The 72,089-nt window shown below is 36.4% G+C and overlaps 4 protein-coding genes across 11 annotated transcripts; 3 read left to right on the top strand and 1 right to left on the bottom strand.

Annotated features, from left to right (window-relative positions):
* Window positions 1-1,684: 1,684 nt before the first annotated feature.
* Window positions 1,685-13,205, bottom strand: zc3h12ab (zinc finger CCCH-type containing 12Ab). The gene is made up of 6 exons (XM_030146466.1): window positions 12,994-13,205; window positions 9,339-9,897; window positions 6,111-6,250; window positions 5,083-5,317; window positions 4,885-4,985; window positions 1,685-3,108 (listed from the first exon to the last, which is right to left on the bottom strand). The coding sequence occupies exons 2-6, from the start codon at window positions 9,884-9,886 to the stop codon at window positions 2,177-2,179; spliced, it is 1,956 nt and encodes a 651-aa protein (XP_030002326.1). The 5' UTR covers window positions 9,887-9,897; window positions 12,994-13,205; the 3' UTR covers window positions 1,685-2,176.
* Window positions 13,206-26,493: 13,288 nt separating this feature from the next.
* oscp1a (organic solute carrier partner 1a) lies at window positions 26,494-41,258 on the top strand. Of its 2 annotated transcripts, none has more exons than XM_030147842.1 (11): window positions 26,494-26,829; window positions 26,998-27,027; window positions 28,351-28,505; window positions 32,823-32,990; window positions 33,180-33,260; window positions 33,352-33,455; window positions 36,236-36,364; window positions 36,539-36,593; window positions 39,428-39,573; window positions 39,671-39,731; window positions 40,746-41,258. In XM_030147842.1, the coding sequence occupies exons 1-11, from the start codon at window positions 26,718-26,720 to the stop codon at window positions 40,869-40,871; spliced, it is 1,167 nt and encodes a 388-aa protein (XP_030003702.1). In that variant the 5' UTR covers window positions 26,494-26,717; the 3' UTR covers window positions 40,872-41,258. The 2 variants fall into 2 exon arrangements, with proteins under 2 accessions (XP_030003702.1, XP_030003701.1); XM_030147841.1 differs by having other exon boundaries at window positions 26,495-26,829; window positions 39,425-39,573.
* A 604-nt stretch (window positions 41,259-41,862) lies between these two features.
* lsm10 (LSM10, U7 small nuclear RNA associated) lies at window positions 41,863-45,068 on the top strand. Of its 7 annotated transcripts, none has more exons than XM_030146472.1 (2): window positions 41,863-42,072; window positions 44,175-45,068. In XM_030146472.1, exons 1-2 carry the CDS (start codon window positions 42,014-42,016, stop codon window positions 44,614-44,616), a joined length of 501 nt encoding a protein of 166 aa, XP_030002332.1. In that variant the 5' UTR covers window positions 41,863-42,013; the 3' UTR covers window positions 44,617-45,068. The 7 variants fall into 7 exon arrangements, with proteins under 7 accessions (XP_030002332.1, XP_030002331.1, XP_030002333.1 ...); XM_030146471.1 differs by having other exon boundaries at window positions 41,864-42,075; XM_030146473.1 differs by having other exon boundaries at window positions 41,865-42,048.
* A 5,382-nt stretch (window positions 45,069-50,450) lies between these two features.
* On the top strand, window positions 50,451-66,303 carry eva1bb (eva-1 homolog Bb (C. elegans)). The gene is made up of 3 exons (XM_030146464.1): window positions 50,451-50,901; window positions 62,195-62,329; window positions 65,598-66,303. The coding sequence occupies exons 2-3, from the start codon at window positions 62,263-62,265 to the stop codon at window positions 66,035-66,037; spliced, it is 507 nt and encodes a 168-aa protein (XP_030002324.1). The 5' UTR covers window positions 50,451-50,901; window positions 62,195-62,262; the 3' UTR covers window positions 66,038-66,303.
* Window positions 66,304-72,089: the final 5,786 nt, after the last annotated feature.

The raw sequence follows: 72,089 nt of genomic DNA, 5'->3' as shown, positions 1-72,089 counted from the left end.
TATGATTTTTAACTGTAAAGCATCGCTGTGGTGTAGTCTTGCAGAACATGTTTTGACAATGCAAAAATGCTGTGAAAGTTGGATCTGGAGCACTGATGTTTTACGATTGTATATATCAGATGGAACCTTAAATGACTGTTTATACTGAACGTGCATATACATGAATTTTGCAGTAAATTTTTGGTAAGTTGAGTATGTAAAATGGCTTGTACTCAGATTTTTTTCTTTTTCTTTCTTTTTTGAGACACAACAAGCCTCCAGCATGCGGTCTAATGAATTTCCAAGTAACAATGAAGGTGTGATTTACACAAGGTCAGGTTGTGCAGAAGATCTAAATGGGTGTGATTCCTTTAATGCACCTGTCCTGACAAGTCTCAGGTGGGGCCACAAACTCGAAACCCTACAAAAATCACACGTTTGTACTTTCAAAGGTAAGCTAGACTCCCTGTCTGTCATAAATCATGTGCAAATAAAAGCTTTCATTTAACACCAATGGAACTGACAGCTGTTACTTTGCACCGATCACGGTCAATTAACACAAAAAATCTGTGTTTTTATTCACTTCAGTCTGTATTAAACATTGGCTGAACACGTCATCCTAATTGTAAAAATATGTACTATCCTATTTTCTTCTTAGTTCACAGGTTAAAAAGTAAAAAAAAAAAAAATGCACACTTTGTATCACCAATATGTTCAATATCACTATAACATGAAAATAAAAATGGAAATATTAATAAAACCACTATATTTCAGTTTGTTTCATTATAATCTAGGAATTTTTATTCTTTTTTTTTTTTCATCTTGGAGCACAATAACTCAATAACATTCATCATGAGTTTAGCAGGCTGTAGGTGCTAAACAGTGCACAGTGCCATTATGACACAAAATATTTTTATAAGCTAGTACTACAATAATACAAATACAATTTGTTTGGAGCAGCATGTTGTACACAAAATATAACATACCAACAAACAAAGCTACATTTACTGGATGAAATTTGTAAAAATGTATAAATAAACAATGTTGCGAAGCGATTTAATTTGATAACTATCAGATTAAAGAATTTACCAACTTTGAAAACGGTAGAAAAAAACAATCACATAGAGCTTTTAGAAGTCAATTCGCAGAGAGAATGAACAATGTTGAAGCAAAGTAAAATCGAACAATGTTCTGATGGTAACAGGGAAAACTCACTTGCAAGAACATGTCCAGAAAAAGCCAAATATGTCCTGCTTTCTGGAGGATTTGTTGGTTACAAAGAATGATCTTAGTCATGCTGTTTCATGATCCTGTTAATCCAGCAGGTAAAAGAAAACCTCAAAACAGTATCCAAAGACAATACATTCAGTGTGATTTTAACAACGATGAGAACATAGTATATGTTCTTCTGCTAATGAATGCACATTGCACAAACAACACTGGAAATATGATACAATAAACACAGATTACATGTCTGTTAGATTCATTATTATTTAGGTAATAACTTTAATTTATCCTGCAGAAAAACATGTCAGTGTTCACCATGGTTCAGTTGGCTGTGAGTGCAGAAATGTGCACCATCCCAGTATCGGCGTCAAAAAAGAATTTTTATATCCAATAATTTTCAGTTTTATCAATTTGCCTCAAGAGTTTTATAGTCAAAATGCCAATAAATCTAAATTGGCTTCTGAATAGACTTTTGCTCCTCCTCATTTTTGACGAGATGTTCTCAGCAAGTGCAGACCTTTGTCAAGGCCAATATTCCACTCTTCTTCTGATTATAGTACATTATTAAACCAAATCAGAACTTAATTTACAGTGGGTACAACTGGTTAGTACAACTGACTAGTAAAACACCCTCCACAGACAACAAATATGAATCTGCTCTAAAATATAATGGGTTCATTACCAACTCTTTGACCAAATCTCACTAGAATTGGTGCAGTAGATTTTGCTCAATCCTACTAACGGACAGACATAAATTCCTTGACGGAGGTAATAAAGATACAATTTGCATCAACAGCACTCTGCCTCTTCTTTTATCTGGTTGTGTGAGGCAGCTTATAGTTCAAACCTTTAAAATATAGTTTATTAAAGGTGGATACCACATTACAAAACTACACAAACTTATGTTTATCTTGGTTTCTGCTGCCATTTCAGTCTCCATTGAAAGACATGGCTTCAGACTACGTTGGACTTATCTCATAGCTCTGTTCTGACTCTGGAGCATGAGGATCTCAGCAGCCAGCATCTGAGGATCCATCACCTGAGGAAACATGTCCATGGCCGTGTCGACCAGTTGTGCACTGAAAATAGCGAGGAGTTTCTTACGGACTACCTCCCTCTCTTCTCTACAGGGGTTTGGCTGAGGAGGAGACTCCCAGTGTGAGTGCTTCTCTGGTACACCGCAGACCGCTGGAGGGTGAACCCCAAACGGGTCAGACCAGAACATCGGCTGCTGATGTCGGTGGACTCTGCTGTGCTGGAAGTCTGTCGGCTGGCTGTAAGCGGGCACGCTGACGGGGTAGGCGTTATATCCAGTGTAAGCTGGGAGACCGTAGGCCATCATATCAGAGCTGTGGCTGCTGGTTGGTCTGATACTGTGGTGCTGGAAAGTCCCATGAGACGGACATGCATGTGAGCAGCAGCTACAGGGCGCACTTGTAGGGCGACTGAATTGCTGCCGTCCACTGTGAGGAGCCTGACACCCCCCATACGTCACCCCATAGTGGTGATCGCTCCACTGAGGATCCATCGGCTGGGTGTCTATGGAGCCCAAACCAGAGTCCAGCTGCTCCTGAGAACCACTGTGCTTCACCAAGCCATGATCAGACGCAAGATGGTGGATGCTCTTCTCCTTCTTGGGTGTGGTTCTCTTTATAGAGCGATGATTCCCCTTCACCTGCGCTACACTCTCATTTTTGTGATCTTTCTTCAGGGAGCCATTGTCCAGCGTCAGCTTCTTCGCCATGTCCTCGACCAAAGACAGGCTCTGACCGGGCAAAGGACTGGAGCGGGATGAGGATCGTTTCTGGGCAGACCGAAGCTCATCAGCAAGAGACTGATTAGACTGTTTGGTTCGCTCCGGATGGTAGTATTTACATTTAATTCCAAAGGTACATTTCTTTCCTGCATAGAGAAACAAAACATAGCAATGTCAACAACCATGAAGTTATTAAAGGTGGATCAGTCAATTCTAATCCACGACACTTTTGTTAAATTGAGTGAAGCTACCCGTCTGTTGTATGGGTGTACAAACATAATTAATTGCAAGCTGTATCAATGGTACATTTCCTGTTTCCCAAGGGACGCGAATGGAAAAAGTGCATTAATAAATGATAAAATAAGATATTCATATATGGGATGATGGCATAGTGGTTTCATCTGGTTTTCCTATCCATCAAAAACACATGTACATGTTCATTCTCCTGTCATTGCCCTTGACCAAGGTCCTGAAGAAGATCTGGAGTTCATCTCCAAACACCTTCAATGGCTGCTCCTGAGTGGCTACGTGCTAATGCTAATCACAAGTGCAAATACTAACCAGTGCACATACACTACAAACAAAAAGTTATGGATATTTTTAATTTTTGGGCTATTTTTTTCAGTTGGGTTTCTGTAAATTGGCTTAGAGTCTGGTTTCAACCAACTCTATATGTAAAGCATCATGAGATAACTTTTGTTATGATTTGGTGCTATATAAATAAAATTTGATTTGATTTGAACAGCACTTTTTACTTTTTTTGTTTGTGAATTGAAAAACATTTTTTTAATGACCGGACATGTTTTTATTTACAAATGGCAAAAATGACAAAAAAAGACAAAAAAAAAGAAACATCCTTAACTTTTTGTTTGTAGTGTATTAGGATGGGTAAAATGCATAAATGAGTAAAGTGAGTGAACCTTTAGCCTGACCTTTATATCACATTCTTTTTTTTAATTTTTTTATTTGTCATGTCAGATCTTGTGAGAGTATGTCGCAGATATAGAATTCGACCATTGGTTTTCTCCTGATCTGTGTCTGAAAAATGCCATTTTTCAAACTGTCTGAAGATACACAGCTTTTGAAAACCAGGCCGAAAATGTACTTAAGTATGTGCTTCTAAGACAGTGGTGAAACCATGTAAGACAGATACAGGAAATGAGTTCTGAACATACCACTTTATTTCTAAACTCTGTCTCAGACTCATTCTCACAGTACAGTTCCAGATTACTCAGTAGTTGGGTGATGCTACAGGGGCGTGTTAGCTTGGCTTGAGTTCAACTATCAACAAGCTTTCTCAGAAATGGTTCCACTCCACCTTCATGTATTCATAATGCTGCCACGCAATTAAGGGATTAAGTCAAAAGACTCTTAAAAATCAGTGAAGCAGCAGTAATGGGTGATACATTTATCATGACACAACAGTATCTTGCCAGATGTCCCATGTTTGGTTATTATCTAAACCCTTATTCTCTATTTCTCTGCTTCATTTTTCAAACTTTCTGTTGCAAATTGAAAAGAAGTACAAAACCACAGAAGAAAACAATCAATCTTGGTAATTCTCCATCAGTTAAGTAGTCCTCATAGTCATTTATACATATTTGTCACAGTGTTAGCTTAATAAAAAAAAAAATCATATCTTGGTGATTAAAATGTTTTCTGTTTATTATGGGGAGTGTGGTTAATTTTGTTGAATAATGATAAAGTGTTGGCAGGTTGCAATGAGACAGAAGACATGCAAGCACTGACAAGCTTAATATGCGAGGCAGGTTATATAAGGTAACTGTCGATACAAACAAAGTGTCATGCTATATCCTGTTACAACATATAACAATATAACTTAAAATCTAAATATACAAGCCAACTCTAGTCAGAACTTGAATTAAAAACAAAGCGTGGTTATAAAAAAACCTGTTTCTTACCATAAGGACATGGCTGTTTTTTCTGCGTCTTTGGAAACCTCCGTAGGAAGTTTTCTAGTGTCGGTCCATGGCGTCCCAGGGGATCATCAGGAGGCATGAACCTGGATTTGTTAGAAAAACCACACATCAGTTTATAAAGTACAACTGACTTTTCAATTATGGAAACAATGTGCATTATATTTTAGAGGAAGAACTCACTTATTGTTAACAAACGAGTACATGAGTAGCCGCTCCTCAATGAAACGTTTCCACTCTGGTTTCTCTCCCTGCAGGTCTCGGTACATGTCGTTGGATACAATGATGCCGTCGGACTCGTACGCTAATTTGACGATGTAGCGGTCGTCATGACAGACCACCCTTTTGCCTGCAACGCGTTTTGACGGTGTGAATACAAGAATCTTTTTCCTCTCCAGGTCTCGCAGAATGTGCTGATCTACAACACAGAAAATTAGATAAAGGTACATTTATTTATGCAACACTTTTTATTTACAATGGGAAATCAAAAATGCTCTGATTTAACCAGAGGAAGCTAAAAATTTAAGATCTAAAAAACCAAACTGCATAAATGGAGTAAAGTACTCCAGAAGTACATAGCAATAAAAGAGCACAACGAAAACTAAGTAAGAATTATATGGTAATAAGAATACTGCAGTGCACAGTTATCAACAGATCAGATGAAATGAAACAAAGCTGCTTTTCAGGAAGCTGCAGTTTCAGTTTAATTTGGGTTTTTCCCTAGAGACAGCTAACCTGGTTAAATATTAACTAAGGGCTCTTAAACCACACATCCTGCATCAATACAATTTATCAGATTAAGCAATCATTTCATCTACAAGAAGAAGGTTTCCTGGTGAAGCAAGAAGAGGCAGCAGTTTTGAAATGTAGGGCAAACGTATGGAAAAACCCTAAATTCTTATTCTGTATCCTCAGCCACAGATCATAGATAAAGAACTGATCTGAATTTCTCAGCATTTGAAAAGAACAAAAACAAACAAAAAAAAAAAACAAAACAAGTGGCTTTTCCAACTACGTTGATCAACAGAAAGGCTTTTAAATAAAAATGTCAACTCTATAAATACAATAAACTATGAGTTAAATACTTTCAAATACACCATGTTTCATTAATGATTTCTACACCGGCTCACGGAAGTAAACAGTGATGACAATGTTGCAACAACCAAAAGAAGGAAATACATAACTCCAGACAAACATGACCGTTCTTTTACCTGTGATGGGGACATCTGGCCTGGGCTTCTCTTTCCTCCATGAAGGAACAAACACCGTGATAGTCGTGTGGCCTCTGTCCAGGAAGAAGTTCACAGCCAACTGGATTCCCAGACAAGAGAACACTTCCTTGTTCCCATGGCTGGATGAATAACAAATGGAAACAAGGAAAATGAGAAACTAGAAATACACTCACACATCAGGAATCAAACAGTGTCTGTGGGTGGACATTTCCCTGAGCAGGTCCAAACAATGCCTCAGATGTTCTTTACAGGGTCATAATTCACCATAACACAACATATCACTGTATTTACATTGTGCATTTGCTGATTAAGGAATCATTTATGTCAGTTTTGATCGAGTTCTGATTCATGTGCTGATTATTTCTTTACTTTTTAGCAGCAAATGTGGAAATATTTTCACTCCTAAAATATTCATCCTGGATCTAATAGGTTTGTATTTGGTGATTTGGATGGTTAGTTTGGCAGTAGTTTTACACAATCCTCTACATTTATCCGGGTTTGGGACCAGCACAAAAAAACAGAAATAGAACTGATATTCAAGCGGATTTTATCTTCCGTACTGCCGAACTTCTGTCAATAAGTATTCTCTAAAATATCGTGGACCACATCTTTGGGATAATCTACGACCTGAACTTTAATCAACATTTTCTTTATAATTTTTTAAAAAGCATCTGAAAAGCACTCTAATTTATGAAAAAATGTAAGGCTGTTTGGCTGCTGATTTGTATTTGATGATTTGTAATATGATTTGTATTTCTATTGTTTTTACTTCAGATTATTATTTCACTTATATCGTATTTTTAATTCTTTTTTTCTTTTCTTCTTCCTGTGTATTGTTTATTTCCAGGGAGGTATTCACATGAGGCTTTTTTGGTTTCTATCCTCTCCTGCACAGTGATGTTACTGGTTTGAATGTTGTTGTTTTTTTATTTTTCTCTTCCTGTTTATGAAGTGCAAATAAATAAAATGAAAAAAAAAAATTTAAAACTAGGATTAGACTTACAAGTAAAACTGGAACCAGAGGCTGGATTTACAGGTTCATATTTAATATTTTGTGGGGGAAAAAAATAACAAATTAAATGATCTGTACAAAATTGGGTTATAATGTACACTTGGGAATGAGAATACCACATAATAAAATGTGAACAAGTTAGGCGTTATAAAAGATGGTGAACAAAAAGTCAGTTTGGATTACACTTGAAATAAAGTGAATATGTTTCCCTTGGCATATTGAACAACCCATAATAATTAGATTTCGATTGGAGTCTTTCCAGTTCAGATAAGTTGTTATTGAAGTGATACCAGTGTGTCTAATTTCACAAGTTGCCATAAATCCTGACCCTCGTGTCGTGTTTGCTTAGTGCATCTTAATTCAGAAGTTATAAATCCTAAAACCAGAACACTGTCTCTTCATGATTACTTTAGGAGAGCTGTCCTGTTAAAATATGATGCTGTTAAGAGCCCCTGGGTACTTTATGCGTCAAGACCAAAAGATAAGGCAGGCAAGAGAACAAGGAAAGGAGAGTTTATAAGACAGCTGCAAAAATGCTGTCAGGCCTGCTCCTGTTTAAAGTCGGTCAATGTCAGTCTTCAGCAAAGCAAGGAAGTATGCTCTGATTTGCATACTAGAGCAGCCACACTTCAACGTGTCTGCACTGGTGCGCCTGATGGGGAAACTATAAGGACAAAGGAGTTGTGTATACTCTGCACAGGTACAGAGTTTACTGTATTTCTCTCTTCCGTCATCTGTTTCTCATACTGTGTGCCATGAGTATATATGAAAAGGTTTGTGATGCTTAAAAGCCAATAAATGATTTCTTTGTTTCTAAAAAATACTAATCAATCAAATCAAATTAATTTATATAGCACCAAATCATAACAAAAGTTATCTCATGACGCTTTACACATCAAGTTGGTCGAAACCAGACTCTAAGCCAATTTACAGAAACCCAACAGAATCATGGCGAATATATTTGTAACTTTGTCTTATGACCACCTGAATTCAGTAAAATCTTACTTGGGTGTCTTTTTTTTTTCTTTTTAACGCATACAGTAGCTCTAAATAACCACCAAAAAGTTAATAATGTTGGGTTTGGGAAACTGATGTGACTGTGTAAAATTATAGTCGTTGAACAATACCTCAGGTGATGAGCAATGCTAGTACTGTCATTAATCACATGCTCAGGTCAATTTGTCAGTGACTTGTCAATTCAGTAAATAAAATTATATGTTACTGTCATTCAATTGTTACAGTAAGTACAAGTTAAGGTGTTTAAAGCAATAAATGACTCAGATAAAATGTCACATTCTTTGTCTGGAGGAGAAAGTATTCACATTCTAGTAATAATGCCAAGTTTTCATGAGTACTCTACAAAGTTTTTGGATTCATATTACTGCTATGTATGTATGTTGTATTTTGATAGTTAAATCAATATTCAGTGTATAATGTTCATATATATTATATATCTCGTATATTTGGACTGCACAGTTCTCAAAGGCTGAATTTTCATGAGCTCAGAAAAACAGGCCTGATTTGGGCTTGATGACAATGGATCTTCCAGCAAATCCAAGAATGTTTGAGGAGTTTGTTTAGCTTTAAAATTAGAAGAATTGTAAATTTAACCCCTGAAGAGAGATTTAATCCTTCAGTTTGGAAATATTGCATTTTCAATGGAAATGAAAGGAATAAAAACTGTAAAATGTAAAAGTAGCTAAAGGGGTTAGACAAATGTTGTGGGGTAAAAGGTGTAAAATTTGCTTCTGAGATGAAATGGAAGTTTAAAGTTGGATATAATGGAAAGGAGATATAGCTTTAATTTGAGTAAAAGTACTGTTATATATGTGCTTGGTTTCTGTTTTTATCCCACTGTATGTAAAGTGTCTTTAAGTAACACGAAAAGTGCTATATAATAAAATGTATTATTAATTATTATTATTATTATTATTATTATTATTATGTTAAAATACTAAAGCAGTACTCTTAAATAACAATAAGAAAATAAGCGGACGATGTATAGTAAAGGAATATGTGTCAGATGAGCTACTAATGCAAGTGAAACCCTTCACACATAAAAGTACATGAATAGATGCAAATAATCATCTTTGTTCATAAAAGGGCAAATCACCTCTTCACACACTGTTTATGACTGTTTTTAACACTGGTGGGAACACATTCAAAGCAGCTTAAAGGTTTTTATTGGGCCTCACCTCATAGCCACATTGCTTCCATCTATGACAATAGGTCTGAGGGCGTCTTCATCGTCATTAACCTCGTCTCCGCTCTGGCTGACAGGCAGCAGCAGGGCCGGGTTCACGCTCTGAAGGTCCCCTCTAGGAACCAGCACGGTCATGGTGGTCACCGAGTCCCGCTTGGCCTCCAGGCTGGCCCCGATCTTCACCAGCTCCCCTAGCATCTTATCTGTGTCAGTGTGGGGGCCAAACTTCTGTTGAACGGCCTGAACCTGGGCTGTGGAGTACCCCAGCTTGTGGAAAAAGTCCAGCTGGGCCTCCAGGTTCTGCGGGTCCGTGGACGGGTCAGGATCCTCCAGGGCCATGCAGCAGCGCTCATCAGGCTCCATTGTCTCACAGGCGGAACAGACGGAGGTTTGGGCTGGAAGTCGTGAGGAGAAGAGCCATGCAGCAGCTGTGGTGTCTGTGATGTTCACACAGGTTGTGCTGGGGATTTGACTCCAGGGGTTTGCAGTTGGGAAAGCAGTGACATCAGCGTTCATCTCTTCTTTGTCTGTGCAGCACATGCATGTTCTACCTGTATGGAAATGGCATTTTAATTGTTTGTTGTGCAGAACATTAAACCCTTATTGACATTTTCTTCTGGCACGGTTCTCAGAGTAAACAACATTTCAATATTTTTTATTTAGCATCATAAATTTTAACTGTTTTTCTGTTATTCACCTGATCAACACATATCCTCCAAACAAAAACTCTTTTTATTACCTGCACCAAGGAATGGTGGAGGTTATGTTTTCATCAGGGTTTGTTTGTTTGTTTGTTTGTTTGTTTGTTTGTTTGTTTGTTTGTTTGTTTGTTTGTTAGCAAGATAACTCAAAAAGTTATGGATGGATTTTGATGACATTTTCAGGAAATGTTGATACTGGCATAAGGAACAAATGATTCCATTTTGGTGGTGATTGGGGGGGGGGGGGGTGATCTGCCTTGGTGCTCTCTGAGTGCTTTTCTAGTTTGTTTATGTCTTTATGTTATATACCTGTTGTGAAGCATACTGAGTCTGCCTAGTGCATGAAATGTGCTTTATAAATAAAGTTGAATTGAACTGAATTGAATTATCAACATGACTATTAAAGGCCTATACTGTTTCTGAAACTGTGTTTAGGACAATGAAGTTAAGCTTTTATTGTAGCCCAGTGTAGACAAAACAAAACCCATGTTAAAAGATAATAGTGTCAGTCTGTAAACCTACATATGACAATAAAACCCAGGTTTTATATCATGGCTTACTAATAAAACCTTGCCTTTGATCCCATGTTAAAGTTCATTTATATATGATTCTAAACATGAACTGAAACAGGTTATACAGACAGGGACTATATATTTTTTTGGTAATACATTCAATATGAACAACATTTCTATACTTATACTGTATTTTCCTTTCATAAAGCTCTTACTCTTTATCCATTTCTCTTCATTTGCTTCATATTTCAAGTTCAATAACATATACTCCATATAAAAACTGTTATCTGATACATGTTCAACTGATGTTCTGGAAAGTTTTGCATTTAATCCACGTAGTGTTAGTCTGAAAACCTTGTTAAAGACAATAAAACTGAAGTTTTAGTTCAGACAAAACAAGACTTGTCTTAAATCCCATTTGATAGGTAATTTATGTGACTTTAAGAAAGAATTGAGACAGATTATACAGTTTATATGTAAAAGTAAATGTCCTTAAAGACAAAATAGTTTCCTATAATTTCGTATTCAGTGTAAAGAACATTTCTATAATTGCAACTTCATTTTCTTTTATAAAGCATGTTGTTCCTCACAGTTTTCTTTATTTACTTTATATTTCATGTTCCACACTTATATCCTCCATGTAAAAAAACTGTCACTCATGACTGAACCAATAAAGACCCAAACATCCATCACTGACCAAAACCATCTACTGATCTAACCTGTTTAATACTTGTTGATCCACTAATCCTGTTAATTCATGTAAATAATTGGTGTAAAATACAGTTTTTCATCTTTTCATGGTCATCAGATATGACCCATTTGGATGTTCAGAGGCTCCGTAGTGAACGTGGAAACACCGTTATCTTCTACAACATTGATTCACCAGTAAAACCCATGGAGTTGGATCAGTGACAGCAGATGGAAATGCTTAGTTTATGTTCCATTAATGATATACTTAACTGAAAAAGTCACTTTTTCTTGAGTTGATGTAATAACCCTCAACTTTAATCTGAGCTTTTATGAACATCTTTCTGATCAGTAAATCAAATACAGGAAAATACCCGATTTATACTAATAAAATGCAAAATGCAGAGAATAATATTATAATAAATGGTGATAAGTCACTTGAGAATGGTTAGATATAGAGAAAATGTCATTTGGGAACTGATACACAAGTAGCACTGGGTCTTTAAGGGTTAAACTGATCTTCTGAAAAAATTTTGCATTTCACCCATGTTAGAAAGCAGCAGTGACTGTCTCAAAACCACCTTTAGGACAATAAAAATCAAGGTTTTATTGTAGCCTGGTTCATTTTACAGGTAATTTATACAATTTTCAAACAAGAACTCAGAAGGATTATACAGTTTGTATGCAAACCTTATGAAAAATAGTTTCTCATGGTACTATATTCAGTGTAATGAACTTTTCTATACTTTATTTTCCTTTCCTTTATCCCACAATTTGTTTTAATGAGCAATGTGTATGATCGATACTTGTATCCTCCATACAAAAACTCTTTATGACATTTATTAAAATAACTTTCAGGAAATTTCTGCATCTAACCCATGTTAAAAAAAAAAAAAGAAGCAGCAGTTTCCGACTGAAAACGTTTAGGATAATAAAATCAAGGTTTTAATGTAGATTACTTTAGTCAAATTAAATACTTGCCTTAGATCCCATATTAATAGTACTTTTAAACAGTTAGTACACAATTGGTTTGGTACTTTATAATGGAATGCTGAATGATGTCCAGAGTAAATGATGATGTTTTATGTGTCTTTTATACTTTTAGTAACACTCTTTTTTTAGACTGCTTTTTAGATATTTATGCCATCCGGGTTTTCCTTTTATATTTTAGTTTTTATACTCTTTTATACACATTATTTATACTTTTTTATGGCACCTAGGATGATTGCACTTCTTAATTTTGTTGTACCTGTACAATGACAATAAAGACATTCTATTCTATTCTATTCTATTCTATTCTTCTTTATTCAATGTGATGAATATGTTTATACTGTTTAACTGGACATTTTAATGTGCAAGTGTTGTCTTTAATTCACTGATATTTCATTTTCAACACATCTCCTAATCTTTATCACCATAATTTGTAATATTTTACACATGTTAAGGCAGTGGATGCAATCTATTACATCATTTCTTATAATAAACTCCTACTTTGCTTATTACATAACTCCACTCCTTTAGGTGTAGGTTAGTGGGTAAAGGTTTTACACATGGACTGAAGGGTCCCACGTCACACTGTCACTATCTACATGAAAAAAAAAAAAACACAACAGTGAAACTACACTTTATCATTTTGTGGTAAACTTCACAGAAGAGCAGCCTGTTCTACCCTGCGACTAAAACCAACAAGTGTCTGCAGTTTGTGTCTCCACCTGAGATCAAAACAAGACGGAAAATAAAAACTTACCTGCGCTCTTCAAGGGTTCAAAATCCTCCAACGTCCGTCTAAATGTGAACTGTGTGCGATCTGTTCAGGTTGTGAATGTGTCACAGACAGACTTTTCTTTTAGAGCTCTGAGCCGGTAACAAGGAAGTTGGGGTTTTTCCTTTTCTTGACATCTGAGAACGACCAGTAGGCAAACAACGTGGAAGTTACGCAGTCACATGCTGGGATTCAGGTTAAAAAGAAAAAAAAAGCCTGTCACCATCTGCGTACATCCGTCTTATAGGTCCACTTATGAATTACGCACGCATGGAAAACGTGAAAGAATAAATGTGAAAATGACATAAATAACAGGCCATGGACTAATAATATCCAGAATTTCACAATAATTTTAGAGGAAACAATAAAAAAAGCCTTTTTTTTATCATAAAAACCTAGTCAGCAACGTTTAATGTGTACTCACCCAATTTTGGCCACCCAAATAAATAAATAAAACCAAAAAGAATAAACAAACTAATTAATGTAAAATTAATAAACAACAGAATTAAAAATGCGTAAAAAAAAAAAGGAAACAAACAATATTGAATATTTTTTTTAAATGAACAAATGAATAAAAAATGAAGCAAATAAAAATAAAATGTAAAAATTTCCTTTTCTTTTTTGTCAGACAGATAAAAAAAAAAAAAAAAAAAAAGGTTAACGTTTACCATCACATGTTCCGGCTACACCTGTAGCCTTACAGAGAAGGGTCACGTGACGTTACTCTGACGTATTTAGTTAGCTGTTTTATCGGTTTTCTCGTGACTAAAAAATTAAATGAATCAACAAAAACTAAACAGACAAAAAAAATTATAAAAATAAATTAATAAAAATTTAAATTAATTTTTTTTTAAAAAAATGTCCTAAAGCTGCCAAAAACATTTTACCACTCGGCCCACTGATATCCCATAATGCATTATGTATGACAACAGTTTAGCAGATGAAATGTTAAAATGTTTATAATACAGTGTATGGGATAGTTGAATAATTTATTTTAGGTTATTAGCTATTATTGTTGTTGTCTATTTTTAGGTTACTGATTTTAGGATTTAAAGAGGTTTTGGAGACTATAACAATGATCACTCAGAGATAATGGGGAGGGTCTAAAGAGCATGTTGCAGACCCCTGACCCACTCAGACTCACAGTATGTGAATATTTTTGAGGAAGTTTGAGGCAACGGCTGCAAGAACTGCTACTGGTATAACCTTATTTGTTAATTATGTAGAGAAAGTTCCTAGTTGATTTTGTAAAGTCAGATGAGAAGGTTGATAACATTAATACTACTACTACTAATAATAATAATAATAATAACAATAAGAAGAAGAAGAAGAAGAAGAACTGATAGTTATCTTATCTTACTTTAACCCTTTCATGCATTAATAATGAGAACCTTAGCTAACATTTTTTTTCTTGAGTGTTTTTATTCCTCCATAGGCATGGAAAAAAAAAAAAACAATGTGATCAAGTTGTTGTTGTTTTTTTTCATGGAGTTACAAAAACGTCCATGCATTTAATTTTTGAAGTAAAGAAACATGTTTAAAAACCCAATATCAGAAATTGATATTAAAACAATGAAATAAAATCTGATGTTTTCTCACATTTTAACATATTCTAATGCTAATTATTACTCGTTTCATGACGATAATGTGCAAAAAAAAACAAAAAAAAAACTTTTTTTCTAACAAATAACAATTGATGTACACTAAAACATGTTAGTGCAGATCAGGTTTATCAAGAACAGCAAAGTTATAGTAGTGGTATGAATTACAGTGTATGGGATGATGCACAAGCGTTCACTGTGTTGGTTGATATGGAACTAAAACAACAAAATCCATGAATATACAAGAAAACAGCTGGAGAAGAACTGTCCACTGTAGTGACCACTATGCATGAAAGGGTTAAGGACCCAGATAACTCACCTTGGTCTCAGGTGAGTCCTGTTATAACAAGTTGAAACATTTGAAAATTCCAGGTGTGAATGCAATGATGGGGCTTAAAAGGGATTTGCTGACTTATTTTTATCTATGTTTACTCCCTGTCACACCCTGTTTTTGTAACACAGTAGAATTTTTTTGATTCTGTAATTCTGATTTTAACTCATGTAAAGAAGGTTGTTGGTCTACAGGTGCTGTATGCAAACCAGGGGCGTGGCCAGGGGGGGATAAGAACTGCCCCCCAAGGACAAGCTCTGCCCCCCTGTAAAATGCCCTGTTCAGTTCATCAGAGCGGACGGACACCCCCCTGGTCTGACAATCACAGTTGCCCACCCCCACCCCCTGGTCCAACACTATCTTTCTACACCCCCAAACAAGCAAAATGCCCACCCACACATGACACTCTGGTCACACCTCTGATGTAAACAGTACTTTATCACTGTATATCACTTGAGGAAATAAAGAAAAAACAAATGACAATGAATGTTACTTCCATTTATTTTAGATGTTGGATGCTCCCAATGACCAACAAACTTCATCACTGCATTTAACCTCTATTACATTTGCGCCGTCTCCACTGTGTTTCTGGTCTGCGTTCTACTTTAATAGGAATGTTTGGGGGAACAGGATATGGCTGATGTCGTGTCACCGAAATGAAAGGTGGTCCAACCCCTCCTGACGTAACTGTCCCTGAAGTGTGGTCAGATATTAATGGTCTAGGGGCTGGTGGTGATGTGGGTCTAGACTTAGTTGATGTGGGTTCTGACTCAGTTGATGTGGGTCCTGATTCAGTTGATGTGGGTTCTGACTCAGTTGATGTGGGTCCCCACTCAGTTGATGTGGGTCCTGATTCAGTCAAAGTAGGTCCCCACTCAGTTGATGTGGGTCCTGATTCAGTTGATGTGGGTCCCCACTCAGTTGATGTGGGTCCTGATTCAGTTGATGTGGGTTCCCACTCAGTTGATGTGGGTCCTGATTCAGTTGATGTGGGTCCTGACTCAGTTGATGTGGGTCCTGATTCAGTCAAAGTAGGTCCCCACTCAGTTGATGTGGGTCCTGATTCAGTTGATGTGGGTTCCCACTCAGTTGATGTGGGTTTTGACTCAGTTGATGTGGGTCCCCACTCAGTTGATGTGGGTCCTGACTCAGTTGATGTGGGTCCTGACTCAGTTGATGTGGGTACCCACTCAGTTGATGTGGGTCCTAATTCAGTTGATGTGGGTCCCGATTCAGTTGATGTGGGTCCCCACTCAGTTGATGTGGGTCCTGACTCAGTTGATGTGGGTCCTGATTCAGTTGATGTGGGTCCTGACTCAGTAGATGTGGGTCCCCCCTCAGTTGATGTGGGTCCCGACTCAGTTGATGTGGGACCCGATTGAGTTGATGTGGGTCCTGATTCAGTTGATGTGGGTCCTGACTCAGTTGATGTGGGTCCAGATTCAGTTGATGTGGGTCCTGACTCAGTTGACGTGGGTCCTGATTCAGTTGATGTGGGTCCCCACTCAGTTGATGTGGGTCCTGATTCAGTTGATGTGGGTTCTGACTCAGTTGATGTGGGTCCCCACTCAGTTGATGTGGGTCCTGATTCAGTCAAAGTAGGTCCCCACTCAGTTGATGTGGGTCCTGATTCAGTTGATGTGGGTTCCCACTCAGTTGATGTGGGTCCTGATTCAGTTGATGTGGGTCCTGACTCAGTTGATGTGGGCCCTGATTCAGTCAAAGTAGGTCCCCACTCAGTTGATGTGGGTCCTGATTCAGTTGATGTGGGTTCCCACTCAGTTGATGTGGGTTCTGACTCAGTTGATGTGGGTCCCCACTCAGTTGATGTGGGTCCTGATTCAGTCAAAGTAGGTCCCCACTCAGTTGATGTGGGTCCTGACTCAGTTGATGTGGGTCCTGATTCAGTCAAAGTAGGTCCCCACTCAGTTGATGTGGGTCCTGATTCAGTTGATGTGGGTCCTGACTCAGTAGATGTGGGTCCCCCCTCAGTTGATGTGGGTCCCGACTCAGTTGATGTGGGTCCCGATTGAGTTGATGTGGGTCCTGATTCAGTTGATGTGGGTCCTGACTCCGTTGATGTGGGTCCAGATTCAGTTGATGTAGGTCCTGACTCAGTTGATGTGGGTCCCCACTCAGTTGATGTGGGTCCTGATTCAGTTGATGTGGGCCCTGACTCAGTTGATGTGGGTCCCCACGCAGTTGATGTGGGTCCCGACTCAGTTGATGTGGGTCCCCACTCAGTTGATGTGGGTCCTGACTCAGTTGATGTGGGTCCCCACTCAGTTGATGTGGGTCCCGATTCAGTTGATGTGGGTCCTGACTCAGTTGATGTGGGTCCTGATTCAGTTGATGTGGGTCCCGACTCAATTGATGTGGGTCCCAATTCAGTTGATGTGGGTCCTGACTCAGTTGATGTGGGTCCCGATTCAGTTGATGTGGGTCCTGACTCAGTTGATGTGGGTCCTGACTCAGTTGATGTGGGTCCGGACTCAATTGATGTGGGTCCCAATTCAGTTGATGTGGGTCCTGACTCAGTTGATGTGGGTCCTGATTCAGTTGATGTGGGTCCCGATTCAGTTGATGTGGGTCCCGGCTCAGTTGATGTGGGTCCTGACTCAGTTGATATGGGTCCTGATTCAGTTGATGTGGGTCCCGACTCAGTTGATGTGGTTCCTGACCCAGTTGATGTGGGTCCTGATTCGGTTGATGTGGGTCCGGACTCAGTTGATGTGGGTCCCGATTCAGTTGATGTGGGTCCTGATTCATTTAATGTGGGTCCCGATTCAGTTGATGTGGGTCCGGATTCAGTTGATGTGGGTCCTGATTCAGTTGATGTGGGTCCCGACGCAGTTGATGTGGGTCCCGATTCACTTGATGTGGGTCCTGACTCAGTTGATGTAGGTCCTGATTCAGTTGATGTGTGTCCTGATTCAGTTGATGCGGGTCCCGATTCAGTTGATATGTGTCCAGACTCAATTGATGTGGGTCCCAATTCAGTTGATGTGGGTCCTGACTCAGTTGATGTGGGTCCTGATTCAGTTGATGTGGGTCCCGACTCAGTTGATGTGTGTCCAGACTCAGTTGATGTGGGTCCCGATTCAGTTGATGTGGGTCCTGGCTCAGTTGATGTGGGTCCTGACTCAGTTGATATGGGTCCTGATTCAGTTGATGTGGGTCCCGACGCAGTTGATGCGGTTCCCGACTCAGTTGATGTGGGTCCTGATTCGGTTGATGTGGGTCCGGACTCAGTTGATGTGGGTCCCGATTCAGTTGATGTGGGTCCTGATTCATTTGATGTGGGTCCGGATTCAGTTGATGTGGGTCCTGATTCAGTTGATGTGGGTCCCGACGCAGTTGATGTGGGTCCTGATTCACTTGATGTGGGTCCTGACTCAGTTGATGTAGGTCCTGATTCAGTTGATGCGGGTCCCGATTCAGTTGATATGTGTCCAGACTCTGTTGATGGGAGTCCCGATTCAGTTGATGCGGATCTCGACTCACTTGATGTAGATCTCAATTCGGTTGATGCGAGTTCCAGTTTATTTGATGTGGGTCCCGATTCACTTGATGTGTGTCCAGACTCAGTTGATGTGGATCCCGATTCAGTTGATTTGGGTCCAGATTCAGTTGATGTGGGTCCTGACTCAGCTGATGTAGATCCCGATTCAGTTGATGTGGGTCCGGATTCAGCTGATGTGTGTCCAGACTCAGTTGATGTGGATCCTGACTCAGTTGACGTGGGTCCCGGTTCAGTTGATGCGGGTCTCGATTCAGTTGATGCGGGTCCCGATTCAGTTGATGAGGGTCCCAATTTAGTTGATGTGGGTTCCGATTCAGTTGATGTGGGTCCAGACTCAGTTGATGTGGGTCCGGACTCAGTTGACGCAGGTCGCAACTCAGTTGATGGGTGTCCGGACTCAGTTGATGTGGGTCCCGATTCAGTTGATGTGGGTCCGGACTCAGTTGATGCGGGTCTCGACTCACTTGATGTGGGTCCTGATTCAGTTGACGCAGGTCGCGACTCAGTTGATGGGTGTCCGGACTCAGTTGATGCGTGTCTGGACTCAGTTGATGCGGGTCCTGACTCAGTTGATGTGTGTCCTGACTCAGTTGATACATGTCCTGATTCAGTTGATGTGGGTCCCAATTCAGTTGATGTGGGTCCTGATTCAGTTGATGTGGGTCCTGATTCAGTTGATGTGGGTCCTGATGCAGTTGATGTGGGTCCCGATTCACTTGATGTGGGTCCCAATTCAGTTGATGAGGGTCCCGATTCAGTTGATGTGGGTCCAGACTCAGTTGATGTGGGTCCGGACTCAGTTGATGCGGGTCTCGACTCACTTGATGTGGGTCCTGATTCATTTGACGCAGGTCGCGACTCAGTTGATGGGTGTCCGGACTCAGTTGATGCGTGTCTGGACTCAGTTGATGCGGGTCCTGACTCAGTTGATGTGTATCCTGACTCAGTTGATACATGTCCTGATTCAGTTGATGTGGGTCCCAATTCAGTTGACACGGGTCTTGACTCAGTTGATGCGGGTCCCGATTCAGTTGATGAGGGTCCCAATTCAGTTGATGTGGGTCCAGACTCAGTTGATGTGGGTCCTGATTCAGTTGACGCAGGTCGCGACTCAGTTGATAGGTGTCCGTACTCAGTTGATGTGGGTCCCGATTCAGTTGATGTGTGTCTGGACTCAGCTGATGTGGGTCCTGACTCAGTTGATGCAGGTCCTGATTCAGTTGATGCAGGTCCCGACTTTATTGATGTGGGTCCTGATTGAGTTGATGCAGGTCTCAACTCAGTTGATGCGTGTTCAGACTCAGTTGATGTGGGTCCAGACTCAGTTGATGGGGGTCCGGACTCAGTTGATGCGGGTCTCGACTCAGTTGATGTGGGTCCTGATTCAGTTGATGCGGGTCCCGATTCAGTTGATATGTGTCTAGACTCAGTTGATGGGGGTCCTGACTCAGTTGATGTGGGTCCTGATTCAGTTGATGCGGATCTCAACTCACTTGATGTAGATCCCAATTCAGTTGATGCGAGTCCCGATTCAGTTGATGTGGGTCCAGACTCAGTTGAGGCAGGTCCTGACTCAGTTGATGTGGATCCCGATTCAGTTGATGCGGGTCCCGACTTTGTTGATGTGTGTCCTGACTCAGTTGATACATGTCCTGACTCAGTTGATTTGGGTCCTGACTCAGTTGATGCGGGTCCCGATTCAGTTGATGAGGGTCCCAATTCAGTTGACACGGGTCTTGACTCAGTTGATGTGGGTCCCGATTCAGTTGGTGTGAGTCTGGACTCAGTTGATGCGGGTCTTGACTCACTTGATGTGGGTCCTGATTCAGTTGACGCAGGTCGCGACTCAGTTGATGTGGGTCCTGACTCAGTTGATGTGGGTCCTGATTCAGTTGATGCGGGTCCCGACTTTGTTGATGTGGGTCTGGACTCAGTTGATGCGTGTTCAAACTCAGTTGATGTGGGTCCAGACTCAGTTGATGTGGGTCCTGAATCCTGCTTGGGAGTGGCTGGTTCATTTTTTGGTTCTAGTGTCATTTGAGGTTGATTTCCTTCATCTTTTCCTGTTTCTGTCCCACACTGACATGGTTTTAAATCAATGATCTTCTTGATGAGTTCCACACTGGGGAAGTCTATGCTAATGACGCCCAGACATCCTCGGTTTAAGGAATCTTCACTATTTTTCTGCACCAGGTCATTAATCTTCGTATTTAACTCTCGAGCCAGTTTTTTTGCATGATCAAAATATGATGTAATAACATCGGTCACTGCAATACGACGATCACAAAGGCGCGACTTCATCTTCTTTACTTCCTCTTCAACATTGTCGACTAACTTATTTTTTACAATGAATAACGACTTCTCATTTTTCGCTCCACGAGTGAAGGTGTCGCTCTGGAGAAACACAATCTTACCCCTCACCTGCTTCAAACTGGGTACCGTCAACTCAGTCCAAATTTCACTTTTATATTTTTCAAGTAATTTCTCCATCATCTTTAAAACTGTATCCTTATAATGCTTATAAAGAGACACTTTGAGAAGCACAGTCTCAGTTTTGTAGGCTTTTAAATAGTCAAATATTATCTTCAAAACCTCATCAAGTGTGTAATCTTGCCCACGCATCCAGTGACTGTCCCGTACATAAATGTGCTCTTTGTGTTTGAACCAAATCCCGACATACACGTCAAAATATCGCACTCCCACTCTGAGCTGATCGTCCAATTTCCAAACCTGACTTTTGGTGAATATTCCTCCTTTTAGTGATAAACTTTCGTGTGTTCCAGGAATAGATATTGCAGAGATTAGAGTCTCATCAGGTATAGACTTCATCCACGCAAGATTATACGAACTTCTGTACAATATTCGGTTATCGTTGAATCCTCCTGAACCTGAGCAGGAGGTCACACTGGAAGGAGGACGAGAAGCACAGGTTTGATTAGATATTTCTTGGAGGACTATAGGTTGTCAAACAAACTATAGAAACAATGAAAACTTATAAATACGAAATAAATGACAGCTAAATATGATGTCTACGTCTACTGCTCTGCATAACTGCTAAAATTTGCTTAGAGGTCTTATTCATGTCTTTGTACATAACAAATCAATATAAGTGAATCTTCAAAGGAACTTTGTGTTGGTAAATACAAGTTATGCAAATTTACAGGATTTCACTCATGATGCAACATGTTGATGGTCATATGAACTATGTTTTCAGCTCAAAAATGTCCAATTTCATCATAATTGATGCTATATTTTCATGTCACAAATGGCCAAGTTATATTTGAACTGAATTTACCTGAAAAACAAATATTCTATTCTTTTAGATTCCCCAATTTTTCTTACAAGATTCTATCCTACATATCACATGTTTTATTTTTACAGGTTCAATATGGGGTATGGTGCTGATCCATCCTGCTTATGTTACGCCAATACATACATTAAGAATGTCACACGTCACTTTTTAAATCAACAGTTTTCTAATGAACATTTTTATAAAGAAATAACATTTCTACATTGTTATTTCCTCTTTAGTATGATGATAAACTATACAATAAATAATTCTGATCCTAGTTTTTGCACAGGGATCATTAGTGTAAACGATGACATGGCTGCCGAGCATCAGTATGATGGGATCTGTAACAACCATGTCACATCCGTCCACTGTCACATTTTGTGTTTTTGTGTCAGCTGTTATTGTTTTAGATCCACAATACTAACATTTATGAATAAGAGGAGAATTAGCAATTGTAAGTCTATAAGTTTATTCCTAATAAAGTACTGGTACTGACCAGATCATCATGGGTAATGTCACGTCCGTCCACCAGCAAAAGTTTTCACATACACGTGCTATTCAAAATCCAATATTTCTGAAAATATAGCTTCCACTGTCAAATAATATCAGTAGTCTGTGCACAAATGTATTAGCATTATTTCAACACAGTTCTATGCATTTCTTACAACTTTTTTTTGTTGACAAAAATAGCCACTCATTTGACCCCCTAAGTAAATTTTAGCCGATAAGTACTACAATAGAGTACTAGAGTAATAGAGTACGATAAATAATACGACAGTTTCAGTTAAACTTACATAGACAGAAGCCACAAGTAATGATGAATCTCCATCGCTGGTTTATGGTGGAATTTTTCGCCTGATGAACAGAGTCGGGGTTCGTGCAGCTCTTTTTCCCAAATGTGTTTACATTTTTGTCTCAGCTCTCAGTAACTGAAATACTTTAGCGGTGAAGCTGACAGGGGTAAATGGACAACTGTCTGCCTCGTGCATGAAGGCAGGTTTCATTTGCATGTTTCAGCTGCATAATCTTTATTTGATGTGGCACAGAGACAGAAAGACAAAGAAACGTGAGCGTCGTAAAAGTAGTGAACAGTTATGGTAATGGTTTGGTTAGTAAAATACAGCCTCAGGTACAGACATGAAAAAGTACCAGTCAAGGATGTCCACATTACAGAGTGGAAAAAAGCTTTTGTTCACCCCATACATTTATGATATATCACATTAACCCTTTCATATGCATAGTGGTCACCACAGTGGACAGCTGTGCCATTTATTTATTTATTTTATTATTTATTGGTTTATTTAATAGGGATCATGCATATTTATCCAATCCAACTTTATTTGTAAAGCACTTTAAAACAACCGCAGAGGACCAAAGTGCTGTACAGAAGAATAACACTGGTCTACAATTGTTTTGAAATGATTTGCTTCAGACATTAAATGTGCTAAATGTTACGTATTTTAATAAGATTAATTGGAAAATAAATGACAAAAGAGCCGGTTTGCTGATGTTTTCAAGGTATATGATTAAGTGTTATTACACATATATATTGGTTTCTCTACATTTATATAATAGTTTTATAAACCTTCCGCAAAATAGAACCTGTAAAGTGAATGTATTCTAATGTGCAGACAGTGTTTTGAAGTAGATCTTGTAGCTCTGAGACAAATATTCCTTTTGAGTCAAACCCATTCTCTCGTTAATTCTTGAATTTCACATTTTGACCCAAGGCTGTATCTTGGAAAGTTCAGCCAACCAGCATTTTTGACTTGATTTTTCTTCATCAGTGACTGTCATGTGGTAAAATTTCATTACTTTTATTCTGGAAGCATTTTCCTTGTAGACCAGTGTAATTAAAACCAAAATAGAAGAATAAAGAATTTGTTGTTTTAGTTCCACACCAGCTGACAGAGTGGACACTTATGCACCATCCCATACACTGACACTCATACCATTACTGTAACTTTGCTGTTTATGCAAAGTTACATGCTAATCCTAATTGTTATTACACCATAATTATTTTTTTTTGTTTGTTTTGTTTTTTGTTTTTTTAATAAAATTTGCTGGTTTTTTGCATATCATCTCCATGCAGGTATGTTAAAATGTGAGAAAATATCAGATTAGCAGCATTAAAAATGTTTTTATTGCATAGTTTTCTCACAGTCAATCAGCAAATACATGTTTCTTTGCATCTAAAATTAAACACATCGTTTTCAGCTGAGAGGATATTTTTGTAACTCTATGAAAAATAAGTTCGTGAAAAATCAATCGCATTGTTTTTTTTTTTTATGCCTAAAGAGGAATAAAAACACTGAGGAAAAAAATCTTGATTAATGTTCTTATAATTCATGCATGAAAGGGTTAGGAATCATTCTTAAACCATACTTTTGGTTAAAAATGGTGCTAATGTCATTTTAAGTGACACAAAACCAAGGTTATTATCGTTAACGAAAACTAACGAAATGACGAAAACTAGAATTGAAAAAACATTTCCGTTAAGTGAAATAAATAAAAACTATAATTAAAAGAAAAAATGATAACTAACTGAAAATGTATTGTGTGCTTACAAAACTAACTAAATATATATTGTGGACCAAATCTGTGGAATAATCTATAACAGGAACATCAATCAGCATCTACTTTATCATTGTTTAAAAAGCATCTGAAAAGGACTTTAATTCATGAAAAAATGTAAGGCTGTATATATTTTGATTTGATGATTTGTAATGTGATTTGCATTTTTATTGTTTTTTCTTTAGTATTGTATTTTTATTTATTTATTTATTTTTCTGTGTATTGTTCATTTCCGGGGAGGTATTCATATAAGCCTTTTTTAGCTTCTAACCTCTCCTGCACAATGATGTTACTTGTTTGAATGTTGTTTTTTTAAATTTTCTTTTGCTGTTTTATGATGTGCAAATAAAATAATTAAAAAACAATAATAACAATAAAAAGTATGCAAATTATGGATAAAATTTCCTTCATTTTCATCTTTGTCGATGTCGAATTGATATGAAATCGATTTATTTCACTCGAGCAATTTTAGCTGGCGGCACCATACGACACTCCACGGTCCGTCACTTCTTGTCACTTGTGGTTTAGAGTCATCTTCTGGTCTCCACTCTACCTGGAAACATGGAGACTAAAGTTGGGAGAAAGCAGCAGAGTCCTGTCTGGGATTTATGTGAATAAAAGATATGAAAAAACTAAAACTAATCATTTAGAAAAACAATGAAAACTAATAAAAACTAGCAAACCTGCTCTAAAAACTAATTAAAACTAACTAAATTATAGAAAAAAAAGTCAAAACTAAATAAAACTAAACTATAATGAAAAATCCAAAACTATTATAACCTTGCATGAAACCAACATTGAAACAAAATATGCAATTTAATAAACCTGAACACACTTTTAAAACAACTTAGAATTGCTCATCGTGCTTATTTTATGCATCTGTTTTGTGTTGGCCTGATCACAATCAAGGTGAACAAGTATATTTGCATCGGTTATTAATCAGTATTGCAAAAAGATCCCCCCAAAACCATTCCCAAAATGTTTCTTTGGCCATCTTATTACTAGATCTTGCAATCCTCCAAATTTGAAGAAAATCAGATAAAAACTGATAAAATGGCGACCCAATGAGCATGAAAATGTGCACAATTTTATTGTTATAAGAGAGCAAAATTATTGTACATAATGTTTGTAACACAATAAATAATTACTACTCACCTCCTGTGTCTTTTTTATTACAAAATACACACATCACATTGCTTTTCATTTATTGATCATTTTTGTTGAACAGCTGTTTGATTATCAATTCTTATTTTCAGTATTAAGACAATCAACCATTTTGTTCTGAAAACCCTTCTTTTACAGCCCTTTAATTGTAATAATAGAATGGGAACCTGTTATTTCAGTATTATTGTGACTAAATATGCACTACTAGACAGATTTTGGTCTGCTTCCTGGCTGCAGAACATTTGGTAACAATGTGTCAAACGGATGTTTACGTCCAACCGCATGTTTTCAATGGCGCGTTGTTCACCAAAATTCATGTAGTGTCCGTACACCAATATACTTCCATCAATAATATGGCGTATATGCCTTATAGATATATTGTTCTAACTTGTTCACAAATGTTTATTTCCTCCTGTACCAGGAAGACTTAGTTACAGATCTAACAGAGGTGCATCCATGTGGTAAGACAGATTTCCATTCCAATCTGGTAGAGTCCATACACCAAGTAGTGTCCGTACACCATATTCAAAGTACGTGGGTCTAATTTTATTGTTTCTGTCAATATATGGAATTTTTCAGCACGCATGCTTTGGACACGACATCTATGCAATAAACAATGCATGATTCTCCTGAGTGCTGAAACATTTGTATATCTTTGTAGGCATTAAATATGGAGGCTATTAGGCTGTAGTGTCCGTACACTGAATAATTTCTGATTTGACAGGGGTACAAGCCTGTGAAATTTTTAGTAGACACCATAATACAAAACTATTTTGGACTTTAAAAGAGAAATATCAGACAAATAAAATGGCCTGTCTGATTTTTTGATAGAGCATTATTATTTTTTATCTATATGTGCACCCTTTCTGGTACCCTTGATTGTGATCAGGCCATATTCATCTACTCTTCAGTTCTCTTCTGTGATTGGCTGTGCTGTACAGTCACGTCGTTCTGATCCTGTCCAATAAGCTTCTCACAGGCCACTGCTGATCCTCTTCCGACCACCTGTTGCATCTTAATCAAAGAGGTTATTTGCAGCGATCAGATGAGAATTAGCATGTGCAGTTCTAGTTTGAGCACCAGCTCAAATACAAATGATCAGATAATGTCTTTGAAATGACAAACGCCTGTCAGTTTTGCCACAGGTTGGTTTGTTTTTCAAGCCTACTTCTGCACCAGCTCCAGTTTTCACCCTGAGGGTTAATCCCCTCTTTTCTCAGCAAGATGTCTATGAGAACCCTCCCTCTGGTTTTCATTAACCTTGGTGGAGAAATGCTTTACATTCTGGACCAACGGCTGCAGGCCCAGAACACGTCTGAGGATAATTCGGAGAAAGGTAGAGACTGCAAGTGACAGGTCTCACTTGTGTACCCTCTAGTTATATATCCCTCCTCCTGTCAACCTGTAGCAGTGAGACGTCAGCATAGAAAATGAACATCTCATATTTTCCATATGAGACGGTGACAGTTGTTTTTTTCTCCTTCTCACACGCCCTCGGCTGCAGGCATGTGGTCAGAGAATGACAGAAAAAGAGGTACTTATGCTTTACCTTCTTCCCTGTGATCTGTCATTTACAAACTTTAGATCCAGTAATGTACTCTATATATAAAACATTCATTTATTTCAGCAGTAAACTTGTGAAACTTTCACCTAAACCAGTGGTTCCCAATCCATTTTAACATTAAACTTCTGGCGACCCCAGACATTCAAAACAGACACTTTTTTTTGTTGTTGTTGCTAAAATTAATTTGTTTTTGATCATGTAATAGATAGATAGATACTTTATTAATCCCAAGGGAAATTCATATGACAGACTCAAACTATCCCACAATGCGTCATGAAGGTAATAACCATGGCACGTACAGTACTTTCTGCTAATAGTTCCTCAGTGCAGTATGTTGTATTTTACAGATGTGAAAATAACAGTTGCATGACTCCACAGGTATCATTTATGATGCAAAATGAAAAATATCTGTTTGCTGCTCACTCCTACTAAAGCAGTGGTTCCCAACCTTTTTTTTTTGGCTTTTTTGGTGTCCCATTTTAACATCACAAATTTATGTTGACCCCAGACATTCAAAACAGAGACTTTTTTTTTTTTTGCTAAAATTATTTGTTTTTGATCATGTAATACAGGGTGTCCCATAAGTCTCCATACATAGGAAAAATACACGTTTCTTGACATAAACCATTTTTATTTATATAATATGCTCTATATGACTGCCATTTTGTCGGGAACACATTTCAATGTGTGTCCTCCACTGCTGAAGAACTATAAAGAAGAAATATAAAGAAATACATGTTAGAACCATATGTATTATGTCTCCTATGTATGGAGACTTATGGGACACCCTGTAGTTTGGTATACTATGTTGCAAATAAATGTTGATTTTAGATGACATTTAGCCTATATGATATATATTATTATGTACAGAGGCAGAAAAGCCAGGTGTAAATTACTGCACAAAGTGAGAATTTTATTTTCCTTAGTCAGGATATGTACAGTCAGTCCAGCTTGGATTTACAAGGCTGACAATTAATACTGAACAAACAAGAACTCAAACTATGAATTATGAAAGAGCTGCAGCATCTGAAACTGACCGCAAAGAACATTTGACAGATAAACAGTACCACAGTGCTTCAGTTTCAGCTTCACAGTTTGTCGTCTTTTATGTATTATGATTGTCTCTCTCAACTCACCAAATATTTTCTATTAGTAAGTTGTTGTTTTTATTTAATCAATAACTAGAAATTTCAGAAGACCCCAATTTGAATTCCAGTCGACAAAATGTAGGGTCCCAAACCCCAGGGTTGAAAACACCAACCTAACCTTTTCTTTTGCTTCTCCATTTTGTAGTCATGAATGACATCGTTGGGACCATGTTTAGTAAAAGCTTTATGGATGAACTTCTCAAACCTCAGCAGCTGTATTCTCACAGGACGATGAAAACAGTGCTGACCCGGTTAGCACACACCTCCATCATGAGGCTGAACCCAGCCAGTATGGACAGGGTATGTACTCCATAGATCCTTTCAGGACAGTATTTAAGCAAGTCAATTAAGTCTTTTATTTTATGCTAAATTTCTAGTGTTTAAGTATAGTTATGAGTATGGTCTGTCCATTTGACCCACAGGGCTAATAATTAAATGACCTTATAAGTCCTGTCTGTCATAGAGAGTCAAAGTTACAACCCTTCCTCTGCTCCCCATGGGACCTACCTTCAGAAAAAGATAATAAAAGATAAATTCATGAGCCAAGAAAATCACAGTTTGTGCCAAAGATTGTAAAAAAAAAAAACAAAAAAAAAAAAACATCTGGTTTTGTGTGAAGCCGCTCAGTGGCCTGTATCACTCGTTGAATGTCATACACATCACATACACCTAAACAGCTAATAACTTGGCACATTTTACCTCAGCCTGTAAGAGTGAGGAGCAAAAAGTATTAAAAGAGGTCAAAATGACTACAAGTCTGGTCATGTTGAAGTTGCAAAGACATCTTCAACAGCTCTGAACAGATTTTGGAGAAAGACAGTTTCACTTCTGTGGTTTTCTGGTTTGTAGCTTTTCTATTTGCATATTTTGTCTCTTTCCATTGACATTTGAAGTGTAGTTCTGTGGGGCTATGGGATTATGACTGTGGCTCTCTAATGACTTTTTAAATGAGGACCTGAAAAATACAAACTGTGGTTTATGATATTTGTACCTTAGGTAATATATGATACTGCAAAACGTGTTCTTCCTGTCATAAATATTCTGATAATATTTAATCAAGTGGTTATTTGTAATATGATCAGCATTTTATACTGACATATAATCAGTGCTGTGACCATGAACATATCTAAATAGTGGACGAACCCTGTGTGACATCATGGTTGTGAACGGCAATTTTAAGCTTCATTAAGTGCGACATGGTCACTGACATGTTGGTTTTATGGAAACAAGTGGGTGTAGTTGGAGGAGAGATTACTGAAAACACTAACCGCATCCACTAAGAGTATTATAATAATGCTAATAACAGTAATAACATCTACCAAGTAATTTCAGCTACTAAATAAATGTTAACATATGCATTTGTGTTTGATCTCTGAATGAATAAACACATTAATTATGCTAATTAGCCAGCTAGCTGACAGATGACATAATCTAATAAGATTAATTTTTTTATTTTGGAAAATCTATGGCTATGTGAACACATCGCTGACTATTTATAAAACCAGATATTTATCCACCTGTGTTTTCAATAATAACATTGTACACACCAGATCATTTTCAGAAAAGTTTTCATCTGCACAAACCGTGGATAAAATTGCTGTGGAGTATTATCACAGGGTTTAGGGTTAGGAGAAACACAGGTCGCACAAATGACGATAATGCACTTTTGGTTGCATACTGTTTGAGACCCTAAAACTCTGTTTCCTCTTGTACACACAAAAACAGAGTTTTCCAAAATCTCTGCTTTGGTCTGACTTTTCAGAATTGTCATTTTCAGTGACCTAAACTGGAGTTTTTATGTTTTTTATTTTCCAGCTACATGGCCTAAACCAATGAATTATATCAAATTCACCCAGGATAGTGAATAATAGAGAGCAAAACTGTTTGTTGTATTAGGCTGTAAACATGTTTACTTTTTTTACATGGGGATCTATGGGGACAGACTCACTTTTGGAGCTGCCACCCCAGTGGACATTCAACTTACTGCACATTTTAATTCTTTGCATTGGCTTCTTTTTTTTTAGTAGCTACTGAAGGTTACCTTTCAGCAGCGACCTACAGGGATATCTCAAAAATCATGTTTACTTCAGAAATGCCAACTGATCAACAAGCTAACAGCAGAGACAACCTGATGTCATCGCCCAGTTTATTTCAATTTGGTGACACCCTGATGGTGACAAAGTGAAATATAATTTACTTCTATAACAAATCTAAGTGAGTACAGCACCATATCTTACCTAAGATATTAATACAATAAACTACAGTAATATTGTTGAGTGTTTCAGGTCCCCTTTTATTTTTCAGGGATTTAACCTCATAAAATCTATCTTATTAACCCATAAAGACCTAATGGTACTTTTGTGTCAGTTTCAAAATGAATTTTTCTCTATTTCACTTTTCTTTAGTGATTTATCGCCATGTATAATATTATCCTCTGTTTTTGTGAATTTTTAGTGTAAATCAAGTATTTTTCTGTGTTTCATTTACTGATCATGTAGATGTTCATAAAAACTCAGATTAACATTGAGGATTATTATATCAAAAACAGAGAAAACTGAAGAAAAAGGGACTTTTTCAGTCAAATTTATCATTAACTGAACATTCAATCCATTGTCATTGATCCAACTTCATGGGTTTTACTGGTGAATCCATGTTGTAGAAGATGACGGTGTTTTCACATTCAATACGGAGCCTCGAGGTCAGGGGTGTCAAACTCATTTTAGTTCAGGGGCCACATTCAGCCTAATATGATATAAAGTGGGCCAGACCAGTAAAATAATAGGATAAGAACTTTGAGTAAAAAAAGTAAATTTTGTAATGAAAATTTTTTAAATCTACGAATTGTACTTGAACATAACATGAACCTGAAAATTCTTTAGTAAAATAAGTGCACTGTTAACAATATTGCACCTTAGTTTATCATTTATAAATGTGAATCACAATGTAGAGATCACAGTGGATCTACAAATACACAAAACATTAAATAACAGGGAGAATATTATTAAAATTCCATATACTTCTCTTAAGTCATTTCAGATATTCACATTTTTTGTAAAAAGCTAGTCTGTAAATGTTGACTTTTGTGTAATTTAACTTTTTTTACACTAAAACAAGCAGACAAATTTACAGTTTTCATTATTTAAAGGTTATTATGATAGTATTTTACTGGTGTGATCCACTTTGGATTGAAATTGTGATGGGACTAGTACAGAGGCTGAACCCAAATGCAAGACCAATGGACAGACATGAAGTCGAGTGTGTTTATTGAACACTTTAACAAAGGAAAAAACACAACACAGAATAATTAATGAATCTGTGATGCCACTGTATCCGGGGCTTGACGTCTGGGCCATGAGTGGAATCAGCTGGCGACCAGCATGGCCGAGCCAGGAAAAACCCAACGAAACCCCGACTAGGAACAAACAAAGGGAGGTCAAAAAACAGGCCAGGTCATACACGGGAGAGCAGATCATAAGGCAACGGTACATGAGGGACAGGCAATAACTCACGGTCAGTAATCCAGGCGCAGGGTCAAAACACAGGTAATCAGTGGAGGCTGAGGTATCAAAGGGAATAGGCAGAATCGGAGTCGGGTAAACGAACCAGGTCATAGACGAGCAGGCAGAACAGGAACGGGCAGAATCAGTGGTTGAAAGACGAAACGGGTCAAAACAGGCAGACAGACTGACAGGCTCCAAAACGCTGGTAAGTGAGCACACAAGTGTAGAACACAAACTGGCAAACAAACAGGGGAAGACACAGGGTTTAAATACACAAGAGGGCGGGAAGACAATTGGACACAGGTGGAGACAATCAGGGTGGAGTCAGGTAATCAGGAGCAGGTGAAACAATCAGGGAAGGGAAGTAAAGACACCAGACATGACACATGAGGGAAACTTAACAAACTAAAACAGGAAATGACAGACAACATAAAAGACAGACAAATCCAGACACAGTCTGGGAGCCGACATGACAGAAATGACCTAAAATGATTTCAACATCCTTGATTACCTCCGCCAAGGAGGTTATGTTTTTGCCAGGATTTGTCTGTCTGTCTGTCTGTCTGTCTGTCTGTCTGTCTGTCTGTTTGTTTGTCTGTCCGTTAGTGTGCAACATAACTCAAAAAGTTATGGACAGATTTGGATGAAATTTTCAGGGTTTGTTGGAAATGGGATAAGGAAGAAATGATTAAATTTTGGTGGTGATCGGGGGTGGGGGGGCCCACGGGGGGGGGGCCACTGATCAGCCTTGGCGGAGGTCTGCGCTCTCTGAGTGCTTCTAGTTATTAATATCTTCAGTAATTTTTGCATTTCACAAATTCATCCCAGGGGCCGGATTGAACCCTTTGGCGGGCCGGATTTGGCCCCCGGGCTGCATGTTTGATACCTGTGCTCTAGGTCATATCTGATCACCATGAAAAGATAACAAACTGTACTTTTACATCAATTATTTACATGTATTGATAGGATTAGTGGTTCAACTGGTACTAAACAGTTTAGATCAGTTGATAGTTTAGGTCGAGGGTGGAGGTTTGGGTCTTTATGGGTTAAGTCAAGTTTCTATTTCTACTGTAAAATCAAAATATCTAAATGTTTTCTTCTGATTCCCTTCATGTAGCTCTATGAACTGATGGTCATGGCTTTCAAATATCAAGTTTTTCTTTGTCCGCGCCCCAAAGACTTGCTGCTCATCTCCTACAATCACATAGATACCATCAGGGAGTTTGTGAAAGACACTCCTGCGGTATTGAACCAGGTGGAGGAGACACACAGGAAGATCATTGAGGTACTGCTCAGAGCTCACATTATCATTTACCATGATAATACCAAAATCCACATACAGCAGATGTGTATCACCACAGTATACAATAGTCTCCACTTAATGACAGTCCATATGGTGTACATTCCAACTGTCAGATGTTATCTTCCATGTGCACATCCTGTGTGGCCTGTTTTTGTTTTCGTTTTAACGTAGGTCTACTCATCTTTGTCAGAGGGTGAATTCCAACTTCTCAGACAAACATTGCTCATATTTTTTCAAGACCTGCATGTTCGAGTGAGTCCTTTGCGTTTCATTCGGCCTCACCCATATCACGAAAAAAATCACAATAAAGGCTATTACTGATTATTTTATTACATCTTCTTAGGTATCACTTTTCCTGAAAAACAAGGTCCAGAATCCAAATGGACGCTTTGCACTGGGGACATCAGGCCCAGTGCCTTACAAGACAGATGTTCCTGGGTTAATCAGGTAGGAGGTGGACAACACTGAATGTGCTCCGATAGTTAACTATGAGGTAAATTAATAGTAATGGGCTGTGACTGGAAATACATCAAGTAGTGCTGAAAAAATATAAAACTGTATTAGTCTGACCTGTTTTGAATCTGCTCCCATGAGACAGGGGCAGTTGGTGGTTGTTAAAGGGTCTATAGTCATGGAAAAAATTATTAGACCGCCCTTGTTTTCTTCAATTTCTTGTTCATTTTACAACTAAAGGTACATTAGTTTGGAAAAAATATAATGACAACAACAAAAATAGCTCATAATAGTATAATTTCAGAGCTGATATTTGGCCATTTCCCATGTTTTCTTGATGATAACCAAAATCACTTTAGTTCTTATATCAATATCTATGGCATTGTACTGACAAAAACAGTGCTTTTAGGGATTCCATGTTTTCTTTTCTGTCTGTTTAATTCACATGATATACACAGGAGATAGTGCTTAATTGCATAACCATTGTTTTTGATGACTTTTGATGGTTTAATAATTTTTCCCGCAACTGTATATGTAGTATTTTTATATTGCAATAATAAAAAATAAAAAAAAACACACCTAAAGTTATCATTAGAGTGTTTAGAATAAAGAGCTCTAAGGTTCTGACAAAGACACAAATGTATTGGATTGTAGAGATATGGGCTGAATATGTTTACACCAATGGATTTGGAGGGGGGTGTGACCACGAGAGGGAGTAGTGAGTCACTCTGAGGAAAACTATTACCACTTTTGACCAAAGCATCAGAAAGTGGTGGGGTGAGAACCAATAAGAAACAACTTTTAGAGTCAAAGAAAGTGACAAAGTGATAAAAGCTACAAATACTGTTGTTGTTTTTACCACTGCACACAGCTTTACATGAAAAGAATGAAGTTTGATACTGAAATCACAGCATTTCTTCTACACGAGTGATTATGATTATGATAGTGATTATGATCCACGGTTCAGACTAAACTGTTACAGTTCTGACCTTGTTTGGACGATTCCAAACAGATCTTTAGTGTAGCTATTGATGACACAAAATGTACAGAAAATCGGTAATGTATGGTTTTACTGTGGTTTTTTTCAGTCTAAAATCAGAGCTAAGCTAACATAGCTATAATGTAAACTATCAGCTGACGCAGCATGTGAAGATTATTAAGACAGAGTTATTTTAACCGACTCTCAAAATAACCAGGTCTGAGTTTTAATATGAAGAAGAAAACTGGATGACACCATAATACAGATGTGTGTAAACAATGAGCTTTATACTTTATCCAATGAGTGACACATACTGTGGATATACCGAATGTTCCAAAAAAAAAATACAATATGACTCTCTGCAATGATAACTTTAGAAATAGTGAATCAATCAAAATGCAATTTCAGGGCATGAAACTATAACTTATTACTTACATCTTGTAGAAAACCCCATTTGATTTGCTTCAGTGGTCACGGAGAAATGAGGATCTTTGTAAAACATGTCAGAAGTCCCTTCCCTCCAAGTTCTGTAAGGAGACATGTTGTCTATTGTGTTCACACCTTACAAATACGAAGTTGTTCATTGTGTTCTCACACAAAAACATCTCATTTGAAAAGCTGACAGTTTGTTTCTTTTCATTTTCAGCTAATGAAATGATTAATGAATTACATCAAAAAGGAAGCAGATTACTGAGTTTTGCAAACATTGGCAAGGTGTGAAAATGAATGATTAAAGAAAGATGTGAAATTATCAACACAGGAGTTAGTTGCTGACCAACCATACCGAATATGCAGTTTGAGTATTGGATAGACAAGAATCAAAGTGAAACACTTGTCAACAGATGTTAGCTTCTTAGGGAACAAATGCAAAATGGTAATTGAGAGATCAAATCAATACATCTTTCAACAACAAAATCTCACACGAGTACACACCGCTGACATAATGTTTTGCACAGAATTTGAATTCATTTGTTAGTTGCCCTCTCAGTTGTCAGCAAAATATTTTCATTCATATGGATTCCAAAAGCTTCTAAGTGCCGAACTTGGAAGAAACGAGCCCATGACATGCTTTACAAAGATCCCCATTTCCCGTGACCACTCAACCAAATTAAATAGGGTTTTCTGCAAGATGGAAGTAACAAGTTATAGTTTCATACCCTGAAAGAGCATGTAGATGGTTTGATTATTTTGAAAGTTATCGATGCGGAAAGTCCGATTGTAATATTTTTGGGACAAACGGTATAGTGTTGATTTGTTAGTGTGTTCTGGTGACGTCCCTCAATACTACACATAATATCAGCACTACATGAGCTCTTTAAATGCTAAGAAAATTATAATCGCTTAATCTATGGTGCAATGATGACCAAAGATAAACGGTGGTGAAAACCCTGACTGATGAGTCATAGTCAAACAAAAAAATCTAATCTTTATAAACTGGACCAGTGAAGGGATTTGGACTTTCCTGACACTGTTATATTTAGCTGTACCCAAATTTATTCTATTAGTGTTGGGTTTTTTTTCTTTTTTTCATTTTACAATTATATTTGACCTCATTTTAAAATAAAGTTTGTTTTTTCTTATTGTTAATGCACTCTTCCACTGCTCAGAGTTATAGTGGCTTTTCAAAGTACAAACCCCTGTTTATGAAATATATAAAAAGAATGAAAATTAAGCATCTCATCTGTGAACCAAGTATTTAAATGTGCACGGTAATGTAGGTTGGTTTAGTTTCCCGATGACTTTGCAACTTATTGAGTTTCTATCACATGCCACCACATGCTTTCTGTTTGATCAGGGCGTTCGACAGAAAGGGGAGAGAAGTGAGACGGCATGAGTTTCCTACAGGAGGAAGTTACAGCAGCCCCCTCAGAGTGGGGAGTTTTGACCTGCATGGAGACCGAGTCATCAGACTGGGTTTAAACATGTATGTATGTGGTGATGATGAGTGGACCTCATGAGACTTAACCACGTTTGAATCCAGCTAATGTTACCTTTACATTTCTCCATGACTAATGTTTGTGCTACTGATACCACTGTACATACCTGAAGACTTTACCTTTGCAATCCCACTTTTTGATGCTTGTATTTTATTTAAAAGATACAGCATGAACCATCTAGAGGAGACGCACACATCCAAAGCACCCACAGTGAAGGTAATTCTCAGTGCTTTCTAGCAGAAATAGGCCCAGATTACAGCTATTTTTAGGTTAGAGCTACAAAATATGGTTTGTTAAGGCAGAAACCACACGGGTGTTTCAGTTTCAGGCAGTGGTATTGGCACTGTTTCATTGTAAAAAAAAAAAAATCCCATTGTTTTTACGAAGCTGGTTACCAGTACTGTAAAAAATCCATCAAACCGTAAACATATGGTTAATGTTTATGTTATTGTTTATGGAGTAATGTGTAGCAATGCCCCTATGTAGCTGGGATAGGCTCCAACCGACCCCTGTGACCCTAGTGAGGATAAAGCGGGTTCAGAAAATGAATGAATGTGTAGATTTAACTGGACTGCACTTATACAGGGTGGGGAAGCAAAATTTACAATGAACATTTAATTGTTTTTTCTCAGCAGGCACTACGTCAATTGTTTTGAAACCAAACATATATTGATGTCATAATCATACCTAACACTATTATCCATACCTTTTCAGAAACTTTTGCCCATATGAGTATTCAGGAAAGCAAACGTCAAAGAGTGTGTGATTTGCTGAATGCACTCGTCACACCAAAGGAGATTTCAAAAATAGTTGGAGTGTCCATAAAGACTGTTTAGAATGGAAAGAAGAGAATGACTATGAGCAAAACTATTATGAGAAAGTCTGGAAGATACTATTAAAGAAGAATGGGAGAAGGTGTCACCCGAATATTTGAGGAACACTTGCGCAAGTTTAAGGAAGTGTGTGAAGGCAGTTATTGAGAAAGAAGAAGGACACATAGAATAAAAACATTTTCTATTATGTACATTTTCTTGTGGCAAATAAATTCTCATGACTTTCAATAAACTAACTTGTCATACACTGTCTTTCAATCCCTGCCTCAAAATATTGTAAATTTTGCTTCCCCACCCTGTATAGCATATTTTATACACGTTCATGGTGTCCAAAGCGCTTCACAAAGCCACCAGGCCGTACTGGGAGCAATTCAGGACACTTTGACATGTGGAGCCAGGATTCGTACTGCCAACCCTTTGGTCACCGGACAACCTGCTCTACCAACTGAACCACAGCCACCCACTGTTTTACATAATTGTTAAATGTTTACTTTTTTTTTTTTTTATTTAAAAAAAAATGCAAATAGGCTGTTATTTCAACATTGTGGTCTTGCAATTTAAACGGCACCACACTGTTTTTCAATTTATAGTTTTATTTTCTTGAAACAAAAGAAACACATAATTTCTACATACCAAGGTTATAATAGTTTTGGATTTTTCATTATAGTTTAGTTTTATTTAGTTTTGGCTTATTTTTCTATAATTCAGTTAGTTTTAATTCGTTTTTAGAGCAGGTTTGCTTGTTTTTATTAGTTTTCATTTTTTTCTAAATGCTTAGTTTTAGTATTAGTTTAAGTTTTGTCGTATCTTTTATCTTCTTCGTTGTCATATTCACATAAATCCCATACACGACTCTGCTGCTTTCTCCCAACTTTAGTCTCCATGTTTCCAGGTAGTGAGGACCAGAAGACGACTCTAAACAACAAGTGTCCAGAAGTGACAGACAGTGAAGTGTCGTATGGTGCCGCTAGCTAAAACTGCTAGAGCGAAATAAATCACTTTTGTATCAATCCGACGTTGACAAAGACAAAAACGAAGGAAATTTTATCCATAATTTTTATACGTTTTAGTTAGTTTTATAAGCACACAATACAGTTTCAGTTCGTTATCATTTTTTTCCTTTTAATTGTAGTTTTTATTTATTTCAGTTAACGAAAATGTTTTTACAATTCTACTTTTTGTCATTTCGTTAGTTTTCGTTAACGATAATAACCTTGCCACATACAAATCTGGTTTGGTTCACATACTCTTCCAGTAAAAATACAGCTATATTTAATTTAATAATTTCTAATAAATAACGTTGTATTGTATTTTCGCTTGTAGTTTTTTTATGTTGCAGTTTTACAACTTTTTGGTGTTAATTCTACAGTCATTTTTTACAGTGTAGAATCACCTTCTCAGATCATAAATGAAACACACCCATAGTTATTCAGTTATTAGTAAGTCTAGTGCTGCTTTATTCCTATTTCTACTGCCAAAATATAGCTCTGGAAGTACAAGTAGAAGTAAAATCTCAACATGATCTTTAACATCTTTGGATAGTATGTTCTTAGTTTCTTCTAGACTGTTTTCAGTGTCGGACATTTTTCATTTACATGTCACTTATTCTTATGAAAATTGGGATTTTGTTGTTAATTTAAATGCAGGTTATTGCATTTTTTATTTTATAAATTAAACATTTAAAGGATCTATGGTCAGATTTATGACTCACATTTTCACACAGGACAACCCTGCTCTAGTTGTTTTTATGAAAAATGTTGAAGTGGCCCCAATAAGTATTTTTAATACTGTATCTGCTGTGGAATAAATCTATATGTGACTGTACATGACAGTTTAATATGGTTTATACACCTTACACTCAGTCTTTTGTATATATTGTAATTTTGTCATTTAATTCCATGGTGCATATAGACTACAGTAGACCTGAATTAAAACTAAAATAAACCGTGATCAACATGAGTTTGGCCCTGATTTAGGGCAGTAATACAAATTCCCTTTGAAAATTAGCATTTACTGTATTTATTACTTTACACAATTTTATGTTGTTGTCTCTTACTTGGATGGAAGTCATTAATCATTATGATGTGAGAAAATAGAATGTGTCATGATAAACTTTCACCTGTGACTCTCAACAAAGCTTCTGTAAACTGTTGTTTGAGTTTAACATCCTCTTTTTGGTTTATTCCTCATTTTCCACCCTCTTTCATGATGCAGCAGACAGATAACACTCCCAACCTCCTGGCTAAAGAGGAACTGAACCTGTTGGCCCGTCTGATGGGCAGCATGAAGGCCGAGCACACGCCCAACACTGAAACTGTCTTCAGGATCAACCTGTTCACAACAGATGCAGAGGAGGAGGAGGCGTGAGTGGCTTTCAAAATTTTCTCCAAATACGTTAAAGTAAATCCTCATTCCTCTGATTTTTGTTCTTATGTATTGCTTTATATTTTGGTTTAACAGGGGAGCATCTGGTGGAACTGAGGAGTCCTTGTTTGGAGTCATAAATATTCAAGCAATGCAGGTAGTGCCATAAATCACCAGTTTGTAACCTCTGTCTGAACCGAAAAGAGGACCTGAATGCATGTGGAAAACACAGTATGAATGAACCCATAAACTTGTTCTGTTTACTTTAATTAGAGAGATAGCTGTGCTGCAGAAAAGACTATTATTTGTTTTAACAGTTGGTTTTCACACTGAGGTTTCATGTTTTATATCACATAATGTGCATCACAGGTAACACTGTTTTGACTTTACTGCTAATTGTTATAAATATCTTTATTATTATCTTTTTACTGTTATTATTATTATTATTATTATTATCATTATTATTATCATTATTATTATTATTATTATTATTATGATATGAAGTTATCTGAAAGCATTTTATGTGCATTAAATCAACTAATGTACATTCCAAAATTACACATGCTTTAATTTTTTTATTTCTTTTTTGAAAATCCAGGTGCAGAATCTCAACTTAAATGAAGCTGTTAAGTTGGCAGGATAAGCAATTTCACATAATTACCACACAACTATATGTGTAAAACATATATATAATACAGCAACACAAAGAACACAGTGAAAGACAGACCAGACATATCCATGACACATATCCCCTCAGGTCCACAAAGTGACACTTCAAGGCAGTTTGTACTCGTTGAGGTATTCAGAGTGGAGTTTTTATGTGTTTCTGGAGTTAATGTATTTTCTTTGCTTTTTTTCCCCCCTCCTGTTATGTGCTTGTTTTTGCAGCATAGTTTCACCGTTCAGACAGGTTCTTTCTGTGTGGAGTTTGCATGTTCTCATCATGTCATGCAGGTTTCCTCCTGTTTTTCACATCCATCAAAATCATGTATCCTAGGCGTTAATTCTCCTGTCAGAGCTTTGTCAAAGGTGCTGATTTAGGCCTGGAGCTGGTCCCCAGGTGCCCTCAGGGACAGTTCGCTGTTCTTTCCACTGTTTGTACTATTATGAGTTATATGCAGACATTGAATTTCCCCACAAGGACAATAGAAGTGAACTTTTGTTGTTTCAGGATGAACAGGCTGCCACAGAGCTGGCTCGTATTGCTGGACAGTTTATGGAACAGGATGAACCGGTTGAAAATCCCAGCAGCAGCAAAGGAGACGACCTGTTGGCCATGATGGATGACCTAAGTTAATCACAGTCAAAATGTAATTAAATTATAGGAGTTCATGTTGGATTGTAAGAAATTTCTGTCGTGGCTCAAACCAGAATCTTATAGCTCAGGCCAAAAAAGTATGATTTCACACTTTATTTAACCTTACCATCGTTTCACATCTGTCACTGTGAACATCACTTTAATATGCAGTTTGCAGTGTATTCACTTCATCAGCTTGTAGCTAAACTTAGATGTAACAAATATCCAAAGAATCAGAGCTCCATTTGACAAAATGCTTTTACTTAACTGTCATTAAAATGACAGACACATAAATGGACTACACAATGTATGATCTGCAGTATTAAAGGAATGTATTTTCTATTTAACAGTTAAATGTTGTCAATAAAGATGATGTTTATATTCTCATATTTGTTCACTGAGTGAGAAATTATTTTCAGTGTTCTGTTTGAGGTTTAAGGCAGTTACAATTTCACTTTTTCCATGCAGTGCATTGAATAAGACAAATAACACACAAATATGATCAGATTTCCTATAAGCTATCTGAAATAATATCCAAAGTATTACATGTATATACATAACATATATACAGATGGGTTTGAATTGATAGTGATGGATGAATGCTGTAGTGGAAAAGTATTCAGATCATATGCAAACATTGCCCTGTGCTAATATTCTACTGCAAGTGCCTGAGGAACTCAGTATTTAAAACCATACTTAAGTAAAAGTATGAGTTTTATCTACAAAATGTACATAAAGCAAGAGCGTAAAAGTAGTCAGTGTGCAGTCATATTACTACTGAGGGTTTATTTACATTTATTTAATTCAGTTCATCACAAACCTTCAAAATCAACACGTTGAAAAATTGTAAATCTTAGGTAAAATATAAAAGCTAAAATATTTTTCTCTAAAATGTTCTGTGGTAGAATATAAAGCAGCATTAAATTAAAAAGGAAGGCAAGTAAAACTTAACTATTTCAGTTTTCTACTTATAAGTGAATGTAAGTATTTAATTGCACTTCATTACTGCGCAATTGTAGAAAAGCAGTGTATTCGGAATTGCTTTTATTCTGCCAGCAGAGGGCGCTGTTGTTCAATGTGGACGCACATTAGTTACGTAACGTAAACGTCATCACGCACTCTTCCTGGTTCTGTCTGTGTACATGCGGGAAAACCAAGTTGTTGACATCTTTAGACGGTGTGTTGTTTCTCCCAAATACTTGTAGTGAGTTTTTTTTTTTTTTTTTTTCATGATTTAAAGTTGTAACTAATGGAGACAGCAGAAGATGTGGACATAATGTGTGTCTGTACTGGATCTAATGAACCGGGACGGTGTTGATAACGGAGCTACACTCAAAGCTAACAGTAGTTTGATCATAACCTCAGTGTAAAAGACTTAAAACTAAATTAAAACATTCTAAGATAATGTAAAGAACTGCTCTCTTTATGTCAGTGTATCTGTGACGGTGTTAAAAACGGAAGAAAACAGAGAAAAGCTAATTAAACAGAAAAGTAGACCGCGAAAACAGTATTATTTTAATAATAAATATGTCGTATCTAATGCAGTTTTCTTTTTTCTCTCTCTCTCTCCAGTACATGCAGTAGATACCAACTCATCTTATGTCATGGATTTTCTTCCCTTTGCAAAATCCTAAAGCTCATCTCCAAAGCTGTGAATGAGTTTTAGTTATGAATCTTAGTTTGGTTAAAATTTGTACTAAATATGGGAAAAACCCAGAGAGTAATTTGCATATGATGTTCGTGTAAATAGCTTAAGTTTAAAACAAGAAAAAACTTTTGTTAAAAGATAATCCACTGGGGAAATTACTGTTATAGCATGGAAAAAAGGCTAAAATCTGTGTATTAAAATGATAAGAGTAGAAGAAAAAAATACAATCTAAGAGCAATATGTGTAAGGAAATTTAGACCGTAACTTCAGTTTATAAAAACAGTATACATACACTGAAATTCTGTAGTCAAATATAATGTAAAGTATTTAATTGCTTTAATGTACTTACAATGCATTTATTCCTCTCAAAGGCTTTACCATTGAATAGGTTTTAAGGAAGTATTATTCAGTTAGAATGTGGGGTTTTCAGCTCTGATGAAATACACAGCCCAGCCAATGAAAAGTTACATGTACAGTCTATTTTTAGACCACATTAACTTTGATTATATGATGCATTTGATGTGGAATCTTTTTATGCAACATGAGGCTTATGCAATGTTACAGTAAATTTCCCAACATTTATTTCTGTCCAGAGTTGCATTAGTTTTTCCCGTAGATCTTATGTTGGTGGGAGAGTCAGACCACTGTGTCCAGCTCATCCCATTCCATTCAGATATAAGGACATTATTACTCTACAGTGCAATAATTCCACTCGAGTAAAATGGACCTTGTCACTTTTTTACAACATCTTGTTTAATTATAATTTTGATTTTGTATTTTAGATTTTATTCCTGTGCTTTACACTGTGAATTTAAAGCACAGATTGAAACACAGTACAATCTTTTTGTTCTCTATCAAACTGGTGATTGTTTAAGAAATGAGAAGCCACTGCATCATTCAAGGTTGAAGAAACATTTTAATCACTGCAGTAATTATGAAATGGAAGGATCTGAACTATGTGCTTAGTTAAATCTAGGTGGGGACTTTTTTTAGCCAGGCTGTGCATTCATCAAGATCTCTGGTAGTTGTGTTTTTCCTGTATGACGTGATGTCCAGGTATGGCTGACTAAATCAAATCTGCTCATAGTTGAAATATGGTTGCTGGAAAGTAAATTCCAGTAGAAATTTTTTGTTAGGATGACAATTGTTTTTAAGATTATTAATTTGTTTCTAGCAACAACTACGCTCATTAGCACATGTTGCAAATAATCCCTAGGATTTTCTTGGATTTAAACCCAGTTTAGTAAAATAAAAATAAAAAATTAAGTGATGAGTGTTCAAGTAAACATAGTAAGGGTGAAATGTAGCACTGAATACAAACTTGAAAAATTTATACATATGTATAAAAAGTACACTTGAAGATTTCACAAGGCCCTGTTAATTTACTAGAATTTTTCCATTACATGATCTAGGAGAGCTGAGATCAGTTTGGCTAGAATGTTGCTGTTATTATATGTAATTAGATACCTCTGTTTTTATGCATATAGAATTTGTATGTACGGTACATAGAGTGTTTCTTATTTTAGTTTTTTGCATTTTTTTTTATCTTCTACTAGAGAGGCAACAACTGTCAGCAAAGAACGCATTGTCTGTTTTACATATGTGGTAAATGAGGCTGAATCTGATTCTCATTCATTTTCTCTCTGATCTCCAAGTATCCAGAAATCCTCATCTTCAGTATTGATGGAGTCAGAGGGGACTGAATCCTCACCATCAGCCCTCGGCCAAGCTGAAGTCTGCAACTCTATTCGAGAGCGCACAATTGCAGAGAACAGCATGGTGGTCCTGCTGCAGGGTCTGCAGGGGGAGGTGACCACAGTGGACCTGAGGAACGAGAGCACAGCCCAGGGCCGTGTGGTCAACGTGGACGCCTTCATGAACATCAGGCTGGCGGAGGTGGTGTATCGGGACAGACGGGGTCAGCTCAGTCACCTTCAGGACTTGTTTATCACGGGCAGGAACATCCGATATGTTCACATCCCGGACCACGTGGATATCATGAAAACCATAGAGAACCAGCTAGCCAAGATCCACCGGGTCCGCAACTTTGGCAAAGAAGGAGGCGGCCGGAAGGAGTTTGCAAAGACAAAGAAATAATTTGTGTGTGTGTGTGTGTGTGTGTGTGTTGTAAGTTTAGGATCAATATAAAAATACTTAGATGTTCCAAGCAGTATATTTTTTTAGTGGACAACATTCAATCAGGAGTTCCATCCAGATTAATCTGATGGGCCAGGAAAGCTTTCTTGAAAATAAGTTTATTTTTCTGCCTTTATTTTTTTGAAGGCCAAAACTGCAGGAAAACAGATCTGTATTGTATTCTTCAAGATGAAGATTCAGATTTTTTGATTATATTGGATCAAGTTTGGATCAGTCAGGACATTTCACCCCACAACTGATCTTTTCTGTGCTTTCCGTTGGACTGAAAAGCACGGATATTTTTTTAACAAACATACAATATATTTATCATGCACCAATACTGTAAACTAATGGTGGTAAATTTATGAATGGAACTCTATTCTAGAGGTTTTGTCTGTTTGTCTTTTGTTTTTGATTACTAGTAGTCAACACCTATCCTTTTGTTTTTTGAAGATTGTTTAAATACGTGCAGAACCATGTAAATAAAAATGCTTCTCCATGTGACCTTTGTGTTAAAGTAGTTTGTCTATTAGAGCACACAGCCAGTGGTGGAATCTATTTAACTTGACTTAAGGACTACACTTAAATACGTATTTGAGATATTTACAGGGTGGGGAAGCAAAATTTACAATATTTTGAGGCAGGGATTGAAAGACAGTGTATGACCAATTAGTTTATTGAAAGTCATGAGAATTTATTTGCCACAAGAAAATTGACATAATAGAAAATGTTTTTATTCTATGTGTCCTCCTTTCTCAATAACTGCCTTCACACGCTTCCTGAAACTTGCGCAAGTGTTCCTCAAATATTCGGGTGACAACTTCTCCCATTCTTCTTTAATAGTATCTTCCAGACTTTCTCGTAATAGTTTTGCTCATAGTCATTCTCGTCTTTACATTATAAACAGTCTTTATGGACACTCCAACTATTTTTGAAATCTCCTTTGGTGTGACGAGTGCATTCAGCAAATCACACACTCTGACGTTTGCTTTCCTGATTACTCAAATGGGCAAAATTTTCTGAAAAGGTATGGATAATAGTGTTAGGTATGATTATGACATCAATATATGTTTGGTTTCAAAACAACTGACGTAGTGCCTGCTGAGAAAAAACAACTAAATGTTCATTGTAAATTTTGCTTCCCCACCCTGTACACTTTACCTGAGTATTTATATTTTGCCCAACTTTACTTTTCTGCTCAACTATATCTATAAGGGAGGTATTGTAACTTTTATTCCAATAATTTTTAAATATTTAAAGTAAAAACGCAACATCTAGCACCTGTAAATGTCTTCATAAATAAGATACAGGTGCAATCATACATAGTACAGCTCACACATTTGGATTTGTAGTTGTTAAATTCTAAAATTGCAGAACTTATACTTGTACTGGACACTTTCACAGTGAGGTATTAGTACTTCTGCCGAGTACAAGTGGATTTGAGTACTTCATCCACCACTAAACATAGCCACTTTCTCCATATTAAATGGAACATATTACAGTGACAGTCAGTGTGGGTGTGGAACAGAGTGTCAGTGTGTGTTGTTCTGTGTTTGAATGTTTAGAAGCTCTGGCGTGGACCACAAAGCCCATCTGTCTGTGCGTTAAACCAATCTTAAGTTAATAATTGCCCATAAGCAGGAAAACATTAGTCATGATCAGTGCCAGTTTGCTGGAGGGAAAAACAAGCAGGCATGTTTCCACAGCTTCCACCTCACAAACATTAGTGAGCTGTCACTCTCTCCTGTGACGGGTGGTGTGACATCCAGCCGAGCAGGATGGAACTTTGTTTGGCCAATGGAAACGAGCTGAGCGCTGAAAGGAAGAGAGTGTTTCTCTTGGAAACTGCCGTCCCAGTGTTCTCCGATGCACAAATATGATTGGGAATTTGAGGAATTTGCAAAGGGGTATGTTATTCCTACGCAGTGTCAGGAAGAGGACAGGCCTGACATAACACAGGCGGAGGCAGCTGGTGGAGATAAACCCTGAACTGTGGAGAGATGGAGCACATTTACCGAGCATTTAACACCCTAATCATATGTTTATAAATCTGTCTGTACTGTTACATACTCCTGGATAAAATGCCACACTTAAAGGAGTGATATTTTGCTTTTTTTTAATGGAATTATGCATTTTAAACATCTCCCTGTGGTCTACATAAACTGTAAATGCTATGCTTGGGTCTGAATTCTTCTTTAATTCAACTCCACAGGTCCATCTTCAACCCTATTTCTGAGTAATGACACCAGAAAGGTCATTAAATGCAAATGAGGCACTTCAGGCCCCACCCCCTCCAGGTTGTTGGCTGTGCTGCTCTGTCAATTCAACCAACAACTGAATATTTTAGGTAATCAGTTTGCAGTTTGGACATATTTTCAGTATGGACTACAATCGCTGCTGCTGACAAACAATTATTGGCGTACTCAGAGAAATGTTCGTCAGAAGTCTTGACCTTATATGTGCAAATGTCGTGACATAACTAGTTATAGACGGAACAAATTAAGCAGGAATTAAAACAGGTTATAGAAATCTACTCAGTTTTTGCCGGAATGAATATAAAGATAGCTTTGCAGCACCTGGAGGGTTCAAATTCAAACTTTATGAACTATTAGGGTCCAAATACAAAAATAAATGTACCAAAGACTAATAAAAGTGTCAAATATGACCCCTTTGACACTGAAAAGAAGAATGTTTTATGTCTCATTTTAACCACATAGTGTATCTAAAAATAATCTGCCACCAATATTTGAACAAAAATGTTACTTAAAAAAACTTTTCCACTGAAATATATCTTTATCTAACTGGAGGAAAGACAACAACAGTCCCTCTCATCAGTGTCACCAACAGCTTTCGAAGGAATTTCCTCAAATTTACTGCGAGCATAAGTTTGGACTCAAGAATGAACTGATTAGAATTTGGTCAATGGTTAAAACTGTTGTCCATAACTCAAGTATTTGTGTTGTGCAGTTTTGAACATATGGGTTTTAGAGCTTTTCATGAAAAAGGATGCATGTTGAAGTCTGAAATGAAAAAAAAAATGAACAAACAGAATAGTAAAACTGTGAGGGAGATGACTAAACAATGAGCTGTGGAACTGCAGGTTTGGGAATAACACTCATCAAGCAACCACTTCAACCTGTTATTATATCCTTTATGGTTGTGTTAAAGCTGCTGGAAACACAACTACGTATCTGCTTCTGGTTTTTTCATCATGACACTCTTTCCTCTCACTGTGTAAAAATGAAACTGAAATTCAATTCAAAGGAGCTGCCATGAAGTCTGCAGTTAGGAGCCGTTTACTGGCCCTCTGATTGGTTCCTGCCTGTGTGTCTGATGGATTTGGGAATGTGATTATTGATTACAAGTGTCAATCATTTTTGCAAAAATTCAGAGTTGTGGGACTAATAAAAAACTGTCTTTTCTTGTCTCAACTTACAAATAAACTGATCAGAAAAATAGTGATCATCATTTTATATAGTTCAAAACTACAGAAAGCAGAAATCAAGAAAATTTCAGACCATCATCCTGTCATTTTCTCCTCTCTGTCAATAAGTATAAAAATAAGATGGACAAACTGGCTGAAGTCAAACTATCCAAGAAAACAGAGGTGTCATGTTGCTGTTTTTTAGACGCCAGATGCATTTGGTGAGTCTTAACAATGATTGGTCTTTACAGCTGTCAATCATCTGTTTTATTTTCCATCAGGAAGTCTATAGTCAATGATGTTCTAAACAATGGAAACAGCATGAAAAGGTGGTGCAGAGGTCTAGTTTCCACTTTTATTACAATATGTTGAAAGATTATTGTCTAATTTTAGATGTGTTGGCTACTGCAGTGTTAACACTAAAAATAAAAATAAAAATAAAAATAAAAATAAAAATAAAAATAAAAATAAAAATAAAAATAAAAATAAAAAAAACCTTCACTGGGACTGTGTTAACTCATAAAAGCCCAAACATCCACCATCTACCAAAATCATCTACTGATATAAGATGTTGATCCATTAATCATATCAATACATGTAAATAATTGTTGTAAAATACAGTTTGTCATCTTTTCAAGGTCATCAGATATGACCCATTTCAACGTTCAGAGGCTCTGTAGTTACCGTGGAGACACTGTCATCTTCTACAACACTGATTCACCAGTAAAACCCATGGAGTTGGATAAATTACAGTGGATGGAGACACTGGGTTTAAGTTCAGTTAATGAGAGATTTTGCTGAAAAAGCTACTTATTCTTCAGTTTTCTCTATTTTTGATATAATAATCTACAACTTCACTCTGAGCTTTCATGAACATCTACATGATCAGTACATTAACCCTTTCATGCATAGTGGTCACTACAGTGGACAGCTATTCAAAGCAGTTATCTTATATATTCATGGATTTTATTGTTTTAGTTCCATATCAGCCAATAAAGCGGACGTGCCATTGCTGTAACTTTGCTGTTCTTGGTAAACCTGATATGCAGTAACATGTTTGAGTATAAATCAATTCCTTGTTATTGTTATTAGACTGTAATTAACTTTTTTTTTTAAACAAAAAGTTTTTGTTTTTTTTTTTTTTTTTTACGTATTATCTCCATGAAGTGAATAATGAATAATATTAGACTATGTTAAAATGTGACAAAACATCAGATTAGCAGCATCAAAAAAAATGTCATAGTTTTCACACAGAATATTAGTAAATACATGTTTCTTTGCTTCAAAAATTTAACTCGTGGTGTCCAACTGAGTGGATATTTTTGCAATTCCATGAAAAATGGTTCATAAAAAAAAAAAAGAAACAATCGGTGTGTGTTTTTTTTTTTTTTTTCCATGCCTAAAGAGGAATAAAAACACTCAGGAAAAAATCTTGATTAAGGTTTTCATAATTCATGCATGAAAGGGTTAAATGTTGGAACATGCCTGATTGTTATTAGAAAAAAAAAACACAAGATACAGAAGATAATATTACAATAAATGGTGATAAACTACTTAGGGATGATTAAATATAGAGGAAAAAATCATTTGGGAAATGCCACAAATGCCACAATGTGTTTTAATGATCAAAGTGAAAGGTTACCGATACGACAATAAGCATCATGTGAGAACTTCTCCCAAGAAAACCTAAAAACAGGAAATGTCCAGCCCAAAAATTATGTTAATTTCAGACCCATCACTTAAAATAAGATGCTGGTTGAGAAAATTACATTTAAATAGACTTAAACACCGCATTAAATTTAGAAAAATATGTACTTTCAGCTTTCAGGAATGTCCCCTGGCATTTGGTTCATTGTTTTGACTTGGGCCTCGGTGTGTTTTAGGGACATATTTTTCTCTTGACTGTGTTTGCTTTTAAACCAACATTGAGAGCGTCTGAATGACAGCAGCCCACATAATGACTGCTTACCGCTTTGCTAAAAACACGACTGAGTGCCACATCAACACTCACTAAACTCAGAATAGCACTTTACTGCGGCGCCCGCAGCTCAACCGCATAAACAATACTTTTACAATACATCCACAGCCTGGTTGGTGTGACAGACTGCACCAAACAACAGCACCTGCTATAGTGTACACTGCTGCTGTTGGCTTAAGAAGATCTATGGCACAAACACACACTCACACACATACACATTACACTGCTTCTCCCACTCTAAAAGCTGAGATTAAAACACAAAGAGCTCAATTAATCCACGGGCCCCCACACCGGAGTGGCCCTGTGCCCATGGCAGCCGACTAGCTATTTCCTGTTCCACCCTCCTGGCTTAACAGTGAACAGACCTCACTGTGGTGCATTTGTGGCCAGCAGAGGAGAGCTCACCTCCCTCTGGTCAGCAGAGTGGCAGGAATCTGCACAGAGGCCACAACACAGGCAGACTTTCAGTAGATTCAGATCTATCTTGAAATGATGTGGTCTTACAACATGTTGGGGTTTTAATTTGGGAGTCACATGCCTGTGGTGGATGCCCTTTGTTTCAGTTATCTCACAGGAAAAAGGAAACACCAGTCTGCTCGGAGCGTCTCTGGCTGGTCCTGCCTCTGAGGATGAGAGGGAGTGGATCTTAGTGGAGGGAGGGCTGCTCCCTCTGCAGCTCCACATCGAACCCAGCATCAGCATTAGCCCGTCTGTCACACGTACAGAAGGACCAACAACCACTGATGGGATCTTATCTACTGACTCACTGACAGACCATGTCAAACTGTAGGACTAAGATCTGGGAAAAGTACCTGTCAAATTACAGCTGTTCTCCAGGACCAAGGTGAGAGATGTTCACACTTATTTATCACTCTTTTCCCTTTGCATTTCAAACACTAATAGTTGAATTTTCTTTAAACTGAAAAGGAAACAAAGCAACAAACTTGTTTATTAGAAACCCTGCACCATGTTCTTTACAAAACCACAGGTTGTAAAATACTTTACAAGCTCCAATGTGACAACGCTTTCAATATGTATTTACAAAGAAAACAGATCAGAGGAAGCAGTGTCGCAGCTTGTCTTGTGTATTTTATGACTTTCCTGGCTGCATAGTTATCTTTTCCACTGTGCTGTGTTTATTTCTTACAGCTCCACCGGCCCTTTTAAAAGATATTTAGTGACAGCAGGGATCACTACTGTAAAATAACAAGTCTTCTTTTTAATGCTTTCAAGTTTGATCTTTTGACTTAAATAGGGTTATCTGTGCAGGAAGTGTGGGAGGGTTAAACAGGAGGGCATTTTATGGGGTCACATAAACGACTACAGCTGCTGCTTTGCATGTGTAAACTCAAGACAAGGAGTTATTGGACTTGTCTGGAAATGTTAGGCGTTAAATCTGTCTGTCCCAGACTGTGGCTGCATAAAACGGACATTTGTCTCCTGTTTGGCATTTGTGTTGTGCTTCCAGCTCGGGCAAAATTCACCACAAACTGGCAGTGGAGCGCTGCAACAAAAATATATGTATGTGAGCGAGCAGTGAACGGGTGTGACACAGTTTTTATGTGATGTTCCTTCACAGTCATGATATCATTTAGTCATTTTAGTCAGTGTTCTCTTAAATTTATCTTAAGTTTAGAGGAGGAGAGGACATTTTAAAACATAACGTCACACCATTTATATTACGATAATAATCTTCTATGTATATAAAACTGGAAAAGTTGAAGAAGTCCACTAGGGACCAAATGTCTGGGGTGGACTTTAGGTTTTTGATGGTCTCCACAGTGACTTTAATTTGGCTTTAGTGGTGCCCAAAGCGGCTTGGCTGCCACACCTAGGCATTGGTAAAACCCTATTAAAGGGATTTTAAGTAGTATTGATATTCCAGACTCTAAACAGCAGGGGAACCAGAACATATGGACTACCAAAACCACCAATAAATCAACGCTATGTATCCACAGACTGTATTACTCAGTAAATAAAGTATAAAGATCATTATTCACACACCTTTGTCTTAGGGCAAGGGTGTCGAACTCATTTTCACATTCAGCCCAATTTAATCTGAAGTGGGCCAGACCAGTAGAATAATAGCATGATAGCCAAAAAATAACTCCAAATGGTTTTGGTGCAAAAAATGACATTAAATTATGCCAATATTTACATTTACAAACTATCTAAACCAAAAGGATGTGAATAACTTGAAAAAAAAAAAAAAGAAATTTGTAAAGAAATATAAGTACAATTTTATCAATATTCTGCCTTGACTTATCATTTATACACATGCATTACAGATCAGATCTACAAAGGCACAAAACATTTAGTAACAGGCAGAAAACTGTTAAAATTGCACTTCATTTTCTTTAGATATTTCAGGTTATTCATATTTGTTGTTTATTCTCATTTTATTGTTAAAGGATAGTTTGTTAACGTAAACATTTTCATAATTTAATGTTTTTTTGCATAAAATCAAAGAGAAAAAATTGGTGTTGTCATTATTTATAGGTTATTATGATATTATTTTTGAGTTTGATGCCCTAACTTGCACTTTGCAAATTCATTCTACGGACCAGATTGGAACCTATGGTGGGCCGGTTTTGGCCCCCGGGCTGCATGTTTGACACCTGTGTCCTAGGGTATCTTCAAGTTTTCTTCTTCAAAAATAACACTGTGTCTCATAATCGTCACATGCTGCATCAGCTGATAGTTTACATTAAAGCTCTGTTAGCTTAGCTCTGTTTTTAGACTGAAAACAGCCACAGTAAACCATAAACCACTTCTGCTTTCTGTATGGTTTGTGTTGTCAACAGCTGCGCTAAAGATCTGCTTAGAATTGTCCAAACAAGAGCAACTTAGCAAAGATAATAACATCACATTATACCTTCAGAAAACTCATCATCAAACTCACCCATGTTGAAGAAATGTTGCAATTTCAGAATCAAACTCCATTGTTTTCCTTTAAAGCTGTGTCCAGTGGAGAAAACAACATTACTGCTGTTTTGTTTTTGTTTTTTTTAATCACTTTGTCACTTTCTTTGTTGCTAAAAGTTGTTTCTTAGTGGTTCTCATCCCATCTGGTCATTTCCTGACACTTTGGTCAAAGGCCCTGTGGTGTTAGTTTTCCACACCTTAGGAGACCGGCAGTGTGACTCACTACTCCCTCTAGTGGTCCCCACTGTAAATGTCATCATAAATAAATAAAATTCAGTTCATATCTCTATAATCCAGTAGGTTGGCATGTTTGGCAGAACTTCCAAGCTATTTATCCTAAACACTCTAAAGATACGTTTAGGTTATATCTTAATATTTACAAGTATAAAACCTACATATACCCCTTTAACAGCAATAAATAAAAATGCATGTAGAAATAAATATTAGTAATAAGGCAGTAACTTACTGGAGAAAACAATAAGTGGCATTGATAATAATTTATAGTTGTAGTTTATAATTTATAGATATCACAGGCATACAGGTTACTTATTATAATTACTAGGGAAACATTAAACACATATCAGACCAACATTTGTTTAATATTTTCTAATAGTACTGGGTCATTTTATCCCATTTATCTATTGTGTTTTATTGAAGGTTGTTTCATGAATAAGGTTGAATTTGTGCTCATTAAAAAAACAGTGTTACTTAAATGCAGTTCAGTTATTGAGATGTATTTATTTTTTAGCACAGTTTGGAACAGTTAATAATAATAGCATCAAGTAACAGTCATTTACCAGGTTTTTATTGTAAAACCCACCATCAATATCTGCCCCAAATCTAATAAACATACAAAAGTAATACAGAAGAGTAAATGTTAACATGTAGAAGTAAATATTAGCAATAAGGCAGTGATTTACTGGGGAAAACAATAAGTGGCATTGATAATAATTTCCTAAAAAAAATGAATTTTTTTCTGTGCTAATGTAAGAAAATGGACTTAGAGCTCATCATGATACAGTATGTGACATTTACAGATATCAGAGGCAAACAGGTTACTTATTATAATTACTAGGGAAACATTAAACACATTATATCAGACCAACATTTGTTTAATATTTTCTAATAGTACTGGGTCATTTTATCCCATTTATCTATTGTGTTTTATTGAAGGTTTTTCACAACTAAGACTGGATTTGTGCTCATTAAAAAACAGTGTTACTTAAAAGCAGTTCAGTTATTGAGATTTTTTTTTTTTTTTTAAGCCCAATTTGGAACAAATAATAATAATAGCATTAACTAACAGTCATTTACCAGGTTTTTACTGTAAAAACCTACCATCAATATCTTCCCAAAATCTAATAAACATACAAAAGTTGTACAAAAGATTAAATGTTAACATGTAGAATTAATATTAGCAATAAGCCAGTAATTTACTGGGGAAAACAATAAGTGTCACTGATAATGATTTTCTAAAAAGGGATTTTTTTTCTCTCTGCTAATGTAAGTAAATGGACTACAGCCCATTATGATACATTATGTGACATTTATAGATATCACAGGCATACAGGTTACTTACTATAATTACGAGGGATACATTATACACCTTATATCACACCAACATTTGTTTAGTCCAGTATCAGCCTTATGAGATAATATTTTCTATTAGTACTGGGTCATTGTATCCCATTTATCTATTGTGTTTTATTGTAGGTTTTTTCATAAATAAGACTGGATTTGTGCTCATTAAAAAACAGTGTTACATAACTGCAGTTCAGTTATGGAGATTTCTTTTTTTTTTTCACCACAAGTTGGAACAAGTAATAACAATAGCATCAACTAACAGTCATTTACCATGTTTTTATTGTAAAAATCCATCATCAATATTTGCCCAAAATCTAATAAACACCCAAAAGTAGTACAAAAGAGTAAATGTTAACATGCCAGATTGTCACATTACATAGATTATTATTGTATTATATTCTGATATTTTACCATATTACATGTTTATCCATCATGTTGGCCCTTTTGGATAATTCCCCTGTGGGACGAGCATATTATTCGCACTGTTGTCTTTTCTTGACACTTGTCACAATTAGATCACCTCTAAAAATACCATGATATGTCACAGCATCTTCCCTGATATAACCAACTCAAGTCAGAAGCCCACACATACTGCATACTGCAAATAGAGTCAAAATAGACTTTTAGGAAAAGAGGAAACATCTCATGTTGGCAGGTAAAACTTATATTCAGAGAACTTTACAGTAAGGGAGGAGGGAGAAATATCATTTAAGACAATAACTGAATATATCTGGGGGAAAAAACAACATCAGAATCAGATTAGTACTGAAAATAGAGTGTTTTAGAATGCGTCATGTAGATGTCTGGAGGTGATCTTTAACCCTTAAAGACCAAGAACTAGTTTTGTGGCTACTTCTAAAATATTTTTTCTCTAAATGTAACCTTTATTGCATTATTTATCACAATTTATTATTTTATTGTCAGTATTTTTCAGTGAAAAACAAATATTTTTCCCATAAAGAATTTAACTGACTTCGCGGGAAACCTAAAGTAAATTCAAAGGTTATATCTTCCTGAGACCCAGCAATGCATTTTTGTCGTCTGTAGGGGACCGAAGTTTGACTGGTTTTACTTTTTTTTTTTTTTTTTTTTTTTTAAATGCTGTCCATTGCAAAAGACATTCCTTTAAAAAATAAATCAATCAATGAAAATAATTTTAAAAAATGTATCTGAAAAAAGCTGTTCTATGTCCTGTCGAGACAATTGTTAATGTAAAAAAGCTAAAAATGTTCACTTTCCTGGGTGTCAGGAGGATATCGGAACCGAGGAAATAGAAGAAAATGTGACTTTTTCAACAAAATATGTCATTTAGTGAATGCAAAAGCAAGCATTTACAACCACTGTCATTTGTCAAACTGAATGGGATTCATTGGTGAATAAATATTGCAGAATATGACAGTGTTTCCACGTCCAAATGGATCATATCTAATGTTACCAAAAAGCTGAGTAACTGCATTTTATCTGAATTATTTCTATGCATTGACAGGATTAGTGGTTAAAAACATCTTCAAAATGTTATATCAGTACATGCTTTTAGTCGCTGGTGGATGTTTAGGTCTCTGATGATTAATGTAATGTGTGTTTTTTCATCTATAGTAAGTTCTAAAACAGTGCATCGAACCAAAATGAAATTCTTCACAGCAAAAGAAAATAATCAAGAAAATTTTAGTTTTGAAAATGAGCTGAAATAAGTTTGCTTTTCACCTTTATCCAAACAAAGACATGAAGGAGATTGTCTCAATCCGATAAAACAGTCGTTGAGGTCGAGCGCTGCTTCTTTTAAAAGCGAATAGTTAATTAAAGGAAAACACTCTTTGACTTTGCATGAGCCAAAGTGAAAACAAAAGTGCCCACTTATTCTGTTAAGGTCTGGGGGCAACAAATTGAGGGTGCAGATGGAGTCATGCCGCTCCTCAGCGTTTCCCATGAGTCAGTGGACCCTGAGTCAGCCACCGTAGCCACTTCCACTGTAATTGGTCTCCAAAAAAAAAAAAAAAAACACTTAAAAAGCCTTTGAGAGCCTACAAGGTCTGCCAAGAGTCACCAGGATAAAGATCAGGGTGGGAGAAAGACCCAAGCCCCCAAAGGCTGCAACTGGAGCTGGGCATGATTTCGTTCTCCCTGGAGAGAAAGCTCCAGAAAGAAAAACACACAGCTCCCACGAACATTGTTGTTGTAATGACAGGGAATGTGAGGGGGTGGGAAATATCAGTCATCATGTTTACATCAAGCTTTACAGTAACCGTGGGACCATCTGTGACAGGGTTTCAGACCAAATCCCCCTCTTTACCCTTATCTGAGCACCAGTGTTTCTGCTTCACTCCTTTAAAGGGTCAGTTCACTCAAATTACAACACTTTCCTTCCGTTCAGTCTGTTCGTAGACTGAGCGTTGTATGTGTTTTGTAATGACACAAAGTGTAAGCAAACATTAAAAACTGAGGTGGAAGAAAACTAAGCATGAAAAAAGGATGAAATCTCAAAGCTGACAAGGTCACTTTTTCTTAACTTTGTTCTTTTTCTGATATAATAACTTTCAACTTTAATCTGAGCTTTTATGAACATCTATGTGTTCAGTACATTAACCCTTTCATGGATACTGGTCGCTACAGTGGACAATTATTTTACATCTGTTCTCTTGTATATTCATGGGTTTTGTTGTTTTAGTTCCAGATCAGCTGACACAGTGGACGCTTATGCACCATCCCATCCACTGTAATTTATACCATTAATGTGTGTGACGGACTGCAGTAGGACGAATAAGAGTGAATGGTTGAATGTGAATGAATGTTTTATATAGATGGAGTTATAGAAATGCATTTTTTACTGTTTTTTAATATTTTAGTTTTTATTAATGTCTGTTTTTTTAATGAGAACATCAGCTTGTTCAGGGACTACAGGTGGAAATTAGCACTAGTGCTAGAACCTGGCGCACTACAGCTCTCCTTTTTAAGGTTAATGTATGTTTTGGATTGTCCTTGTCTAAATAAATAAATAAAATGGAAAAAAAAAAAAAAAAAAAAACCTTTCCTGTTCTTGATAAACCTGATCTGCAGTAATATGTTTTAGTGTAAATCAATTTCTAATTGTTATTAGACTGTAATTAAGAGTTTTCTAAATCAAAAAGTTTTTTTTTTTTTTTTTTATGCATATTATCTCCATGAATTGAGTAACAACTAGTATTAGAGTATGATAAAATGTAATAAAACGGCATTAGTGGCTTTAAAAATGTTTTTATTTCATGGTTTAACACAGTTTATCACTTTCTGATAATACATTTTAAATATGTTTCTTTGTTTCAAAAATCATATGCATGGTGTCCAGCTGAGTGGACATTTTCGTAACTCCATAAAAAATAGGGTGATTAAAAATTTCAGTTGCATTGGTTTTTTTTTCATGCCTAACAAGGAATAAAAACACTCAAGAAAAAAGTATTGACTAAGGTTCTCATAATTCATGCATGAAAGGGTTAAATATAGGAAAAAAAACTGATTTTCACTGAAAAAAGTGCAAAAAAACCAAAACAAAGGATAATATTGTAACAAATGGTGATAAATCACTTAAGAAATAGAAATAGAAATGGAAATAGAAACAGAGAGAACAATTCATTTTGGAACTGACACAAAAGTAGCGCTGGTCCTTTATGGGTTAATAATGTATTGTATTCTAAGAGCTCATTATATTATACAGTCGCAGAAAAAATTTTTAGACCACCCTTGTTTTCTTCAACTTCTTGTTCATTTTAATGCCTGGTACAACTAAAGGTACATTTGTTTGGATAAATATAATGATAACAACAAAAATAGCTCATAGCAGTTTAATTTCAGAGCTGATATCTATCTAGTTTCCATGTTTTCTTGATAATAACCAAAATCACTTCAGTTCTTATATCAACATCTTTGGCATTGTACTGACAAAAACAGTGCTTTTAGGCATTCCATGTTTTCTTTTCTGTCTGTTTTAGTCACATGATACACACAGGAGTTAGGACTGGATTGCATAACCATTGTTTTTGATGACTTTTTGATGGTCTAATAATTTTTCCCGCAGCTGTATTTGCTTGACTACAAACAATTGTGCAAATGACAATGACAGTTGGACGCATAGAGCTTGTATATTACACTCCAGTTCTGTAGTTGTGGCCAAAAATTTTGTTGTGGGAATGACACAGATGGATTCTATACTTAAATGTGATTTGTATGTGAATAAAAGTCTTTGAAATCTGTATAATCCTAATAACTGTGCTTCAGTGAACCTCAGAAACACGTGGCATTTAAACAACTGCATTTAAGGCACTTGTACTTCAATATTTCTATTTTTTCATTCGACTCTATTCCACCACATCTCAGAGCCAAGTATTACATGTTTTAATCCAGGGGTGTCAAACTCATTTGAGTTCAGGGGCCACATACAGACTAATATGTTATAAAGTGGGCCGGACCAGTAAAATAATATAAATAATAGGATAAGAACTGATAAATAATGTCGACACCAAAGTTTTCTCTATGTTTTTGTGTGAAAAAAGTCAAATTCCATAATGAAAATGTTTACATCTACAAACTCTACTTGAACATAACATGAACAAATATGAACAACCTGAAAATTCTTAAGAAAAATAAGTGCAATTTTAGCAATATTACACTTTAGTTTATCATTTATACATGTGCATCATAACTTTACAGATCACAGTGGATCTACAAATAGTATACACAAAACCTGTAATACGAGGCAGAATATTGGTAAAATTCTACATACTTCTCTTAAGACATTTCAGGTTATTGAAATTTTTTGTAAAAGGCTAGTCTGTAAATGTAAACATTTTTGTGCAATTTTACCTTTTTTACACTAAAACAAAGAGAGAAATTTGTGGTTTTCTTTATTTATAGGTTATTATGATAGTGTTTTATTGGTCTGGCCCATTTTAGATTGAATTGACCTAAAATAATTTTAACACCATTGATTGTTGATATCTTCAGTGTACTTTTTGCACTTCATAAATTCATCCTACGGGCCAGATTGGACCCTTTGGCGGGCTGGTTTTGGCCCCCGGGCCGCATGTTTGACACTTGTGTTTTAATCCATTACTTTAGCCTTACAACTTTAGTTACTTCCCTGAGTTTTCATCCTCTTCCAAGCAAATGAAAACCACATATGAATGAGATATTGAATGTCTGGGATAAACTTAAGGAGCAGTAGTTTCCTTTGTTGGTAAAATGTATTCCTACATTTACAGAAACCATCCACTGATCTAAACTGTTTAATAACTGTTGATCCATTTATCCTATCAATCCATGTAAATAATTGGTGTAAAATACAGTTTGTCATCTTTTCATAGTCATCAGATATGACCCATTTGGACGTTCAGAGGCTCCGTAGTGAACGTGGAAGCGCCATTATCTTCTACAACATTGATTCACCAGTAAAACCCACGGCGTTGGATCAATGACAGTGGATGGACACACTTGTTTTTACATTCATTTAGCAATATCTTTGCTGAAAAACTAACTTTTTCTTCATTTTTCTCTGTTTTAATATAATTACCTTTGAATTTACTCTGAGTTTTCATGAATATCTACATGATCTGTGAATTAAATGTAGGAAAATATATGATATACACCAAAAAAAAAAGCAAAATACTGAGGATAATATTGGGGAAAAAATGTTTTTAACTGAGTTAAGAAAGGTGTAAATAGAGAAAAAATCATTTGGAAACTGCCACAAAAGTAACACAGGGTCGTTATGAGTTAATATAAACCCATGATATGATGATGCACTGCTGTAGATTGAACTACTAACAGTGTATAAAGAGCCTCAAATGTCTTCAATCTTAAACATATACAGCAGTTGAATGCAACCTACACTCGGTTCATGAAGCAGAGGGATTGCAGCAGCGAGTACAGCTCCCAGAGGGAAATGCATTATACAGCAGAGACACAGTACATTTGTCAAGTCAAATCACTTTGTTCATACTCATAGGTTTGCAGCAACTTCAACAAATAACACCAAAAAGTAAAATGCATTACAACAGAAACTATGCATAATAAAACATGATGCCAGTCCAAGCCTAGAGAAAAGAATATAAATGGGCAATTTCAGAAAATGTGGAGCAAAAATCAATTTGTCGCCATAAATACTTTATATTTATCGAGACAAATGGTTTTTTGGACCATTTATGAATGTTGCCCTGTTGTTTAACTCTTTAAAACCAAGTGTAGCATCGATGATACATTTGGGAAAACACACTTTAGATTTCCATAATTCTGTTACAATTTGTGCTGTCAGAATAATTCCAATGGTTTATGAAAACGGAGACGTTGTGCTTTAAACAAAATAGCGTCATTACAGAAATTTCGTTTGTACATCGCAGCCAATTTGTTACTGGTAAACACGTGCACCTTCAATCTTCACTTTCAGTGGTTGTTTCCCCCACTAAAACTCTAAAATCAATTTGGTTTATTTTTATTGCTTTTCCTTATTTTTAAACTCTTATAACATGCAGTCAATTGTAAATATCATCCAGATATTGAAAGTTTAAAAAGTGTTCTGGGAAAATGGGCAAAACCACTCACTTACAGGACATTTTCTAACCTTTTTACAGTCAAAATAAGAAAAAAAAAAAAAAAAAAAAGCACAGACACTTAGAGACTGAGGATTTAAAGGGTTAAAAAGAATGATAACAATTGCAGTTATATGATACATGAATGGAGTATTCTTTCATGACTCTTTCAGCAAAGTGCATGAATATAGGTGTTAAAGTAAAGCACAGCAATATAAGCTAGTTATAGTCTGTTCAGCATTTACATGGACATTTAATAAATATCATCCTTACCAAAACAAACTGTCTTCATTTGATAGATATAAAAGCAAAACAAATATGAATAAATAATAAATAATTAAAAGGACTGAAGTAATATATCATTTTCAGTACAAACCATTGTAAAAAACAAAAACAAAACAATAATAAATATGGAAAATAAATGGCATGTGCATAACGTCTCCTCAGTCAGAGCTACCCGCTGTGGGAATATTCTACACAACATTAAACATCTACTGCAGTAAAATGCAACATACATATTAATGCAGTGATCACATGAATCCAAAAACATCAACAGTGACAGGGAACATCTTACAGCACAATGATTACTTTTACTTTTCAGACACTCAGCATATTCTGTCGATAATACTCACATACATTTGTGACCTTACTGCACTGTCCCTGTAATTCATAGCAATTTGTCTTCTGCTGATGTGGCTCCCAGTGGACGAGTCTGAGCAAACACTTTTACTGTGGGGAGAAAAAAAAATAAAATCTGTAAGTCCCATGTTCGTGCTGATGCCGGAAAAGAGCTTCCTCAGGCACTGATGTCATAAATATAAACATCCCTATTAGACACAGAGGGCCTCATTTCTGCAGGCTCCGGTGTAAAACACTTACGAGGGACACAATGTGCTTCTCATCTGACCTCTGACCCTGTTAGATCACAGGAATGATGGGTGGGACTTTAAAGGAACACATTTTGTCAGAGGTTTGTGGATGATCTCAGACTCTCCTCAGGGGTTTCAAAGTCACCGCCTCTAATAATATGAGATTGAAATCTTAACAGTGTCCACGTGTCTTTTCATACAACAGGAAGTTCCTGAGTTAAAGGTGTGAAAAGCCCTGGAGATGATAGGAGCGTGAACCCACGGTGAACCAGGATGGAGCCTGTTAAAAGAGACATGGAGCTGCTGAGTAACAGCATGGCAACCTACGCTCACATTAAAGGTAAAAGCACACAACTGCAGAAATCAACACAAGACTTTCAGTTGTGGTTGTTTTTTAATGTAGCTGAGGTTTTATTAAATTACATAGGAATGAAAACGAACCTTAAACAAGGAGAAAAGGACAATACAGGCCTATAGAACCGTGTAGATATAATGATATATTACTTAAGTCCTTTTAATTATTTTTTATTTATTACTTCCGCCAAGGAGGTTATGTTTTTGCCAGGGTTTGTTTGTTTGTTTGTTTGTTTGTTTGTTTGTTTATCTGTCTGTTTGTTTGTTTGTTTGTTTATCTGTCTGTTTGTTTGTTTGTTTGTCTGTCCGTTAGTGTGCAACATAACTCAAAAAGTTATGGACAGATTTGGATGAAATTTTCAGGGTTTGTTGGAAATGGGATAAGGAAGAAATTATTAAATTTTGGTGGTGATCGGGGGGGGGGGGGGGGCACTGATCAGCCTTGGCGGAGGTCTGCGCTCTCTGAGTGCTTCTAGTTCATATATGTTTTGCTTTTATATCTATCAAATGAAGAAGGATTTAATGTTCATTTTGTAAGATATAAAATAAGATGAGATGAGATGAGATGAGATGAGATGAGATGAGATGAGATAAGATAAGATAAAAAGACAGTTCTTATTAGTCCCATAAGGGGAAATTCCAGATTTACAGCAGCAATAGTCGAGTACAAACAAAGCACACAACAGCAAAAAAGAGCAAAATCAAAAATAAAGACAAATCAAAAAGGCTATAAATACTATTTACAGCTATGCACATGCCGATCATGCCACAGTTTGGATAGGGGAAATACTGATACGTACACACATATCTACACACATAATTATATATAGACACGTATACAGATTATACATATGAGTACGGTTTATTGCACAGAATTCAGAGGAATCTAACTCCATTACATGAAAATAATATTTATTATTTTGTTTTCATTAGCATATAATCACCTGACACTTTTAGTAATCTGGTGTTTTCATTATCCTAGAATAATCCATTTACATCTACACAGTCCATCACATTGCAGTGAAAATGTTTCTACAGTTGCTTAGAGCAGACTTCCTTTAGTTTTTCCATTTTATAGCAAATGTCATCCAGCGTGAATGTGCTTTATCATCTCCTATATTGAAATTTGGACCAAAGCTTGAATCCCATTAAGTATGATGTCCCGGACAAATATTGCCTATAACACAGACTTTTCTCATAGTCATGCAAATATTTTCAGTGTTTACTTGTCCAGATTTTCAGATTTTGTTTTTTTTTTCACACTTAGTTATGTTTTACATGTGTACATAGTGCGTCATTTTCACATTTTAGCGTCCAGCATAGAAGACAGCAAGATGACAAGCATTCAGTTGGTTGCAATATTACATACTGAACCTTTAAAAGACTAAAGTGTCCAAAATCACTGCCTCATCCACTCACTCATTCACTCATATCCTCCTGAGACCCAGGAAAGTAAATGTTTTAGCTTTTTTCACATTAAATAATTGTCTTGAGTTTTTCAGATTCAATTTTTATTTTTTTGTGGAAAGTCCTTTGCAGTGGGTAGGATTTTTTTTTCCAAGTAAAGCTGTGAAACTCTTGTCTCAGGAGGATATACACTGTTGTCCATAAAGTCAGAATAATTTTGTTTTCAGACACATTCCTCTTTTTATATCTACGTATTTATACACATCAGTAATCACCTTTTACCAGGTGTTATGATTACATACTGAGTCCCAGTCACACTTTATCTACCAAAATAAGTCACAGTCATAATCGTTTCATGAGAAGAGGTAAGAATATTCTATTCCAACTTTATGGGCAACAGTGTATAATAAACACACATAAGTACAGTGTTTTTCAACCTTGGGGTCATAACCCCATGTGTGTTTGCCTGGAATTCAAATGGGGTCACCTGAAATTTCTAGTAAATGATAAAAATAAAAAATAAAAACTTTCTAATAAAAATATATCGTGAGTTGACAGAGACAATCCCAATCCATAACAGACATGACAAACTGTGAAGCTGAAACTGAAGCACTGTGGTTCTGTTTATCTTTCAAATGTTCATTGTGGTCAGTTTCAGATGCTGCAGCTCTTTCATAATTCATAGTTTGAGTTATTGTTTGGTCAGTATTAATTGTCAGCCTTGGAAATCCAAGCTGGACTGACTGTACATATCCTGACCAAGGAAAATCAAATTCTCACTTTGTGCAGTAATCTACACCTGGCTTTTCTGCCTCCGTCCATAATAATGACAGACAGATAGATAGATAGATAGATAGATAGATAGATAGATAGATAGATAGATAGATAGATAGACAGACAGACAGACAGACAGACAGACAGACAGACAGACAGACAGACAGACAGACAGACAGACAGATAGATAGATAGATAGATAGATAGATAGATAGATAGATAGATAGATAGATAGATAGATAGATAGATAGATAGATAGATAGATAGATAGATAGATAGATAGATAGATAGATAGATAGATAGATAGATAGATAGATAGATTACATTAACATTGAGGTTAGTATATATACTCTAAAAGACACTTGCTAAAGAACTACCTCTAAAAGAGCTTCCTGTACAATATTGTAAATAAAGACTTCTGGTTGTATTTACACATTCAGGGCAGTGATATAAAGTGAAACAGTGATTTAAGCGTAAACAATATGCATTATATAGACTAAATGTCATCTAAAATTAACATTTATTTGCCATATAGTATAGCAAAGTATGAGATGATTGAAGACAAATTAATTTTAGCAAAAAAAAAAAAAAAATTCTCTGTTTTGAATGTCTGGGGTTGCCAGAAATTTGTGATGTTAAAATGGGGTCATGAACCAAAAATGTATTAGTACAAGCGAGCAGCAAACAGATATTTGTCATTTTGCATCATAAATGACAGCTGTGGAGTCATGCAACTGTTATTTTCACATCTGTAAAATACAACATACTGCATTGAGGAACTATTAGCAGAAAGTACTGTACACACCATAGTCATTACCTTCATGATGCATTGCGGGATTGTTTGAGTCTGTCATATGGTGTAATAACATCCCATAATGGCCCATAATGGTACACTCACTCCATATATGTACTGCACTAATGTAAACACTATGTAAACAACACGTAGTGAAGGGACATTAGTCATATAACAGTGATCATTTCTGGTTTGTAGATGAAAAATAATGGCTCTGTTATGTTTCTGATCAGACAAACACTCCAGCATCATCTTATCATGTGATTCTTTCCCATCACAGCCAATCCAGAGAGCTTCGCCCTCTACTTCATGATGGGTGTCTGCTTCGGCCTGCTGATGGCGCTCTGTCTGTTGGTGGCAGGAATCGCCTGCAGGAGACGCAGCCACAAGAGGCCTCCTCCATCCCCTGAGAGGAGACAGCTGAAGGAGTCCAGCGAGGAAGAGGAGGATGATGAGGACGAGGATGAAGAGGAGAGCATAGCAGAGGAAGACGGAGAAGAATCTGAGATCCCTAAAGTGACAGTAGGGCCCATGAGTGAGCGCAGCAGTCAGTCCAACGGGACTCTGAGGAGCGTCAACGTGTTCGCCTCCGCAGAGGAGCTGGAGAAGGCTCGACGTCTGGAGGAGAGGGAGCGCATCGTCAGGGAGATCTGGAGGAACGGACAGCCGGACATCCTGGTGACAGGGACGGGGACGATAGGCCGAGTGCATTACCACTAACAGACAGTGACTGCAGCCACAAACAAAGGATGGACAACAAAAAAAAGACAGAATACAGAAAACAGTAAAGGAAAGAACACAAAGAAACAGACTGTGAAGGAGAAAAAAACGCAGACTGTAAAGGACAAAAAACACAGACTGTGAAGGAGAAAAAACAGAAAAACAGACTGTAAAGGAGAAAAAAATACAGACTGTAAAAGAAAAAACGCAGACTGTAAAGGAGAAAAAATACAGACTGTAAAGGAGAAAAAACAGACTGTGAAGGAGAAAAAACACAGACTGGGAAGGAGAAAAACAAAGAAAAACAGACTGTAAAGGAGAAAAAAATACAGACTGTAAAAGAGAAAAAATACAGACTGTAAAGGAGAAAAACAGAAAAACACAGACTGTAAAGGACAAAAAAACGACTGTAAATGAGAAAAAACAGACTGGGAAGGAGAAAAAACAGAAAAACACAGACTGTAAAGGAAAGAAGACAAAGAAACAGACTGTGAAGGAGAAAAAAAATAAACTGTAAATGAGAAAAAACAGACTGGGAAGGAAAAAAAACACAGAATGGGAAGGAGAAAAAACACAGACTGTACATTAGAAAAAACAGACTGTAAAGGAGAAAAAACACAGACTGTACATTAGAAAAAACAGACTGTAAAGGAGAAAAAACAGACTGTAAAGGAGGAAAAAAAAATACTAAAAACCACAGACTGAAGGAGGCAAAAATAAAGAAAAAGACAGACTGAAGGAAAAAACAGACACAGACTGTAAAGAGAAAAACCACAGAAAAACAGACTGAACGAAGCAAAAATACAGAAAAAGACAGACTATGAAGGAAAGAACACAAAGAAACAGACTGTAAAGGAGAAAAAAAAACAGAAAAAGATACTGTAATGAAAAGAACACAAAGAAGCACAGAGTGTACAGGAGAAAAAACAGACTGCAAAGGAGACAAAAATACAGAAAAAAACAGACTGTGAAGAAAAGAACACAAAGAAACACAGACTGCAGAGAAGAAAACAGAAAAACTAACTGCGAAGAAGAGAGCACAAAGGAATCCAGACTGCAACGAAGAAAGAAATACAGGAAAAACACAGACTATAAAGAATAGAAAATATAAAATTACAGACTGTAAAGGAGAGAACCCAGAAAAAGTGACTGCAACAGAGAAAACTCACACAGTACATTATCTGGAAATGATTTGACATTTTTGGGGCTGATACTGATTCTAATGTTTAAAATAATAATTACATCGACAGGTGATGCAGATACAATGTTTTTATGCTTTTTTTAATTTATTCTCCGTTTCATGGCGGGGAAACAAAGAAATCTTCCGTTTTTCACCCTTTTGGATCCATTTGTCTTTGACTGAGCACATATTCAATCATCAAATTTACAGAATAATCATTAATAAAACAAGACAAACATCAACCACTGCTGTTTATAACTGTCATATCATTTATCAATAGAAGCTAAGATGGACAATATCAGTGTTTATAATCAATGTTTTCCTTTTATTCATCTGGTGGAAACAAAAAGAGAAAAAAACATATACTGAATCATGACATTTTAACATGAATATACTGCTTTAAACTCAGCTTAGTGTATTAAAGTGTACATGAGCTGAACTATGAGACATAAAATGTGATCATAAAGGACATTTTGGTCCAACTGTGACCTTAATTTGATCAAAAATGCGACAAACTGAGATAGAAATCAAATGAAATAATTCAAATCAATGATCAGTATATTGGGAAACTTCAGATAGGAAATTAAAATGACCTGAAAATTAACATTTCATGATTTATTTATTCATTCATTCCAATCTAAATGATTGGAAAGGAGCAGGATGAAGAAAATTTATAATACCTGCCCCTTTCTTCAAACATCTGCTTACATCAGATAGGTTTCCGTTACAGTTATTACAGTAAACAGTTTACATGAGAGTCAATGCAAATAAAACAAATCCAACATCCATAAATTAAATTATTTCGTTACATGCTTTTATAAAGCTTCTCTATTCTTTCCTTATACAACCTCTTAAACCGAAAAATATTTGTACAGCTTTTCTCTTCCATTGCCAAAGAATTCCACATTCTGACACCCACAACAGAAATACACATTTACTTTACATTGGTCCGAACCTTTTGCTGTTTAACCCTTTCATGCACGAATTATGAGAACCTTAATCAAAATTTTTTCCTGAGTGTTTTTATTCCTCTTTAGGCATGAAAAATAAACAATGTGATTAAAAATTTTCTTCTGAAAAATAAATAATAATTTTTTAAAAATAACAATAATAATTTAAAAAAAAATTAAAAATACATTAAAAAAAATAATAATGAAAAAAAACTGTTATGAACCTATTTTTCATGAAGTTGCAAAAATGTCCACTCAGCTGGACACCACACGTTTAATTTTTGACACACAGAAATATGTATTTACTGATAAATTGTGTGAAAACTATGGGGAGGGCTTGTGATTCTGGGGCTTTATGCTCAGGAGAGATCTACATAATGTTATCAATTCATGCCAGAAAAGATATGTAGTGTCTTAAAACATTAATAAAGATATGTGTAAAAAACAACAACAACAACAACGAAAAGAACAACAAAATCCATGAATATACAAGAGAACAGCTGTAGAATAGCTGTCCACTGTAATGACCAGTGTGCATGAAAGGGTTAAAATTAAACCTCCTATGTTCTTCATCCTGTGATACTAAAACAAATAATCTCTGCAAATTTGTAGGCAAAAGTCTGTTTCTCGCTCTAAACACAATCAGCAATGTCCTTAATTCAGCTAACTCCTTAAACTTAAACAATCCTGATTAAATATGTCTGAATGTCTGATGATAATTTACCATATAAAAAAGAGCTTATTTTAAGAGTTCCCATTTCCATCTGTCTGTAATCATTCTTTTTTACCAAACATGTGGTGTCCATGTATTTGTATATTGCTCGTGATACAGTTTGTAGCAATTGTCGCTACATGTGTGTTTTACACTGTTTGTAATATGAATAATTCTGTGTAACCACTTTTTCAGTCAGTCCTATATCCATCCATCATTGTCACTATTTATGTCAAATGTAGCCCATAATTTTACATTTGATTAACTGTTTGAGTAATTTAAACAAAAATCGGTAGTTTCAGCGTCTGTTATGTAAAGATTTGTCCTGTGTTGTGGATGGATGGTTATGTAAATAAGTTCATAAAGCATCTTAAACAGTGGAAAGACTATTTCATTCCTTTGGCATCTAAGTTATTAACCCTTAACCCATAAAGACCCAAAAAACCATCTACTGATCTAAAATGTTTAATAACTTCTGAACCCCTAAACCTATCAATATGTTGAAACATTTCAGGTAAAATAGAGTTCTTTATCTGTTCATGGACACCAGATATGACCCATTTGGATGTTTAGAGGCTCTGTAGTTACCGTGGAAACACCGTCATCTTCTACAACACTGATTCACCACTAAAACCCATGGAGTTTGATAAATAACAGCGGGCGTAGACACTTGTTTTCTGTTCAACTAATGATGTATTTTGCTGAAAAAGTCACTTTTTCTTCAGTTATCTCTGTTTTTGATATAATAACCCCTAACTCTATACTGAGCTTTTATAAACATCTACACTACCAGGAAAAAGTTTGGACTCACCTGTTTTTTCTTTATTTTTATGACTATTTCCATTGTAGATTCTCACTGAAGGCATCAAAACTATGAATAAACACATATGGAATTATGTAGTTTAAAAAAGTGTGACAAAACTCAAAGCATGTTTTATATTTTAGATTCTTCAAAATAGCCACATTTTGCTTTTATTACTGGTTTGTGCATTCTTGGCATTCTCTCGATGAGCTTCATGAGGTAATCACCTGAAATGTTTTCCAAAAGTCTGGAAGGAGTTCCAAATGATGCTGAGCACTTGTTGGCCATCTGTGGTCCATCTCATGTCATTTAAATAAGAAGGTGAGTCCAAACTTTTGCCTGGTAGTGTACGTCACAGGTGTCAAACATGCGGCCCGGGGGCCAAATCCGGCCCGCCAAAGGGTCCAGTCCGGCCCTTGAGATGAATTTGAGAAATGCAAAAATTACACTAAGATATTAACAATCCTTTTAGTTCAGGTTCCACATTCAGACCAATTCAATCTGAAGTGGGCAGGATTCAGTAAAATACAATCATAACAATCTATAAATACTCACAAATCCAAATTTCTCTCTTTGTAAATGTCAATATTTTCATGTATTTACAATAAAACAAAGTATAATCTCACAAAAAATGTGAATAACCTGAACAAATATGAACCTGAAATGTCATAAGAAAAGTAAGTACAATTTTAACAATATTCTGCCTGATATTTAATGTTTTGTGTATTTGTAGTGATCTGTAAGTTATAATGTACATGCATAAATGACAAACTGAGGCTTAATATTGTTAAAATTACACTTATTTTTTCAGTTTGTTCATGTTATTCACATTGTTTGAAAGGATAGTTTGTAGATGTAAACATTTTCATTGTTTGATTTGACTTTTTCCACTCTAAAACAGAGAAAAGTTTGAAGTTGACATTATTTATATATAATTACCTCCGCCAAGGAGGTTATGTTTTTGCCAGGGTTTGTTTGTTTGTTTGTTTGTCTGTCTGTTTGTCTGTCCGTCAGTGTGCAACATAACTCAAAAAGTTATGGACAGATTTGGATGAAATTTTCAGGGTTTGTTGGAAATGGGATAAGGAAGAAATGATTAAATTTTGGTGGTGATCGGGGGGGGGGGGGGGGGGGGGGGGGGGCACGTGGGGGAGCCACTGATCAGCCTTGGCGGAGGTCTGCGCTCTCTGAGTGCTTCTAGTTGTTATTATTTTACTGGTTTGGCCCACTTCAGACCAAATTTAGCTGAATGTGGCCCCTGAACTAAAATGAGTGACACCTCTGATCTACATGATCTGTAAATTAAATATAAGAAAATACCTGATGTTCACTGAAAAAAAAAAAAATACAGAGGATTATATCATAATAAATTGTGAGAAATCACTTAAGAAAAGTTAAATATAGGGAAGGAAATATTTTGGAACTCACACAAAAGTAACACTGGGTCTTTATGGGTTAAAATGAATTTATATGATTCTATATTATAATTCTAGTGGTAAAAAGTTAAATAATTGACTTTGAAAACTATCCAATCAAATATTTGTGGGTTTTAATGTGTGAATTTCAGCACAAATTCCCACTGAATGACATCTGTGTAAGGTTTGACACTATGAATGAATGAATGAAATGTATGAGTTCAAGTTTTGTACTGCATTATAAATATTTGAGAACCAATTATGATTTCACAAGTGCATTGTGGGAATTTGAAGCCATTACTGCTCAGAAAATCAACATAGATAAACTTTAAAAATGAGCCATATTTTTAAATTCTGAAAAGACATTGTTTTAAGTTAACTGAATTTTATTGTGAAAGGGGAAAAAAAAAATATTATTAAAATCAGAATATTTTAGGAGGGAAAATTTCAACTTAAAACTGAAGATGTGAAAGTATTTCCAAAGAAAAACAAAAAACAAAACAAAAGTGTAAACTTAATTTTTGTGGCACATGTGGCTTCCTGTTGTCTTTTTTCTTTGTGACATTTTACATTTACTAAGGGGAAATCCAAATCCTCTGGGAACCAGTGTTTGTCACAAACAAATGAGAAGAAATGGTGTGTCAAACTGGTCTCAGAGTGAGATAATCTTCCCACAGAGGGCCTCCAGTCCTTTCCCAGCCTTGTGTCGCTGACCCCGTCACTTCCTGTGTTTCCCTTCCCACAATTCCCAGCAGCCCCCCCTCATTTCGGCTACAACACTGCAGCCCTCTGGTAAAGACAGCGTCTGTTTGTGGCTGTGAAAGAACCATTTACCTCCGCTGTACTGTACATACAACCAATGCAGAGCTTCTCCAAGTGGATCCAAACCATGTCCCAGGAGACAGTGGATTTTCTGTTGGCTGGAGTTTCCACCTCGCTTCGTGAAAAGGCTTTTTATTTTACAGATGCAGAGCTCGTGTCCGTTAAGTGTCA

Source organism: Sphaeramia orbicularis, chromosome 11 (assembly GCF_902148855.1).
Source record: "Sphaeramia orbicularis chromosome 11, fSphaOr1.1, whole genome shotgun sequence".
Classification (NCBI taxonomy): domain Eukaryota; kingdom Metazoa; phylum Chordata; class Actinopteri; order Kurtiformes; family Apogonidae; genus Sphaeramia; species Sphaeramia orbicularis.
The sequence above is the reverse complement of the archived record's forward strand: the minus strand, read 5'-3'. Positions and strand labels throughout refer to the sequence as shown.

Bases quoted from the DNA above. Each gene is read 5' to 3' on its own strand.
- zc3h12ab (XM_030146466.1), bottom strand. From the start codon at position 9,886: ATGTGCTGCACAGACAAAGAAGAGATGAACGCTGATGTCACTGCTTTC. The intron at 6,251-9,338 runs GTGAGGCCCAAT...TTATTCATCCAG, and splicing joins GGAAGCAATGTGGCTATGAG to CCATGGGAACAAGGAAGTGT. The intron at 3,109-4,884 runs GTAAGAAACAGG...TTCTCTATGCAG, and splicing joins AAAACAGCCATGTCCTTATG to GAAAGAAATGTACCTTTGGA.
- oscp1a (XM_030147841.1), top strand. From the start codon at position 26,718: ATGTCTATGAGAACCCTCCCTCTGGTTTTCATTAACCTTGGTGGAGAA. The intron at 32,991-33,179 runs GTACTGCTCAGA...GTTTTAACGTAG, and splicing joins CACACAGGAAGATCATTGAG to GTCTACTCATCTTTGTCAGA. The intron at 36,594-39,424 runs GTAATTCTCAGT...TTCATGATGCAG, and splicing joins CCAAAGCACCCACAGTGAAG to CAGACAGATAACACTCCCAA.
- lsm10 (XM_030146471.1), top strand. From the start codon at position 42,014: ATGCGGGAAAACCAAGTTGTTGACATCTTTAGACGGTGTGTTGTTTCT. The intron at 42,076-44,174 runs GTGAGTTTTTTT...CTGATCTCCAAG, and splicing joins GTTTCTCCCAAATACTTGTA to TATCCAGAAATCCTCATCTT.
- eva1bb (XM_030146464.1), top strand. From the start codon at position 62,263: ATGGAGCCTGTTAAAAGAGACATGGAGCTGCTGAGTAACAGCATGGCA. The intron at 62,330-65,597 runs GTAAAAGCACAC...TTCCCATCACAG, and splicing joins AACCTACGCTCACATTAAAG to CCAATCCAGAGAGCTTCGCC.